Source organism: Canis lupus, chromosome 2 (genome assembly GCF_011100685.1).
Source record: "Canis lupus familiaris isolate Mischka breed German Shepherd chromosome 2, alternate assembly UU_Cfam_GSD_1.0, whole genome shotgun sequence".
Classification (NCBI taxonomy): domain Eukaryota; kingdom Metazoa; phylum Chordata; class Mammalia; order Carnivora; family Canidae; genus Canis; species Canis lupus.
This window is the reverse complement of record NC_049223.1, coordinates 84,015,655-84,082,734: the sequence shown is the minus strand read 5'-3', so window position 1 is coordinate 84,082,734 and position 67,080 is coordinate 84,015,655. Positions and strand designations below refer to the sequence as shown.

Sequence of the window (67,080 nt, the reverse complement as noted above, 5' to 3'; positions counted from 1 at the left end):
AAACCCTATAACTTCTACCTAAGACTCTTGGAACACTCCGGGGAAAGCCGCCACCGTGGAAGAAGTCCAAGTATCCTCCACGCTGAGGAGGCCCAAGCTAGCCACACGGAGAAGCTGCATAAAGAGGAGAGATTGGGACGCCGGGGCGGCTCAGTGGGTTAAGCATCTGACTCCTGGTTTCAGCTCATCATGATCTCATGAGTCGTGAGATCGAGCCCCATGTGGGAATCAGCTGGAAGATCCTCTCCCTCTGCCGCTCCCCCCACTCATTGGCTCGCTCTCTCAAATAAATAAATAAATCTTTAAAAAATTGGGAAAAATTAAAAAAATTAAAAATGAATAAATGAATAAATAAAAATAAGACAATTAACAATTGGGGAAAAAATAAAGAGGGAGAGATTGCTGAGCAGCCTCCAGATATTCTGGGGCATCTCAAATGAGGCACCAGACGTGTGCATGAAGAAGCCGTCTTGGAAGCCAGCCCCAGCCAGCTTTTGGATGACTCCAACACCAGCCACCATCTGGCTCTAACCACATGAGAGACCCCAAGGGAGCGGAGTCTAGTCAACCCACAGAAATGTGAGAGTTAATAATAAATTGTTTTCAGTTACTGTGATGGTTCATTTTATGTGTAAGGGATGCCCAGATGGCTGATGAAACATTATTTCTGGGTGTCATGTGACTGGTAAGCCATAAAGTTGGGCGTGCACACGACACTCCGTCATCAAATGGAAGTGGTATATAGGGATCCCTGGGTGGCGCAGCGGTTTGGCGCCTGCCTTTGGCCCGGGGCGCGATCCTGGAGACCCGGGATCGAATCCCACGTCGGGTTCCGGTGCATGGAGCCTGCTTCTCCCTCTGCCTGTGTCTCTGCCTCTCTCTCTCTCTCTCTGTGACTATCATAAATAAATAAAAATTTAAAAAAAAAAATTAAAAAAAAAAAAAGGAAGTGGTATATATGAGATCGGAGCCCTGAAGGCACAAGTTACACGAAGAAACGGCCCAAACGCCCACGGTCCCCGTCCTTGCTACACTTCTTTCTCTCCCCGCCCACTCCTGTGGCCTCATGGGCGTTCCCCACGAGCGGTTGACAGAGGAAGAGAAGACTCAGACCTGGTTTGCACGAGGCTCTGCACAGGTGCAGGTGACGGCCACGCCTGGCAGCCCCGCCGCGGGACATCCCTGAGACATGGTGAAGCAAAAGCTCCCAAAGAGGGCAAAGTGGGCAAAACGTTGGGCTGTGCACTTTCTTGCCCGCTTTCCTCGGAAGGGAAAATGGCCAGACGTGTGGCTCTATACTGATCCATGACTGTGGCCGGTGGCTCAGCTGGATGGTTGGAAGAAATGCGATTTGAAAACTGGTGACCAAGAAATTTGAGGAAGGGGTAGGCGATGGTCCTCTCTGGATGGCAAAACCGTGACGGCGCTTGTGTTCCACGTGAACGCCCACCAAAAGGCAATGTCAGCAGAGGAGGATTTTAATGACCGAAGGGAGAGGGTGACTCCTTCCACGACCCCGGGCAGCCTCTCTCCTCGGCCAGCCCTGCCGTTGCCCGGTGGGCCCACAAACCAGACGGCCATGGACGCAGGGATGAAAGACGTTCATGGGCTCAGCCACGTGACTTCCACTTGCCAAGACCAACTTGGCTCTGGCCACGGCCGAGTGCCCCGTTTACCAGCAGCAGAGGCCAACACGGAGCCCCCCGGGGAGCACCATTCCCCAAGGCTCAGCCAGCTACCGGCAGCAGGTTGGTTACCCCGGATCTCTTCCATCATGGAAGGCGTAGCTTTTTGTCCTTAGCGGAACAGACGCTTCTTCTGGATCTAGACTTCCCTCTCCCGCGGGTAATACTTCGGCCAAAACTGCCACCCGTGGATTTAGAGAATGCCTCATTCACTGTCGCCGGATTCCTTGCAACACTGTGCCTGAGCAAGGAACCAGCTTACGGCGAAGGAGGTGTAGCAACGAGCCCGCGATGATTCGCTGGTCTTAGCACGTTCCCCACTATCCTGAAGCAGCCGTCTCAATGGGACAGCGGAATGGTCCTCCGAAGACCCAGTCCTGTGTCAGCTAGGTGGCAAAACTCTGCAGGCCTGGGTCGAGGGTGTCCAGCAGGCTGGGTGTGCCCTGAGTCAGCATCCAGAATATGGAGCTGTTTCTCCAGCAGGCAGGGTGCCCAGTCCAAAAATCGAGGGGCAGAAGCGAGAGTGGTAGCACTCCCCATTCAACTCACCAGCAGGAGTTTTGCTTCCTGTTGCAGAGATTTCATGCTCTGTTGGCCTAGAGGGGAAAAGGCATCCACCAGAAGCCACAACAACGATCCCGGCCAACTGGAAGCTAAGACTGCTGTCCAGTGACTCTGCGATCTCCGAGCCTCTAGGTCGATGGGCAGAGAAGGGGATCACGGTGCTGGCTGGGGTGATGGATCCTGGCCTCCAGGGGGAAACTGGACTATTGCTGCACACGGGATGAAGGGTGGGAGAGCTTGCCCAGCACACGGGAGGTCCCTTAGAGCATCTCTCAATGTTGCCCTGTGGTTAAAGCCAATGGAAAACTCTATCAACCTAATTCAGGCGGGACTATGAACGGCCCGGCCCTTCAGGAGTGAAGCTTTGGGTCGTCCCACCAGGTGAAAGGCTGTGACGAGCTGAGAGGCTTGCTGAAGGGGCAGGGGCCACAGACCGCGCAGTAGAGGAAGGAGGTCGTAAATACGAGCAAGGACCACGTGACCACTTACAGGAAGGACTGCGGTCGCCACCGTGAATATGCCTGTGTGTCCGGGGACGTGTGTTAGCAAACACCTTTGTTTTCTTTCCTCTCCTGTTCCCTCATCCCGTAACATAAGATGTACCGACTTGGTGTCAGGATTCACGTCTTGTTGATTTTACATCACAGTGTTTACATGATGGGGCATCCAGGGGAAGAGTGAGCATCACCCAAGGACGTGCCCCCCCTCTGGGGAGGAGGCGGAAGGCGTCAGCCTGACTTTGCTCGGAGGCAGCATAGCTGTATCATGTTAGGCGCAATTATGAGCTTGAGACTGTCTTTATTTGGAGACTAAATGTGGTTTACGGGGTTAGGTGTGGGTGACAAGCTGACAAGGGGTGGACTTGCGATGGCCAATCTCGTGTGTCAGCTTGACAAGGCTAAGGGATGACGGGATAGCCAGTGAACGTTAGTCCGGGGAGGCCGTTTCCGCAAGAGATTAGCATTTGAATCAGTAGACTGAGTAAAAAGACGGCCCCGCAGACGCGAGTGGGCATCGTCCAATCCACCCAGGGCAGGAATCGAACAAAAAGGCAGAGGAAGGGCAAATTTCCTCTCTGTGCTTGAGCTAGGACGTCCATTGTCTCCTGCCTCAGACATTGGAGCTCCTGGTTCTTGGGCTTTCGGGTCAGATTGGGACTTACACCATCCCCTGCCCCAATTACGGGGCTTTTGGACTCAGACTTACACCACCAGCTCCCCTGGTCCTCGGGCCTTTGGACTCCGCGGAATACCCCCCACACACACCTTTCCCGTTCCTCCGGCTTGCAGACAGCAGATGGTGGGATGTCTCAGTCTCCATAGTCACGTGAGCCAAGTCCTATAAAAAAAATCATACATATATGTGTGCGTGTGTATATATATCTCCTATTGGTCCTGGCTTCCCGGAGAACACTGACTGAAACAGCTACTAAGTTTGGGGGCAGTTTGTTACACAGCAGTTTATAATCAGCACATCACTGACTTTCAAAAGAAAGAGAAGGTGTTATCAGAAAGCTGTAGCGGGAGGCCAGGGCCCGCGGCCGCTCCCTCTGTGCTTCATGTGGTCCCACTTGGACTGAGATGTCCCAGGAGAACCGCCGCTCCCCGGCCTGGAGGGAGCCTGTCACAGGTCCCGGAGAAACAGACCCTGTGGCTTCTTTGTTCATTTATTCGGCAAATAGGAATGAAATCCTACGATGAGAACAGTAAAGAGACGCCTGGGAGAAAAGCAGGCTTTGTCCTGGGGCTTACAGACACCGGCCACCCCGGTAACCCGGAGGCCGAGTCACGGAGACAAGTGCTCTGGCCGGAGGAACCAGGTTCTGGGGGCCTGTGTCGCTGCCCAATCCCCACCACGGCCTCCTGGCCGCAAAGGGGACGACGCAGGACGAGCCCCCCGGGGAGGCCCCCAAGGGCCTTACCAGGGGCCTCTCTGGAGTGAGGGGATCAAGTAAGAAGGACGGTCATAAATCACCCACGACAAGCGGGTGGTGCCTCGGGCTCGAGGACGGTACCTGTGCTTTTCTTTTCTTCCTTTTTTCTTTTTTCCTTTTTTTTTTTTTTTTTGGAGAGCAGGTGCGTGAGTGGGGGAGGGGCAGAGGGCGAGGGAGAGAGAATCTAAGCAGGCTCCACCTCCAGCTCAGAGCCGGACTGGGATTGACCTCATGACCCCGAGATCACGACCTGAGCCAGAATCAACAGTCAGATGCTTCACTGACCGAGCCACTCGGGGGCCCCAGGTTTTTTTTTTTGTTTTTTTCCCAGGTTTTCATTATTACCTATTATTCATTTTTCATCACTAATGAAGGTGGTGATCCCCGGTTGGCTCAGCGGTTTGGCGCCTGCCTTTGGCCCAGGGCGTGATCCTGGAGACCCGGGATCGAGTCCCACGTCGGGCTCGCCTGCTTCTCCCTCTGCCTGTCTCTGCCGCCCCCCCCATCATAAATAAATAAATTAATTTTTAAAAAAAAAGGAAAAAAAAAGGTGGAGACGTTTTACAAAGCTCTTCCTTTTACCCCCAAATTAATGGAGACTCTACTGAGCGTCCTCTTGTTGCCCACCTGGTAGTCTGTCTACGACGGGATGCGTTCCCAATGCCTGAAACCTAACGTCCCCAGATCTTCCTCCTCCAGGTTCTCCCCAGGCCACCGCACCAGGCTGCCCCGCTCTGTCGTGCTTTGGGGACACGGAAGACGGGGGACGGGCCGAGGTGGGCAGAGCTCTGGGGGCGTTGGGAGAGCAGGCGTCCTGCCCTAGGGCGGGGGCTCTTTCGGGGCCTCTGGCAGCACCCAGCAGCCAGACATCAGGAGCGGCTTCCTGACCCAGGAAGCCAATATCTCACCTGAGATATTGACTGAGCGAAGCCTCCCTTGTCATTTTGCCCAGAATGACACCAGGCGGGTGCACTGGCCCTTGGTCACCCTGTGCTGTAGGCGTCGGGGGGCTTCACACTCAGTATTAACTGTGATCCCTTCCTTTTAGAGGATGACTCCCACCTGTTGGAAGCGTTTGCGCCCCCGAGACCCTCTTGATTGTCCCCCTACTCTTTGACACGACCCCCCCCACGTGACATGCTGTGGTCCCACCCACGCCCCCTGGCACCTGGCACTCCCCTCAAGGTGCTGCCTGCCACAGTCACCCGCAGCCCATTCCTCAAGCCCCTGGAAGCACGGAGGTCGTCTGCTCCACCAGCCACCCCAGCTGCACCCTGGGATGTTGGCGAGTCAACGAAGGTGGGGTTAACTCGAACTCCGGAGTGCGCCAAGAATCACCGCTCCCTGACTCTTATCAATAGTAAGATTTAGGGGTGCCCGGGGGGCTCTGCGGGTGAGCGTCTGCCTTTGGCTCAGGCTGTGACCCTGGGGTCCCGGGATCGAGTCCCGCATTGGGCTCCCTGCATGGAGCCTGCTTCTCCCACTGCCCGGGTCTCTGCCTCTCTCTCTCTCTCTCTGTGTGTCTCATGAATAAATAAATAAAATCTTAAAGAAAGAAAGAAAGAAAGAAAGAAAGAAAGAAAGAAAGAAAGAAAGAAAGAAAGAAAGAAAATTCGTGAGCTGAACAGTTTTTCTTCTTTCCCGTCATTTCTAGGTTTAAGAAAGAGCCACTGAGTAGAAGAAGGTCAAAGCCTCTTTTGGGGGAAGAAAAGAGCAGGGTCCAGCACGGCCGGGGCAGGGCTGCAGGCCCCGAGCGCTTGCTCTGGGATCCCCGTCCGGGGGCGGCTGGGAGCTGGGAGCTGGGAGCTGGGTCCATCCCAGGACCCCGGGATCATGACCTGAGCCGAAGGCAGATGCTCGACCGCTGAGCCCCCCAAGGGTCCCCCTTGCTGGTGAATCTTCATGAGCATAAGAAACAGGAAGATGCTCCCCCACGTTGGTTGGCCCCACAGTGTGTCCGTCCTGACCTGACGTGCCATTAGCCTCCGGCACAGGGACATCTGTGTTACGACCCCAGGGCCTTTGCACTCACTGTTGCTCCTGCGTCCGTGCCCTTCTCCCAGGATAACCACACAGCCAGCCTCTCCTTCCCTCTGGCCCCTGTTCAGAGATGGGCTCCTCAGACATGTCCCCAAGTCCCCCTACGGAACATCCCCAGGGCTCTTCATCTCCTTACCTTGCTTAGTGTCCCTCTGTCTCCAAAACATGTCCCAAAATACGCCGCCTCAGACGCCCCTGTCCCTGAATTCCTTTCCCAAGTCAACTCCCTGAACGCTTCCAGCAGCCCGGCCCACTCAGCCGCGCAGGGAGCTTTTAAAAATATGAATCAGAGACCGCACCCCCACCCTCCCTGCCCCCCGCTTCCAGGCGTCCCGCGGCTCCGCACCCAGAGAACCCGAGCTGCTGCTGACCCCCCGGACCCCCTCCCGCATCCGGGGACCCGCCAGCCTTGCCTGCACCACATCCTGCCGCTTCCCAAACTCCACCCGCTGCTCCCCAGGGCCTCTGCACTCGAATCCCCTGCTCGGAAACTCGGTCCCCCCACTCGGTCCTCGACCAGATGTGTTTCCTCCGGGGGCCCCCGTCCCTCCCACGGCTCGGCCCCTCTGGCTCCCCGCACCCGGGGGACATCTGAGGCACACGTGGGTCCCCGTGCTGCTCGAGTGGGTGTCTCTGGCACTGGCTGCAAAGGAGAGACGTGGGGCCCAGAGGAAGGAGGCGGGGAGGTTACGGGGCACGGCCAGCGCTGCTCGGGCGGGGGACCCGCTGGCCGGGACCTCAGGAGAGCCGTGGGAGCCAGAGACACGGGGCCGAAGGAGCCCCCCGAGAGGGCGTGAAGAGCGGGAAGCGGCTCAGTCAGAACCGGGGGCAGTTGGAAGCCACAGCGGGTTCCGAGCAGGTGGCGGAGAAACCTGGGGACAAGCGCTGGCCAGACGGTCAGGCGGGGTCGTGGCCCAGGGGCCAGAGGGGACCCATGAAGGTGGGACCCCACCACGTGATCTCCTAGGAAGGCACCCCCTTCCCCTCTGCGGACAGGGCTCTGAGGGGTCATCGGGACCACAGCCGGGGCCCCAATTCAAGCCTCTCCCCTCGCTCTGCTCCACAGGGACAGCCCCCACCCCCCCACCCCTGCCCTCGGACATCAATCCTCCTGCCCCTCGGCTTCTGTGGGACCCCGGCCAATCCCTGGGGCTGAATGGGGTCAGCAGCCCGCGCCAGAGGGCCCCAGGTGGAGACACCGTCCCAGTGGGGGCGTTCGCGGGGCCAGGTCCTCCCTAAACCCGACACCCCCTCCTGAGCACCCCACCCGCTCCTGACGGCTCCTGGTCCCTGGCTCACTGCCGGCGAGCGCGGCCCCACGGCCCCAGCCGCTGACCCTCTCGCCGAAGAGAGCCGACGGGAGGGCGGCTGGCGCCCCCGTACCAGTCAGGCCCAATCCAGGGGCAGGAGGCTCACAGGCGAGGCGCCATCCCAAGGGTCTCCGGAGGGGCCTCGGGCCCCAGGAGCTGACGACAAAGTGCCGGCAAGGGCAGCGGGACCTAGAGGTGGGTGCCGGGCTCTCGCGTCCCAATCCACCCCCAAACCCCTGCCCTGCTACTTCCTGGCCACGCGGCTGTGGGACGGTCACCCGAACCTCAGCCTCTCCACCCAGAAGATGGGGACAACCCATGGCACCCACTCCACAGGGCTGTGGCCAGGATCAAGTCAGAGAATCCGTGCAAAATGGCACAAAAGTGCTTGAGAAATAGCAACATTTGTTATGATTCCATCTTTGCATCCTTTTTAGAACAAAGTAGAGATGGAGGAAAGAGGACCACGGCTTCCCCAGGATGCCACCCCCCACTTTCTTTCCTCCCAGATTGTTCGGCTCACGGGAGCCTTCGTTCAGTGTTATCCGGAACATTCTCCAGGGTCAGCTGGCCAAAGGCTGGAAACACGTTCTTACTCACTGCGTGGCCCCCGCCCCCCGGAACGGTAATGCCCAGGCAAGGAGCCCACCTCCCAGCCACCCCACCCCGGGGAGCCAGGACCACGGTCCCGCAAAGACCCAATCAGGGGGTTCCTGGCCACATCCAGAGACTCTGGGCCCTCGGGTTCTCTGATGGGGGTGAGGGGCGCTGGGGTGGGGGTGGGGCAGGCGGGAGTCAGAGCGGGGCCGCTGCCCGTCTCCCGGGTCCCCAGGGTGGCGACTGTAGCTGCTGGCACCAGGGGCTCCGCAGGCACGGCTCTCGCTGCCTCTCCAGATGCACTGGGATCATAGATTTGAGGACCTCTCCCCCGGGTGGGCAGGGGGTGCCTCCTGCAGGGGAGGCCTGGACCCGGGAACGGCCGCTGGTTCCCACGGGGTGAGCAGAGCCTGTCTCTGCTTCTTCTTATAGATGAAAAACTCAGAATCGGGTTGAGTGCCTCCTCCGAGGCCGGAGCCCGGATTTCCTGGGAACCCCGGGGGCTCAGCAGGTGCAGCGTCTGCCCCCGGCCCAGGGCGTGACCCCGGGGTCCCAGGATCGAGTCCCACCTCGGGCTCCCCACATGGAGCCTGCTTCTCCCTCTGCCTGGGTCTCTGCCTCTCTCGGTGTCTCTCGTGAATAAATAAATAAAATCTTAAAAACAAAATATAAAAGAATTTGGGGCAGGCGGGGCTCTTCCCGTCTCTGCCAACAGCCCTCCCCCAGCCCTGGCGACGGATCCCCGGCAGCAAAGACGTGAGGAAGGCACAGGCCGGAGCCCCACGAATGCCGGGGGACCTCGGGCCTCAACCAGGCCCCAGACGGGAGGACTTTCGAGGTCCTCGCCTCGATCAGAGCAAAGTGCACCAACAGCTCATATTAAATATAACACTTTTGCCAACGATTTTTGTGGGATTTTTATCATCCTGTTCTCAGAATGGTTTGCCTACCAGGCGCTGACGGGACTGGCAGTCGGATTCGCCTTCCCTCTCCTCCGGGCTCTGCTTACCCGGGATTTCTCGGCTGCAAGTGAGAACACGCGGCTGACAAACTGCCTTCGCGGGAAATGACACTTTTATGAATACCTAATGTGGTAATTAATGCCGTTGACCTAACGTCACATTTCGTAGACATTTAACATTTATTCATTTCGATCTCACGGTTTTCTTTTCCTGTTTTTGTAGCCAATGAATATTTTAAGTTCTCAGCTACTTTTGCAAGATCCTTCAAAGTTCATAGGCCCAAAGAGCTAGTGTGACCTTGAAAATGGAAAGGAGCCTCCGGAGGCCTCAGCGGCCCGCTCCCCCCCTCACCCCCACCCCTGTCCTGCTCCCCGGGGCCCCGCAGGGCTGAGCCACCCCAGGGGCAACATTTGAGAATCACAGCTGCTCAGGCCAAGCGCCAGCCCGTCGGTCCCACGATGAAGACGCCCAGAACCACGCGAAGACAGACACAGCGACCTCCCTCTCACCCATGAAGAGCAAAGCAATAAAAAATGTTATTTTGCCAGTCGGTTGAATTTCATTTGTGTGGTTTGGAGTGTATTTTCTAGTTAATGAACCTGCCACGTTTATGACCACTCTTTTTCAATTCAATGGAGAGAAAGGGGGAAAAAAGAAAAAAGGGGGAAAGCCCGAACACTTGCCCAGACAGCAGGGCCGCTGACAGCAGCAGGTCGGGGCGCAGCCTGGCGAAGGGCGGGTTCACGGGGGGAGGCTTCATCGTGCACCTGGGTTAGACCTCGGCATGGGGCGCTAGCTGGAGGGGAGCCCCCAACCCCACCTCCAGGCGTCTTTTCCGCTGGAGGGTGCCGGGTGGCCAGCGCCCTCTTCCCTGGTTAAGTAGGTTTGGGGCCAAAGGTAAGAGACTAGGCTGTGGCCCGGGCAAGAGGAGAGCAAGTGCAGGCTCGTGCAGCCACGCGGCACGCGGCCATCGGCTCCTGAGCACGTCGTGGCCAGTGGCACCAGAGGCTCCGAGTCCACACACACATGTACGCGCACGGGCTCCCTCTCCTGCCCCCAGCCCGGCACCACGCCCCGGGCCACTTTCCCAGGAGCAACTGGAGGCCCCGACCTCTGCGGGGTGTCTCGGCCGCCCACCCCACTGTTGCCCAACACGGGGCAGCCCTGCCCACACTGGGCACGAGGTGCCGGGGCAGCAGACCGGGGATGAGTCTGCAGGGCCGCCAAGGGGTGGGCTTGGGCGGGCAAGCCCCTATCCACGCTGCAGAGACCCCCTTTCCTCTCTCATTTCTCCCTCAGTCGGCCCCGCAGCCCCCTCGCCTTCACAGCAGCCCCTAAGCGTCCGACTCTTGATTTCAGCTCAGGTCACCATCTCAGGGTCGTGCGATCCAGTCCTGCATCGGGCTCCACGCTCAGCCGGGAGTCCGCTTGACGTCCTCCCACTGCCCCTGCCTCCCACGCTCTCTCTCCTTCAAATAAATTTAAAAATCTTAAAAAAAAAAAAAAAAAAAAAAAACCAGCTGAGTCTGGATATAGGCAGGAACCCATGGTGTCCCAAGTCAAAACGCAACAAAAATAAATTAAAACGTCACCAAAAGGGAAAAAGAATGTGTGGGCCTGTAGGGGAGATTTACACGCGCCCTAGATGTCAGATGATGTTAAGGAGAAAGTTTCTTTCTTGGGTGTGATGATAGTGCTGGGGTTAGGTTCTGGTAAAGAGCCTTTTTATCCTTTGGAGATAAAGCTAAAATATCCGCAGATTAAATGACAACGTGCCTGCGTTTGGCCTCAGAGAAACCCAGTGGGGGAAGCGGGTAGGGCTATAAATAAAACCAGGCTGATTGGTCATGAATTAATAATCACTGGATCTGGGTGATGGATGGAGGGGAGCGTCATTATTTTCTCTCCTATTGTATCTGTTTGAAAGAGGGGGGGGGAGTAAAAGCAAACAAAATGGGATGTGAGGTGAGACCTTTGCAGGCAGAGGTTATCACGACAGCCCTGGGGCCGGGGCACCTGCGGCCAGGGCAAGGGGAGGGAGGAGGGTGACCATGCGGCGCCCTGAGGCCAGCGGAGGACGGGCTGCCCTGTGACCCCGAGCAGGAGCCCCCGCCTGCCTGTGGGTTCCAGGATTTCCTTCCGGGGGCTGGAACGTTCTAGAACCAGTTGTGACGGCTGCACCGCATAATGACTACATGAAAACCACTGAATGATACGACTTTAAAATGGTGCTTTTTATGTTATATGAATTAGATGTTTTCTGAAGACCCATAAAAGACAAGATCCTTTTGGCTGCTCTGGAGGGTGAGCAACAGGAAGGGAGGCGGGAGGCGGGAAGAACAGTCCTGGGGCTGGAGCAGCCCCGGCTCGGAGGCTGGGGGTGGGGGGGACACAAGGGGCGGGGGCAGGGTGGGGACACCCCGACCCACAGAGATGAGGAAGCGCGGGGTCCCGCGAGGAGCAGGCTCCTGCTGCATGTTCCGTAGGTGCTGGGTGATCCTTAGCACTGCCCGCATCGTCCCAGCTCGTCTCCTGAGCCCTCAGGTGTAGGACGGGGCCGTGCAGCCGTTTTGGGCCAACGAGGTGCCCGCTGCAGCGAAGTGCTCCGAACCCGGTGCCCGGGGGCTCACTGCACGCCAGCTGGCGGCTGCTTCGGTGACCTGGGCTCCGGGTGCAAAGGCGCGCGCGGAGCAGCCCCGGCGAGCCCAGGACGGAGGTCCCCGCTCTGCCGGTGCCGGGTGAACGGCCCTGGGGAGGTTGCTGCGACCCCTGGGCTTCCGTCCCTCACCTGTGAAGTGGGGATGGTGACAAGAAGCACCTGTGGCCGCACCCGGCCCAGGCAAGAGCTGAGTAGGTGCTGATGAGGTGGGCCCCGGCCGAAGGTGAATGTGCTCACCCCACGGCCCACTCCCCACACCCCACGCCCCACGCCCCACGCTCCACCCAAGCCGGCTCTTGAAGAACCGGCACTCGGCGGCTCCAGGACCCGAGACGAGGTCCGGAGAGGCCCGCGGGCCCGCCCATGGTCACAGCACAGTAACCGCGGAGCCCGGCTGCCTGCGTCCTGACTCGCGGGCCGGTCTCCCTGCACGGCCCCCTCGCTCCCGTCGTGGCCCCTGGGAGCCCGGGGACCAGCGGGGAGCAGCGGCCAGAGAGGCTCGCCTCGCTGCCAGCCCGCACCCCGGAGCCGCAGCCCTTCCAGAAGTGCCGGCCGGCCCGGAATCGGCGTGTCGTTCACCTGCTGTTCCCCAAAGCTCAAAATACAACGACATCCCTGGGGTCAACCCTTACCCTGAGCCTCCAGCCTCAGCTGCGTTCCTCGGGAAGGGCCCAGAAGGCGCTGGTCCTCGCGGCTTGGTTCCCGTCCCCTGACCCCACCTCCCCACCCCCCGCTGCAGCGGCCACGCGGTCAGATTCCACTGACGGAGGCCTTTTGTCCCACGAGGCGAATGCACCGCGGCCCACGTGGGAGTTCCCTCAGGTGGCACCAAAATAGACGCTTTTTATTTTCATGGTCACGTATTCATTTTTATGTTGCTTTGAATTTATGACGAGGGACGCTGGCTTCCCATTTACGGAGGTGATAGAAAGTTTCCCTTCAAACCAAATTTAAGTTTTTAAAAAGTGAGTCGATGGAAATAAAAATAGTCCGTAAATAATGGGACAGGCAGTCTGTCGATACGGCCAGAACAGACGTGAAATAAGCCAGATTTTAGGAACGCGGGGCTGACCGAAATATCTCCTGCGACCACGTCAACCCACTTCCACTTGGCCCGTCCCCAGGCGAGGCGAGGGCCAAGGGGACACAGTCCTGCGTGTCGGGAAGAGGCGCTCACTCTCCCACCCGCGCCCGGCTTTGGCACACGTGGCCTCGGCATTCGTAGCCACCTCGCCCCAGACCCCCCGCAGACCCCAGGGAAGAGTCCCGCACCGGTGCTCGGGCGCACTATCTACCAAAGCATCCCCCCAGGACCCACTTCCCTCATGCCTCCCGGAAGGGCAGGCACGGGTTCCCACCAAGACCACCCGCCAGCGCGGAACTAAGCCGTTACCCCGCACAGAAAAGCCTGCAAGGTAATTAATATCCTCACCATTAACTCGGCTGTAATCCCCTCACCGTTAATAAGCCAGCGGAGAGCGCCGCTTGAAATTAATAACTTGCAAATGACCCAAGAGCCCTGGTTTCCTACCTTCTTTTTTTAAACAACAAAAAATAATAATAATAATAACACCAGAATTTAAATAGAAAAGCAATTTTCATTTATGAAGCAGTATCATTATTCATAAGCAGGGAATTGTAAGGAGTAAAAGCCTTTTCCACTTAATTAGAATCTGGAGCATCACAGGGGAAGGGGGGCCCATGTAGCACAGGGCACGGGGGAGGCCAGAGGCACACGTCAGACGGAGGAAGGACCCCGTGTAGCTGCAGGTCTGCGCCGCTGCCGCTGCCGGAGGAGCAGGACCCGGCCCGGGCCTGTGCGGCGCGTGGGGGGCTGAGGCCGGCGGGGAGGGACCTGCAGACGCCTGCGTCGTGTCACGTAGTCAAGACGCGAGCCCTGAAGTCTCATCTTAAACTCCAGGGGACGCGGAAAGGGGAGAGGAGAGCCAGCAAGCGGAGCCGCTCAGACGGGACGAGAGCTGGCGGGAGGGGGGGTTGCAGCGGGGGGACGAGAGGGCCCCCGAGCTGTCCTGCCTCCCCTGACCAAGGGCCGGCCCGAGGCCCTCGTCCCCACCGTGGGTTCCCACGCACCACAGAGGCAGCCCCGCGGGCACCTGCCGGCCTCACAGGACAGCCTGCATCTCTGTATGATGCTCGGAGAGGGGGGGACCTGCCCGGGGTCACCCCGCTGCTGGGAGGCAGAGCTCAAGTCTTCAATTGCAGGCCCGCCTGGCCCGGCATCCAAAGCCACCAGCCAGCTCTGCTCTTTTATTTTTTTAAAGATTTATTTATTTATTTATTTATTTATTTGAGCGGGGGGGAGAGAGAGAGAGAGAGAGAAGGGGGGACAGACGGAGAGGGAGAGAGAGAATCCCAAGCAGGCCGCTCCTCAGCGCAGAGCCCCACGCAGGGCTCGATCTCCCGACCCTGAGATCACGACCTGAGCCAAAACCAAGAGTCGGATGCTTAACCGACAGAGCCGCCCCCGCACCCCAGCGCGACCCTTTCCGTTAAACCTCCCAGCGTCCTGCCGCTGTCGTCGTCACCACGGAGGCCCCGGCTGGCGGAGGGCAAGTCCTGGCAGGGCTGGGACTCGAACCCAGGCCCTGGACTCCAAGCCCAGCGTGTGTGTGTCTCACACCACGACACGCACGTCAGGAAAGCCGATGGTTGAGCCAAAACCCAGAGTCCCGCCGAGCCCGCGGAGGTCGCACCCAGACTCCAGACGTCGGAGCTCTGAGCACCCGGCGAGTCGCCTCTTCCACTGCCCTGCTCATCCTGCGGGCGGGGACACCGAGGCCGCAGGGAGATGCCCTGATGTGGCCAAGGTCACAGGCTCCTGCCCGCGTCCCGTCCCGTCCCCGGGCGGCTCCAGGAAGAGCCTCGGCTCCCAGGTGCTCCACCAGCCGGCCCGCCTGGGTCCCCGTGGCCACGTCGCCGCCCGGAGGCTCAGCAGCCACTGCCTCCCCCGGTGCAGGCCGCACCCTGGACGTGCCCCGGCACAGGAGGCGGCCGTGCCCCCAACAGCAGTGCGCTCAGCGCCCCAGTTACGGAGCCAGGCCTCCCAGGTTCGCCCACTGCGTCCAAAGCGTCCTCCCAAATACACCCTCCTGGGCCTCCCCCCAAGACAGTGTGACCGTGCAGGTCTGGGGGCGCAGGAACCTGTGTCTGGCCTGCAGGCTTGGGGACCCTGCTCAGAGCCCGTCACTCGCAGAGGGTCACACTTGGTGCCATTTAAGGACCCTGTAGCCCGGTCCACCCTGGCACAGATGGGGAAACTGAGGCTCGGGGGACTTGGCCTGGTTCAGTGATGGTGCTGTTCCGCAGAGCCCGTGTTCCCTGCCTGGGCGCTGGCCCCTGCGTGGAGCTGCCTCGGGGCAGCGTCTAACCCGGGCCCCCAGGCCCCGCTCGGCGCAGAGGCTGTCAGATGGGAATGAAGAGCGCTGACCTGGGGGCCCCGGGGCCGGCTCCCAGCGCACCCCGTCCCACGGGGCCCTGAACGAGCTCGGCCACGGTGCTTTGTGGGGCCTCCCTGCCCGTCCCTCCCTGTCTCCCACACACCTGCGGGGGACGGCGGTGACGGGACCGGGCTGCCCCGAGCTCCTACCCGCTGACCGCTGTGCCCGTGCCTCTTGGGACCTGCGAGTCACAAACTGTGTCCTCAACAGCGGTTGCTCCCTGACCCGCTGCTCTCAGCACAGCTAAGACCCCACAATACCTTCTGCACCTCGCTTCCCGTCTCGGGCCAGGGCTGCACCCGCCCCACCTGCCGCGGGGTAAAAAGCCTTGAAGCCACCGGGGTCCCGGCGCTCCTCCGAGGACCCCGCCGTCGAGGCCCTCTGTCCTTCCACACGGGTAAGATGAGGCACAAGGGGTAATGACTTGCCCGAGGACACACGCGATGTCCAAAGATCCGGGACGGGAAATCAAGAGGCGGCGAAGGAGGGATCCAGGCGGGCTGGGGTTAACCAAGGAGAGCGGCGGGGGAGGCGGGGCGGGGGGGGAGCAGCCGGTTGCCAGACACGCGTGCACGTGCGCTCACACGCGTTCACACCCTCCTTCCGCCGCCAGCCCTGGCAGGATTAGGGATGCAGGCGGTGTAGAGAGCCGGTGTAGAGCCGGCCAGACAATTACCCGGCCGCTCCGCTCCCGCTCCCGCTCCCCTCCCAGCTCTCGCTCCGTCCTTGGACACAATTGAGTCTCTTTTAGGTTCACAATTAGCCCCTCTCTCCAGCTGGCATTGTTTCCGAGCCTCACCACGTGACGCCCCTCCCCAGGGCTTCAGCCGCACAGATCCGTCCTGCCCACGTGTCTCGGGCTCGGCAGCCCCCCAGGGAAAGTTCAACCCCGATGAGGGGATCCAGGGAAGTCGGGATCGGCGCAGCCCCGACCCCAGCATCTGCGCTCCCAGCCCCGGCCCCCGCCCCTCGCTCACCTCCTGTCCTCTGCCACTCAGGCCAAGGCGAGGCCGCGGGCGGCCACGGAGCCCGATGCTTGGACCCTCGGACCGAGGTGAGCGTCTCGCGTGGCAAGGGCCCACGGCAGAGAACCGCTGCGGCTTTGGGCAGCACAGGGCCGCTTCAGCCTGCCCGGGGCCCCGATACTTCTACCCCCGGGCCGCGGGGCCCACGCAGGCCTCTTGCTTCACCCCTGCAAGTGTCTGAGTCTTTAGCCCTTGGGGCACATTGCCTCCTCCTGGGCTGTCCTCCGCCCCTGCCCCCCACCCATCGGGGCCTACAGGTCCGAAAGGAGGCAACGCCCTCCCCTTCTTTCCCTCCAGCTCCCCGGGAAGGCTTCCCTGAGTAACCCTCCCTGTCTCCAGGTCGGAGCCATCCCGGCCTCACCCTTGGGTCACAGGGTCACAGACGACAGCCTGGGGCCCCAGGAGCCACCAACGCTGCTGCTGCTCCCCCATGAAGCCCTTCCCCGCCCACAAGGTCCCTGCTCCCCTTCCTAGGCCGCGGGGAGCCCAGGGCACCCGTCCACGCTCCACTGGGCAACAGGCCGGGTCTCCCTGCCACACTCGGGCTGCCCTCACTTCTGGGGTTTTACTGACCCCGAGCCCAGGCTGCTTGTCCTCTCTGCCCTCCTGACCCTCGTTACACTCAGAGCCCCGGGACCAGGCCTGGGCCTGCCCCACCCCGCCCCCTGCCCTGGCCCCGTCACAGCCTCGGGGTGGGGGGCCGGGCCTAGGGCTCCCACGGACTCCCCTGGCCCCACGACATTGGGGCCCTTCGTTCACCCCCCCCAGTGACGCTCTCCTCTTGGGCAGAAGCAAGGCTGGACTCTGCCCCAAATTTCCCAGCAGGACGAAGGAGTATCTCAGAGAAGCTGAATGGGACCGAGGTCACAGCTGCCTCCCCCAAAGCCCCGCCGGCCCCGGACCCCCGACTCCTGTTTGACTCTACTCCCCCCCACCCCTACTGCACCCCGTGGAAGCCAGGAAGGGGCCCTGTGACGTCACTGTGACCTGTCTTGGACTCCCCCTGGGGACCCCGACCGTTTGGAAGACACCCTGTTTTCTGGAGTGGACAGTGGAGACTTGGACTCTGCCCCCCCTCAAAAAAAAAAAGTAATTTTCTCAGAGCCTTTGACATAGAGGCCCCAGCAGATCCCCAAGCTCCCACTCCCCGGTCTTCCCCAGGACTCTGGATCCCTGGTGGATACCCCAGGACTGTCCGTACAGCTGTGCAGGTTGTGCACTGCTCCCCCAGCACCGCCACATGCTGCAGTCCTAATTGTCACTCGCTAGGCATCGCAATGCGTCCTACAGGATGCAATGCGGCGGCTGCCACTGCAGGAAGTGCTGGGGGAGCCTCCCCTGCCCTCCACCGTCCCCCTCCCTCCCCATCCAGCAATTAAACTCCCTCAAGGAGCTGGGAAGGACCTCCAGGCCTGACAGGGAAGGTCCCCCAAACAGGGAAGTCTTGCTTGGCTGTAATTAACTCCGCCACTGCACGGCGGCAGACAAAAGGGAGCCCATAATGGGATTAGAATTGTCATAAATTAAAATCATACGTTCAATAGACGCCTTATCGGCCTCCCCATGGAGGCGGCTGGCCCCGCGCTGGCCCTGACAGCATAGGAGGGGCTGTGGGACCCCGGTGGGCTCCGGGAGCGGTGGGGGGGACTCGGGCTCGGCTGCCGGCCCAGCTGAGGGGCCGGGGCAGGAGGGAGCCCCTCCCTCAAGGATGAGGCTCCAGAACCAGAGGCTCCCTTGGCCCCAGGGTTTAGTCCCGTCTCTCTGCTCATCAGCTTCCTGCCTTAGGAGCAATGGACGGTGGACACAGGCCTCGGCCTCCCACGCCCTGGGCCTCCTCAAGCGGCCTCCACCGCAGGACAGGGATGGGCATTTTGACAACACAGAGTTCTGGGTTTGAACCCCAGCCTCAGCCCACGTGAGCTGCCTGGCCATAGCCACGTGTCTGCCTTCGGGAACATCCACCTTCCCTCCCACCCTAAAAGCACCGTCCACCCGTCCTTCATTCATTCCCACACTGGGCACATAGTTATGGGGTTTGGACTGAGTGCCAGACCCTGCCAACCACGGGGGGGACTGGCAGCGAGCAAGACACCTAAGATGGTGGGGTTGAAGCAGACACAGCTGGCAATGTCACCAAAAAGAATTGGTTACATGGCGGAGGGGCCACAAAGGGGAAGCCCAGAAGACCCAACCCAGTCGGAAAGATTTTCGTAAAGAACTAAAGCGCCAGCTGAGGTACAAGGAAAAAAACAGGACAAGAGGCTGGGAGGAGCCTAAAGATCTCTCAGCATCGGAAACAGTGTGTGTGCAAAGGCCCTGGGGTGAGAGATCCTAGTTTTGTGGGATCTGAAGTTTATACAACCTGGGTAGGAGATGAGGCTTTAAAAAAAAAAAAAAAGAATGTAAGGGATCCCTGGGGGGCTCAGCGGTGGAGCATCTGCCTTCAGCTCAGGCGTGACCCCAGGGTCCCGGGATCGAGTCCCACATGGGGCTCCCTGCATGGAGCCTGCTTCGCCCTCTGCCTGTGTCTCTGCCTCTCTCTCTCTGCCTCATGAATAAATAAAATCATTAAAAAAAAAAAAAGAGGAATGCACCCACAAACACAGGAATTCTAATGAATTCCAGTTCACATGATCACATTGAGTAAGGAACCACACACACACACACGCACACACGCACGCAGAGTGTTTAACTGGTATCTCATGTTCTCAAGATGGTCCTGACTGGAGAGAACTGGTTTGGACGAGGCCTCTGTGAGAACCAAACCCTCCACTTAAGAATGTCCACATCTGGGGCACCTGCGTGGCTCAGTCAGTTAAGCGTCTGGCTCGTGATCTCAGCTCAGGTCTTGATCTCGGGGTCGTGAGTTCAAGCCCCCCACCGGGCTCCGTGCTGAGTGTGGAGGCTACTTAAAGAAAACCATTTCCACACCCACATCCAACGACTGGCTTCCCACTCCACACATGCCAAAGCACACGCCAAGCCTGCTGAGAAGAGACCTCAGGACACACACACCTCCCAAGTCAGGCCAACCCGGCCCGTGTCTTCATGGCACGACCTTGGGTGAGTCATGAATGGGTGAGAACAGGGCTTCCTAACTGGACTCAGAGACTCTGGGATACGTAGATCCCGCTGAACCCACACTAAACAAGTGTCCCCTCAACTTTGCCTTATTTTTTTTTAAGATTTTATTTATTCTTTCATGAGAGACACAGAGAGGCAGAGACACAGGCAGAGGGAGAAGCAGGCTCCATGCAGGGAGCCCGATGCGGGAATCAATCCTGGGAATCCAGGATCACCCCTTGGGCCAAAGGCAGGCACCAAACTGCTGAGCCACCCAGGGATCCCCTTTTTTTTTTTAAGATTTTTTTAAGATTTTAACTTTGCCTTAGATGGATTCTAACGCCGCCATGGCCTAGCCCCCAGCCCGCAGGCCGCAGGAGGCAGAGCATCTGAGTGGACAGACACGACCGTCGTAACAGGCACGTTTCCACGAGCCAAGTTTGCAAACACACCTGACCTCGTGGACACGATATTAAGGGAAGGGCCCCTGTAACAGAAGCGCCCTGAGCCTTGAGCGCCGAGCTGGGGCAAATCCACACTTGCCCCGTTCAAGTAACTCAAAGCAGGTGCAGTGCCTGGGCACAGTGGGCCTGGAAGGGTGATGGGGCCGGCGGCGGGCTGGACGGCTGTGCCTGGGACCCATCGACTCACCAGTGGTGAATGGGACGGTGACAAGGTGAGGTCCCAGCAGGTGCCGGGCGGCCGACAGTAGAGGAAGGGCTGGATGTGGGAAGGTTTTTGCGGGGCTCCCGGGAAGAGCTGATGGAGGCTGGAGAGCTGAGAGGAAGCGCGAGCGCCAGGCGGGAGAACCACAAGACATGGGACAGATTGGAGGTGGGATTGAGGAAGGCGCGATGTCAGGGGTGACTGTGAGGTTCTGCCTGAGAGGTGGGAGGGCTGGGGGGGGCAGGGCTCCAGGAGCAGGGGCCGAGAGGGAGAAGAGGAGACCCTGGGTGCCCACCTCCCCTTCCACCCAGAGGACAGACAAAGGAAGGTTTTCCCTCGATTCCCCTGCAGCCGCCGAGCGAGCCGTGGCGTTGGGATCAGCCTAGGGGGTCCCGCCATGCAGGCGCACCAAGCGCCTCAGCCCGGAGGCACAGAAAACCTCCAGAAACAGAAATGGGTTCTCTTCTTGGGGACGACGCTCTTGCAGCTGCTCAGGCTCCCTCAGCACCCCACGATCCCAAGGCCAGTGCTTACCCCCACTTCTCGAGCCCCCGCCCCTCGCCCTCTGGGGGCCTCCCTTGCCCCCCACCCCAACTCCCAAGCCAAGCCCAGAGTCTTTGCTAGTGCTTATTAAGCTACTAATTAATTGAATTTTTCCCCCTCATTGCATGCTGTTAATTAGTTTCTTGTAGTAACAGAGACTATTATTCTTGGAAGTAATAACTTGGTCCAGGAGGCAGTTTTAATGTTACTTATAATTGCTGGAGGAGGTGGGTCCTTGGGCTCAGGTGGGTGGGGCTAATTCAGGAAAGGAAGTAAAGGCGGCGCGATCGTATCGAAAAGATGACTTTTATGTTTATCTTAATGGTATCCTGTGTTTTCCGAATTTTCTCCGATGGAAAGCATTATCTTTATAAATATCAAAAATGGGGATCCCTGGGTGGCGCCGCGGTTTGGCGCCTGCCTTTGGCCCAGGGCGCGATCCTGGAGACCCAGGATCGAGTCCCACGTCGGGCTCCCGGTGCATGGAGCCTGCTTCTCCCTCTGCCTGTGTCTCTGCCTCTCTCTCTCTGTGTGTGTGACTATCATAAATAAATAAAAATTTTAAAAAAATTAAAAAAAAAATCAAAAATGTGCTAGAACTAATACATGAATTCAGCAAAGTCACAGGATATAAAATCAACGTACAGAAATCTGTTGCGTTTCTATACACCAGTAATGAAGCCACAGAAAAAGGAATCAAAGAATCGATCCTATTTACAATTGCACCGAAACCCATAAGATGTCTAGGAGTAAACCTGACCAAAGAGGTGAAGGATCTGTACTCTGAAAACTGTAGAACACTGATGAGAGAAATTGAAGAGGACACAGAGAAATGGGAAAAAATTCCATGCTCATGGATTGGAAGAACAAACATCGTTAAAATGTCTACACTACCTAAAGCTGTCTACATATTTAATGCAACCCCATCAAAATACCACCAGCATTTTTCACAGAGTGAGAACAAATGATCCTAAAGTTCGTGGATGGAACCGCAAAAGACCCCAAATCGCCAAAGCAACCATGAAGAAGAAAGGCAAAGCTGGGGCCATCGCCACTCTGGACGTCAGGCTGTGATCCCCAACACAGTGTGGTCCTCGCACAAGAACAGGCACAGAGATCAATGAACAGAACAGAGAACCCAGGAATGGATCCACAACTCCATGGTCAACTAATCATTGACAAAGCGGGAAAGACTATCCAATGGGAAAAAGACGGTTTCTTCAACAGATGGTGTCGGACAGCAACGGCAAAAGAATGAAACTGGACCACGTTCTTACACCATACACGAAAATAAATTCAAAATAGCCAAGAAAAAACCTAAATGTGAGACAGGAAACCATCAAAATCCTAGAGCAGAACCCAGGCAGCCCCCTCTGCGACCTCGGCCGTAGCGACTTCACTAGACATGTCCCCGGAGGCAAGGGAAACAAAAGCAAGAGTGAAGTGTTGGGCCTTCATCAAGGCAGAAGCTTCTGCACAGCGGAGGAAACCGTCGACAACACTAAAAGGCATCCTACAGAGTGGGAGCAGGTATTTGCAGAGGACACATAGGGTGAAGGGTTAGTCTCCAAGATCTATAAAGAACTCATCAAACTCAACACTCAAAAAATAAATAATCTGGTTAAGAAATGGGCAGAAGAGGGGCATCTGGGGGGGGGGGGGTCAGTCCGTTAAGCATCTGACTTGATTTTGGCTCAGGTTGTGATCTCAGGGTCATGAGATCAAATCCCATGTCGGGCTCCATGCTGTGTGTAGAGTCTGCTTAAGATCCTCTCTCTCCGGGGATCCCTGGGGGGCTCAGCAGTTTAGCACCTGCCTTTGGCTCAGGGTGTGATCCTGGGGTCCCGGGATCGAATCCCACATCGGGCCCCGTGCATGGGGCCTGCGTCTCCCTCTGCCTGGATCTCTGCCTCTCTCTGTGTGTCTCTCATGAATGAATAAATAAAATCTTTAAAAAAAAAATAGATCTTTTCTCTTCCCCTCCTTCTGCCCTTCCACACCACTCACTTGCTCTCTCTCTTAAAAAAGGAAAAAAAGAAATGGGCAGAAGACATGAACAGACATGTCTCCAGAGAAGACATCCAGGTGGCCAACAGACACACGAAAAGATGCTCAACATCCCTCATCATCAGGGAAATGCAAATCAGCACCACAATGAGCTATCACCTCACACCTGTCAGGATGGCTAAAATCAACAGCACAGGAAACAACAGGTGTTGGTGAGGATGTGGGGAGAGGGGCCCCCGCCTGCGTTGTTGGGAATGCAAGCTGGTGCAGCCGCTCTGGAAAGAGTACGGAGGTTCCTCAAGAAGTTACAAATAGAGCTACCCCACGATCCAGGGACTGCACTACTGGGTATTTACCGAAAAGAGGCAAAAATACTAATTCAGAGGGATACATGCACCCCTAGGTTTATAGCAGCAGCATCGACAATAGCCAAACTAGGGAAAGAGCCCAAATGTCCTTTGATAAACACGTAAGGAAGACGTGGTGTGGCGGGCGCGCGCGCTGTGTGTGTGTGTGTGTGTGTAATATTACTCAGCCGTCACATAGAATGAAATCTTACCATTTGCAATGATGTGGATGGAGCTAGAGTGGATCACGCCAAGTAAGTGAGTCCAAGACAAATACCAGGTGACCTCACTCCTATGTGGAATCCAAGAAAGAAAACAGATGAATATATGGGAAAGGGGCAGAAAAAGAGAGAGGGAAACAGACCAGAAGAGACTCTGAATGATAGAGAACCAACCGAGGGCGGCTGGAGGGAGGTGGGTGGGCACGAAGGACGAGCACCGGGGGCTGCAGTCAGTGATGAACCACTGACCTCTACTCCTGAAACCAATTTTGCGCTGTATGTTAATTAGAATTTTTTTTTAAGATTTTATTTATTTGAGAGAGAATGTGCCTGTACACATGAACCGAGGGGAGGGGCAGAGGGAGAGGGAGGGAGGAGCAGGGACCTCCCTCCATGCAGGGCTCCATCCCAGGACCCTGGGACCGTGACCCGAGCGGAAGGCAAACCATTTAATGAACTGAGCTACTCCAATGCTTCTTAACTAATTCAGATTTAAATAGATTTTCGGGAAAAAAATTATATATGGATATATATCTAATATCAAATTTAAGAAAATGCAAGGCAGGAAAGGCCTCAGAGTGTCTAGGAAGCTTGTCCCGGAGCGTGTGGAGCCACAGGGTGCTGGGCCAGGGGCTGGAGGGGGCGCTCGCTTTGCTCCCACGGCTTCTGTCTCAAGCTACCCCTTCCATTCCCTCCCCACGACCCCACAGCCGGTGAGCACCACGACCAAGGGTGCAAAATCTGGGCTCTGACTGGGAGCCCAGGACCCAGCACGGAGCAAGCAGCCGGGAGGGGGGTCGTCCCCAGCCAGGAAGCAGGGGCCACAGCGAGGAGGTGACGAAGAAGATGCGTCTGAACCTGTGCCCCACGCTGCTACGCCCCTCTGCCATCTTCGCAGAGCTTGCATCCCAGTAAAAGAAACTAGAAATATGTAAGCAGAAAATAAAGTAGAAAGCGAAGTTGGTGGGAACAGGGAAGCACACGCAGCTGGGAGGGTCAGCTGAGCCGAGATCAAAGGAGGGCGCAGGCCAGCCCCCAGCGTGCTCTCCGAGCACAGCAGGAGCTCTCACGCCAATGAAGGCGCCAGTTAACCTTGGCGAGAGGAATCAGGCCGCAAGGTCCTCACTGCATCACCAGCCTAGGCCCGAGAAGGGGGGGCAGCGGGAACGGCGGCGGGTCCCCAAGTGGCCCGTGAGGTCGAAACGTGGCCAAACGGAAGCTGAAAAGTCCTGACTCCCCCGTGGGAATCCCTTCTGCTCTTCCTCGGTTCTGGGGCGTAGCAGCCCCCTGCGGGCCGAGGGCCATGTCGCCGTTTCCACAGGGACCGTCGGTGTCCGTCAGTGCGTCACGGCCAGAGGGCGGGGAAGCCCCACGAGCAGCACCTGCCAACGTCCGTGGTGTAAATACTCCCGCTGGGGCTAACGCCGAACAACCAGCCCGACCCCACGGAAGACCAGGTGGGGACGAGACCAGGTGGGAGGCTGCGGCCCACACACACCTGCAAGGCCCCTCGCCCCAAAGTGCCGATCCATCCCCAGGAAGAGCCTGACAAAGGTCAGTGCCGGTCAAGTCGCCCTTTTCTCGCTCCAGAAAAGCTTGGGAGCCCTGGCACGAAGCTGGGAAGTGTCAGCAGGGGGTCTGGGGATCTGAGATCTCATTCGGCCATCGGGGCGGCGAGGGCGTGGGGCGGGGTTGAGGGGCGCAGGCAGGACAGGCCATGCATGAGTCATCGGCTCCCGGCCCCATGGGCACGCGGCGCACACCCGCCTCCCGGGCGGGGGCAGCGAGATGGGCCGGGACCCGGGCCGGGCTTGGCCGGTGCGGCCCCGCGGGGGGTGCAGGCGGCGGCCCGTGTTCAATGACGTTGGCCAAGTGCATCACAGAGACCCCTTCCAGCAGAGGAAGGTACCTCCCCCCTCAGCCCTCGCACGCGCACCCCCGCGCCCCCACCCCGGGGACGCTGGGACGGCACCTTGGGACCCAAGGACGGGCGTGCGGTGCCGTGAGAGCAGGTTAGAGACCGCCCAGTGATTCACAGCAGCAAATGCCAGGGAAACAAATAGCTCGCGGCCCAGCCTTCCCGTCCCAGCCCCGCTCTCGTCTCCTCTCCTCGGGGAGAGGCCTTACTACGCAGGGCCCGAGGCGACAGGCGACAGCTGACGAGTAAATCAGTGGCCTGGAGATCGCTCCCTCGGGAAATTGGCTGTGGCTCCCGGTGACGCCCGTGCAGGCCTGTGTGGGAGGAGGAGGGGTCACACGGGGACAGGAGGTCGGGTGTGGGGAGGGACTCCCTGCTTCTGGTGCAGCCTCCCCGTCCTCCCTCACCCCGCCTCCCTGCTGTCGCCTGCCTTCCCGCCCGCCTTCCCGGAACACAACCAGCTCACGGGGAAATGGAGGCACAATTCAAGGGAGGTATCCTAGGGTCCCCCGGGCGCTAGCTCCCCCAGGCCCCGAGTCCCAGAGCCCGATCCCTCCTCCTGGGTGGGGTGGGTAGGAGCCAAGTTTCCCAGTAGCGACACCTGGTTCTTGACTATCTGCCTGGCACGTAATGGCCCCGCGATAAACACCTGTGAACGGACGGAGGGATGAACGAAGGCGCGAAGGAATGATGACAGGTCGGAACGGGCACGGCCGGGCACTTTCGCTTGCTTCTCTGCCTCGTTATCTTGCTAATCTTTGCAAGGACGCGCTGCCACTTATCATCACGGCCGCGACATCATTCACTGGGTCACATTAATTTCTAGTCTCTTGCTTCCAGCACTGCTGGGATCTGCTTCCGTGTCCTCCCACCGTCAGGACGGCCCCACCCCGAGGGCCTCTCCCTCCCTCCACATGGGCGCCTGTCCTCCTGGTCACTCCCCGCATGTCCCCGTGGGACGGCCCTGGGGTCAGAATTCCAGATCCCGGGGCCGGGCAGGGAAAGAGTTTGGGGGCACAAGGGCCCTCCTGCTGCCCTGACGCCTCACAGAAGAGGGAATTTCGGGGCTTTGCAGAGAATGGGAGGCTTGCCCCTGGTGAGGGTGAAAGGCCCAGCTCTGAGATTTCCCCAAGGTCAGCAGGATCCGGCAGCACCGGCCCCGCTGCCTGCCACGCGGCAAATCTTTCTCCTAATTATATCTGAATTATGCAAATCAATACCAATGTCGATACACGATTTCCTCTAACAAGTCAAGAACATGCAAGAAGTGAAGACCTGGAGAGACGGAAACCCATCTAATTAGGAGTGGGCTTCTCCGTGTTCCCTTGGCCGAGGGAGCAGTCGGCTGCGTGACGACCCCACGGGGGAGAGCGCTGGGGCACGGAGCAGGGCAGAGGGGGGACGGGACCTGCCACGGGGGTGCGGGTGGAAGGGGTCGGAGGAGGGAAGCGAGATGGGCGCCCTGCTGACACGGGACGCACGTGCGATCCCGGGGACCCTCCCTCCACTCAGCGGCTTGAAGTGTCTCAAGGGGAACGGTCGGGGGCCGGTCGGGGGCCGGGGACACAGCAGGCGCGGCTGGGCACCCAGATGTGGGCTGGGAGGGAAGGAATGAGGGAAGGAGCCATCACCCTCCGGCCCCCCGCCTGGTCCTCTGCTACACTCGGCGCCCCCGAGCGTCCATGTCACCCTCTTGCCGTGACCCCACTTAAAAGCTGACGGTGGTGAGGTCCTCCTGCCCTGGTCGTGGCTGTAAGCAGAAGGCTGGGGACAGCAGCCCAGGTCCCCGCTGCCTCACTCGGGGGCATAGGCCGAGGGCAGACAGGCCAGGGGCTGCCTCTGCGGGGCTGCGACAGGACACTCGGACTCCCCCTTAAAGCTGTGGGGCCTGTGGGCACCAGGACCCCCTCCCGCTGCCCCCCACGGCGAAGGAAGAAGTCCCAAGGCCTGACTCCACGAGCAGGAAGGTCATCGCAGGAAGCGGCTGCCTTAAGTCCCTTTGGAGGTCACGCCCGGGTGCTCTGCTCCTCCCCGGGCAGTGGCGGGAGCGCGGCAGGCCAGCCCCCCATCTGGTGGCTGCAGCCTGGTGGCCGAGAGCCCGGCCTCTGGACGCGCACCGTGTCCAATCCCAGCTCTCCACGAGCGGCCGCCCGGCTTATAACAAGCTACCCTCCGGGCCTCAGTCTTCCCATCTGGAAAAGGGGACTGACGGCAGTGCTCGGCATCCAGCAGGAGGCCTGCATCAACGTCAGCCGTCGCGCCTGGAGGGTGTGGCCCCAGCCTCAAGACGAACAAGGCGCCGACTGTGTCCTTGAGGGGCTCGTGGTGTGAGGGGAATGGGGGAAAGACAGCGCCGTGAGGGGTCAGTGAAGGGGGTGGGAAGGGGCCGTGGGAGGCCACGACGGAGGCCCTTCACCTTGCCGGGTTCAGGGCCCCGGGAGCCCTGCGGCAGTCGGGGAAGGCTTCCCGGTGGTGGCAACGCTAGGGCTGAGTCATGCGCGATCAACGGTGCTCACCCCGTAGACAAGCGAGGCGATGGCTTTGCAGGCAGACGAGCCAGCCCCGCACAGGCCTCGGCCCCGGGAGGCCTCTGGCCGCCACGGCAGGAGCCCAGGACAGGTGGGCCGGGCCTGCCCTCCGGCGAGACTTGAATGCCAGGCCAAAACGCCGGGATTTTGTCCTAGACGTGCCGGGAAACCCTGAGGAGCGACGATGAGACCTACACATGGGCAAGGGTGCCCCGCGGGCGCCGAGTCTGCAGCAGAGCCCGGAGCTGGGGAGGCAGGAGGCAGGGCCCTGGCGCCCCGGCCCCAGCCTCCCAGCCCCAGCCCCCGGCCCCCAGCCAGGCTCCCTCCGTGGGGCCGAGGTGGGAGCCGGAGCTCAGCAGGCCCGGGGGAGTTATTAATCGCTCCACGACGCCGCGGGCCATGGTCCATTTGCTGCTTTCCTTGGTCTGTTTTGAAACTGTGAAATGAGCTCCAGTCTTGAGGCGGCTGCAATAACCATCCCGATTCTGACATTTAAATTACAGATGGCATTTTCAATTAAACAGGCGCTCTCAGCAGGTTTAATTTAGCTATCAGTTCTGGTCTGTTCTTTAACTGCTTTAAGGGAAAAAGAAAAAAAAGGGCCAGCGGTGAATCCTAGGTCTCCTTCCAGGAGGAGGGAGGGTCCCCGGGATGCGACACCCACTCTCCCCCGGCTCCCCCGGGGCTGACATGGGCCTTGGAACAGTCGCACCGCCACCGCGCCTGCCCTCCCGCGCAGAGCCACACGCGCCAACGCGGCCCCGGCCCGTCCCCCGTAAGCCCAACGGCCCTGGGGTCATTCTTGCCACACGCGTGCTGAGGCGGCGCCTCCCCCGCCCGATCAGAGCGACAGCGAGACTTCTGGAGCCAGACAAACCCAGACGGAGCCCCGAGCTCTGCGACTCCCCAGCTGCGTGACAGCTGGCTCTGCCTTCCCGGAGCGTGGCGGGAAGGCCCGGAGCCTGGGGGTGCTGCTGGCTCACCTACGCCCCCCGTCCGCCCGGGCCTCAGGCCGCCACCCCGCCTGAGCAGCGGGGCTCCCGGGTGCGCCCACTGTGCGCGGCGCTGGGCTCTTCCTTCCAGATGATTAGCCCCCCGCCCGCCCCCCGCCCCGCCCCGGCCCAGCCCCGGCCCAGCCCAGCGGCTTTGCTCTGAACATCTCCGCACCCAAGGCAGCGCTGCGGGTGAGCTGGCCGACGGGGCCCACGTGTCCTCCTACGGGGCCGAGAGCACCCGGACCCCACGCAGATCCGCAGCCTCGGCCCCGCGACAGTCCAGCTGCTGGGCCCGCACCTGCGCCCGGGTCCGCGTTGTTCGGGTTGGTCCTGCTCTCCTCTCGGGTCTGCTTCCTCCCGACTCCCATTAGCGGACTTTAGCGCGGGGGCAGTAACCTTGGCCCTCTCCTCCCCCGGCCCCGGTTCCACTCGATCGGAAGTTGATGTGGGAGCGAGGGGGACAGGCTGTCCGTGGAAATGTCCCTAACTGGCCACGCTCTCCCGGAGATTCTGGAACCAGCGTCCCGTTTACCCCGAGGCCAAGACACGGACTGAACATCCTCCTGAAGACACTAGAAATTAGGGAGCGGGGGTCCCGGGGGCCACAGCCCAGGATCTCGCTAGAACCGTGTCTCCAAGGGAGGGTTTTATAAGAGAGACAGTGCCTCCCGCCGAACCTCGCCTGCGTCAACAGTCCGTGAGGCGCCTCCTCAACCACCCAGCTCGTCGGTTCCGGCAGCGGTTCCAGGCTAAGTGCTATTATCCTATTTTATAGGGAAGGAAGCGGAGGTTCCAAGGAGAGTCATGGCCAGAGATGAGCAGGCCTGGTGCCCTCGGGGCAAAACATGGGGCCAGAACTGAAGCCACAGGAACTGCGTCCAGACACGAGGCCCCTGGGCATGCGTGCCGCGCCCCCGCCCCACACCCCACACACCTGGATCGTACTTGGCTTGGCTCGGCTCGGCGAGAGCACCACCTCCCGGGCACCGCCTCTGCTTTCAGCCTCTCACTGTCCTTTCCAGAATTTCCCATCCAAGCCTCTGGGCTCTGTCCTCCGAGCATCAGCCTCGGTTGAGAGGCAGTTGTGACCGACGGGGCCCCGTGCAGAGGCCCTGGCTCTTCACTACGTGCTGGACCTCGTGGGGGACCTGAGCCCCCTCCCTGTGCACACGTCAAAACCAGATCAGTACCAGCCCCTGGTGAGCACCCGGAGTGTGCCCCGCGCTTGACACAGAACACACGTGACTCTGTGCAGTAGACATTGCGATGTCCGTTAAAAAAAAAAAATGTGATTGATGGGACCCCTGGTGGCTCAGCGGTTTGGCGCCGCCTTTGGCCCAGGGCGTGACCCCGGGATCCCGGGATCGAGTCCCACATCGGGCTCCCCGCATGGAGCCTACTTCTCCCTCTGCCTGTGTCTCTGCCTCTCTCTCTCTCTGTCTCATGAACTAAATAAATCTTTTTTAAAAATGTTATTGAGATTCTGAGACTTAAATAACTTGCCCAAGGCCACCCACCTGCTCACTGGGAGTAGAGACACGTTTAAACCCAACTGCTGCCCATACTCTTCCCAACCGTGCTCCCGGATTCTAGGCTGATGGCTGGGGAGACTGGAGGGATCCTGGGAGGCCTTCCTGGAGTCCCGCAGACACGGCCCCCGCGCCCTCCTCAGCTCCATAGGCTTCCATCTCGCCCACCCCCCCATTGCCCCTTGCACAAACCCCTGAGGACGCAGGAACAGCCCTGGATGCACGCCCCCCACCGCCTCCGTCGGGCCCCTGCCCCGGCCCCTCTTCCACAGGCCCACAGTAGTCTTCATGTCTTAGAGGTAAAGATGATACAAGTGACGTCTACTATTTGTTTTGAGCCCTGACCGTGCCGGGGGCTGCGCTGTGCTTGACCCACAGCATCCAACTCCATGCTCACGACCATCTCACACTAGGTCGGCCCAATCTTTCTGTCTATTCGACGTAGAAAACTAGCTCAGAGAGGTCCAGAGCGTCGCTCAGAGTCACACGGTCAGCAAAGGGATGGAGCCGGTCACTCCGCACCCAGGCCCGAGCCAGGGACCGAGGCGCTCTGTGGCCTCCCAGAACCCAGCTCCGGGTTCACTGCTCTGTCATCACCACCTCTTCCTCCGGTTCCTGAGGTCCCACGTCCCCAGTGGGCAGGGGCCAGGGGTTCAGATCGGGCACCTGAAGACCTGCACCCCCCACCCCCGGGAGCCGGGTCTCTGCCAGCCGTTCCCACTTCCTGCATCATTTCCCTTCTGGCTCCGGGGATCCCCGCCGATGCCTTCACGCCCCTCCCCAGCCTGGGTCCTCCTCCACCCAGAGGAAAAGGAGGGATGCAACCTCCCTCTGCACACACACCGGATCCCGGAGCCCGGGGGCTGACTCTCAAGACAGGCGTGCTCATTCCCTCCTGCCACTCGGCCTCCGTTTCCTCATCTGCACCCAGAAAGGTACACGCCGGGGGGCACCTTCAGTGAGAACCCCTGAGACAGAACGTGTGGCGCTCCGCTCCGTGGTGAGTAGGAAACAAGATGCTCTTCGTCTCCATCCGCTCCCCCCTCCTCCTCTCCCTCCTCCCCCTCCTCCTCCCCTGATCCCTGGGGCAGGCGTCTAATCGACACAGCAGAGTTCATCAGTCTCCCTGTGCGGGCTGGGAGGCAGGGCTTGCAACATAAAAAGGCAACTGCGATATTACAACGTGACTTCCTATTTGGGGAAAATAAAAGAGACCCTCAGTGTTTTCACAATTCAGGCTATCGACGTACTCAAGCCGTTGGGGGTCATTCCCGCATGAGGGGGACCAGAGCGGGGGGAGTGGCCGAGGACAGGGCTGTGGGGTGAGCAGCCCTCGGCTCGGGCACGGAGCCCCCGCGGCCCCCGCGCCTCTCTCCCTGGCCAGGCCTCCAGCCCCAGAGACTCCCTCGGCCCCAGCTCATTAGCCCTGAAAAACCTGCTCAAATCCAGGGGGAGGGTTTTTCAGTTAAAATTGCTCCGTGTCGGGCTGGTTTTTCTGTCTTCCCCACATCATTAGTGAAAGTGCAGTCTCGGCAGCTCCAGGGCTGTGTGGGGCGAGGGACACCCCCTCCCTGGGGACCCCTGGCCAGGCAGAGGGCCACAGCTGGGATCCGGCCTGGGGGGTGGGCCGGGGGAGCCGACGGGGCGGGAGGCCGCGGGCGGGGCAGACGGGGTGCGGGCAGCGCCCCTCGGGTCCTGCCCAGGCGCCCACTGCAGCCCCCTCGGTGCCGTGGAGGCCGTCGCTGGGCGCAGGGTGGCGGTGGACCGAGTGGCTCGCGGAGCTGAGAGCCAGAGAGAAAACCCCAATCCCGAACGCGCCGTCGGAGCCTCTGGATCCGCCCGGGCCCGAGGGGAATCGACGCTGGGCTTTTCTGCTCCGCGAGCCCCGAATTCGTCTTTTCGTTAAACCACCTGAACCGCCTGAACCGCGTGGCAGTCGCTTGCCGCTGACCCGGGGCAAGCAGGGCGAGGACCCCGTCGTTTGGATCAGGAGACAGTTCCCCGGGGAGACCAGCGGCCGGGCCTGGTCCCACCGCTGTGAACGGGCAGCGCCAGTGGCCCCCGAGGAAAAACCTCGAAATTCTAACCTGTCCTGCCTGAGGTCGGGGGCGGGGAGGGCCCCCCCGGGACAGATCTGAGGCCTGGGCTAGGCCCAGGGAGGGACCAAAGGGTAACAAGCTGCTGCGGTTACCAGCTCCTGTGCGCCCTGGACCAGCAACCTCACCTCTCTGAGCCTCAGACCCCGAAGGAAACGTCTCCCCGCTGGGAATGCCGGTGGCCCCTCCGGCAGGAGTGTCCGGGGGACGGCTGCCTCCCACCCGACCAGCCCCAGCCAGGCAGCAGAGGCCCCGCGGCCGCCCCCCACTCCCCACCAGCACGCACACTGCACCTGGTTCTAAATGTCGCTCGAAGCCCAAATTCAATTTGGTATCACCACCAGCTCCGCAGTGCAGAATTCATCGGATGAGGAGCCTGCTTTGGGGGGAATAATTCATTTTTCCGGTGTCGGAGAGCAGAGTAATTGATCCAGGGGGCCGACGCCTCCTCCCCTCTCCCTCGTCCCCGGGACCATCTGATTCCAAATGCAGCCCGAGCCTGTTAGGTCAAAGTCACAGCAATAAATAGGAGGGGGGCTTCTGCTTTAATATATCGGATTATTCCACTCAGTGGTGACGAAAAACAAGATTTAATTCCCTGAGAAACGCCAGCTGAGAAAATCATTTCCCTGCCTGCTTCTCTTTTCCTTTTTTTTCCCCCTGCCTTTTTATTTTTTCCAGAGATATCTTTGTCTCCATGCAGGCCATGAGGGCCTCGCTTCACCAGCAGGGATTTCTGTGCACCTGCCCACCCCGTCCAGGGTCTCGATCGTCCGGAAGGTTCAGGACCCTCTTGGCCCAGTGCCCTCAGTCCTGGGTCCCCCAGGGCTCAGATTTCGGCTCAAATCCAGCTAAGGTGAGGGCACCTGGCACACTGATGAATTATAACAATAAGCCTCAGGAAACGACCAGTTAGTATCACGGCCCCAACCGAGGGGATGGGAAGCTAAGAGCTGCTTAGGGAAGGGATTTACCTCCCTGCTGCTCCTCAGATCAAGACTCGACCCCCTGCTTCCTCCAGGAAGCCCTCGCTGACTAGATGCCCCTCCTCGGGGTTCCCAAGCGCAGTGGGCCGTGTCCTCCTGGCCCTTTCACTTCTGGACCGTAAGCTGCCAGACTCGCCCATCTTACCTTTCCAACAAACCCACCCATAACACCCCCTACGTGCGGCCCTGATCTTCACGAATAGTGCTTTGGGCTTTCAAATACTAATTCATTTGGTCCTCGTGCCAACCCCCTGAGGCCCTGTTTATGGACCAGGAAACTGAGGCGCTGACGGGTTAAATGATTGGCCAAGGTCACCCCGCAGGGCGGGTCAGAACTGGCAATCCGTGGTGTGGCCGGGGCTCCCCCCGCGACGTGGGTTCCAGCAAGACTGCACCTGCCCGGTGCTCCCCGGGAGCCAGAGCTGGAAGGGCTCAGAAGCCGTGCACCACGCCGAGCCCACGGCGCGCACGCAGCAGGTGTGCAACACCCTGAGCCAGGAAGTGCAGACTTCGGGGACGCTCTTGCGGAGCTCAGACAACCCCAGAGACCTTATGGATCCCAGTACAGGAGGCAAGGCCTGAGATGGGGACGGAAGGGTGAATTTTACAGTGGGAGTAAGATGGGTGGGTTGCCGAGAGTTACCAAGAATTTCGCAATCACACACGATCCGTTTACTTCTGGGCCCGACCAAGACGCGAGACGAGAGAGTCTGAAACGGGGACCTGCCGCGCCAGGAAGGCACTGGAGCACCGTGGAGTCGGAAGGGGCGCAAGCCCGGGGCCTCCCACATGCACCCCGGCGAGCTCTGCAGGCTCCTGTCTGTGACCTGGACCGCAGCACCCACCCCTCGGCACCTCACGCTTCCCTGTCATAAGCTGGGGAGATCACGGAAGCCTCCCCCAGGGGCGGCTACGGGGAGTCCGTGGGATCCTGTGCACGGGGCAGGAGATGGGCCAGGCTAGTCGGGCCCCCATACAACGGGCCCAGCAGGTGCCAGGAACCGGGCCTGGAAGCTTCAGCTCCCCGGAGCCTCAGAGCAGGGAGGCAGGTGGGGTTTTGCAAGCCGAGGACGAGGGGCAAAGCCAGGTGAAACCCAGGTGCTTCCGTCTCCAGATCCAGGCTCTTGCCCCCATTCCTGGGACAGGAGAGGAGGAGGCTGGACACCCCTGCACGCAGTCCTTTCTCCAAGGCGACCCCCGATGGAGCCCCCGAGGCTGACACAGGTCACGAAGCGAGTCTCTGAGGCAGGAAGGCAGGGAAGGGCGTCCGGTGGCCTGGGGTGGAGCTGGGTGAGGGTTGGGGCTTTGGGGAGCCAGCCCCTTGTGTGTACAGCGAGCGCCCCATGCTCCCAGGGACCTCCCTCCTGGTCGCACAGACCTCACCTGGCACGTCCTCCTCCTCCTCGGCGTCAGCCCCTTCTCTCACCCAGGCAGCTCCTCCGCACGTGCAGCGGGAATCTCTCTGGCTGCGACCCCGGCTGCGACCCCAGCTGGAGCCCCGGGAGGCACCCCCCGCCCTGCCCGCCCTGTCGGGTCCTGGTGGCTCCTGGCTCAGGGTGGCGACCCCGTGACAATTCATTGGCTTTCCTCGGAGGAGAATGAACACCATCTCATCTTAATCTTCTTCATTATTCTCCTTGTTCAGCGGAGTCAACACAAGATTAGGTTTAATTTACGGGGGAAAGAGTAGCAAAGTGATTCCTCACGGGGAGATCGGGGGGGACGTGCCCGGGTGCCCTGTGCTCGCTGCTGGCGAGGGGCCAGGAGAGGGCCCGGGGCTCGGCCAAGTGGGGGATGAACTGGGGGGATCGGGGGACGGTTCTAGGCCCCCACACCTACGTGGGGCTGGATTCCCAGAGACCACAGCCCTTCCTGGGCTTCGAGGATGCCAGCCTCACAGCACCCAGCGTCCCCAGCGTCTCCCGGGAGCTGTGGCCTCGGAGCCGACCCAGAGCGGACACGGAGGCGCAGCCCTCAGACCCGGCCTCAGCCTCGGCCCTGCAGGCGCCGTCCTCCGTCCGTCCTCCGCAGAGAAGGGGGCAGGAGCCCAGCCCGGGACTCCCGAGACGAGGCCGACACCTAGTGGTGACGCGGGGACCTGGGCCTTCCCTCCTCCTACAGCCGGGCGGACAAAGAAAATAAATCGGAGACAGAAATACCCCCCCCCCCACCCCCGTATTGCAAAGTTGCTAAATGGACGGACCTACCAGAAAGCTCAAAGGGACTTCCCGTTACCTCCCAGCCCCTTCCCCACGCGGCCCAGAAACACGCAGCCTCCCAGTCCTTGCCCCGTCTGTCAATCAGCGGTAGCCTGGAAGGCCCGGAGCCCCGCGTCCCCTGCTTGCTGCCTCAGAGCCCCGGGGGGTCCCCCCTCCGCCCCCTGCCCGGCCCGCGCCCAGCTCTGACCTTGCACCGCCGTCCAGGGGCTGCAGGACTTGAGCTGGAGACGCAGCTCACCTGGATTTGAAACTGTGTCCGCGTGTGTGTGTCCCTGGGCGAGTGACCCCCCTGCCCCCCGCCCCCGGAGCCCGGGCTCCTTCCCCTGTAAGACGGGATGTCTGCGCGGAGAGGCCCCGAGTGGACGGAAGGAGCCGCGGTGCCCACCGGGCCCCCACGGATGCTCACCCCCGTCACCGTCTTGCCAGCGTCACGCTCATCGGTACTCGTGGCAAAGTCGGTCTCCTCGACGGTGAGCTGCGGGTCTAACTGGCCCTTCTCGGGTCCTGCTGGGCGTAGAGCAAAGGTTCTTCCTTGACGCGCTTATGCCCCGGGAGGCCGAGCACACAGTGGGCGCGCAGGAACCCCCCGGGGTGACCCGCCTGTATCTCCTACCACGTCCTGCTCTCGCTCTCAGTGGATTTACTCCCACCTCGGGGCCCTTGCACGTACTGCGCCTCCAAGGACCCTGCCCACGTGTCGTCCCTGGTCACTCTGACCCAAGCCACCAGCCTCGCCCTCACCCTCATGTCTGTTTACTTGGCTGTGGAGGTCAAGCACCTCCTGTTTACTTGGAGGCTGTGGAGGTCAAGCGCCTGAGCGGCCGAGCGCAGTTCCTGTTCCACCCCGGACAGGCTGTGTGGCCTCGGGCGACTTGCTTAGCCTCTCTGTGCTTCCGTTTTCCCACCTGTAAAAATGGAAGCAATAGCAGTGCCCCCCCCCATAAGGTTATTTTAATGAATCAGTATGTGCAAAGCCCCCAGAGTATTGCCTGGTATGTACAGTAAGTGCTGCACCGTGTTGATGCTAATCATCTTATGCATTTTTTTTACCGTCTTTAAATTTAATATTTTTATTTTTTTAAATTGTATTTAAATTCAATTTGCCGACGTACAGTATAACACCCAGTGCTCACTGTGTTTAGCTGCCTGGATTTAAGTGTCTCCGTCCAGCCCGTGTATTCCGGGGGCACAACCCTCGTCTGCTTCTACCGTCCCCGGCAATACCCTGGTTGATCACCCGGCCCCTCGGGAGCGCGCACCCCTCCGTAGCTGATGCGCAGGGGCCCTCGTCCCTGGGGCTCACGGTCTGCTACCCACACTGTGCAGCGTCCGCCTCCTGATGGACAGCAGGCGCTTTCAGGAAGCTGCCCCCTGCAGTCTTCTAAGCAGCTGGTGCGGGGGGGCAGGAGTCAGTTGGCCTGCGTGTCGGCTGCCCAGTCTCGGCTCCCCGGTGCCCTCACGTGTGCAGTAGGGGTAGCGGTGCTGTGCCCCCCGCCTCCTTCTGGGCCAGGGCGGTGTCCTGTGCACAGTGAGCTCTTCTGACCCCAAACCCTGCAGCATCAGCCCATGGACGGAGTGGGTGGCTGTCTTGTCCTCCCAAGCTACATACCAGCCGTGTGTCCAACCAGCCCTCTAGTGCCAGGTACCCAGGGACAGTGGGTCTGGAGCCCCTCAGGTCTCCTCTGGGGGTCCCGTGCCCTGGGGCCCTCGGGCAGAGGATCTGGTCTCTGGGTTTCCGGCTCCCTCCTCTGAGAGCAGACGACTGGCTTCAGTGGCCTCGCTGGGCTGGCGTCCTCCTCCCCCCCACCCCTGCCTCCCTGGCTGCTGTGTCTGCCCCGTGGTGGCCCCAGAGCCTGAGGCTTCTCTGTGCCCCCGCTCACCTCCCTCCACACTGGTCCCCAGCCCTCACCGGCGGCCTGGGCCACATGCACTGCACATCCTGTATCTCCAGTCCAGACCCCCAGCCCCCTCGTGGGCCCCTCTTCTCCTTCGCCGTTGTCTTCTTTTTAAAGATTTTATTTATTTATTCATGAGAGACCCAGAGAGAGAGAGAGGCAGAGACACAGGCAGAGGGAGAAGCAGGGCTCCATGCAGGGAGCCCGACGCGGAACTCGATCCCAGGACCCCAGGGTCACGCCCTGGGCCGAAGGCAGACGCTCCACCGCTGAGCCCCCCGGGGCGTCCCTGTGCCCCCTCTTCTGAATGCCCCACGCCGGGGGGAGCTCCTCCACGCGCAGCACCTTCCAAGCCCCCACATCACAGCCCGGACACCTGGTCCCCACAGGCACCTGGACGCAAGCCCTGTCTTTCATGCGGAGTCTCCAGCCAGCCTCCTCCTGTAGCCTCCAGGCGGGTCCCAGTTTTCTCCCCACCAGGGGCCTCCCCACCCGCCCCCCCTAGTCCCTTGCCCAGAGCACTACCTTGCCTATTACTCTTTCATGTGAACCTGAAGCTCATAGAGGTGACCTCTCCCTTCACGGCACTCATCAAACTCATCAAGGCATCGATTCCTCTGATTGGCAACTCGGATAGGTGTGAACGGCGCCTTCCCTCATCGGGCTGTGAGGTCCCTTAGGAGGGATGAGGGGTGCCCATGGGGCAGGGGCTGTGCCTCCACCCTCAGACTGGGAGTTCTCTGAGATCAGGGTTGTCAGGCTGAGGATGCCTTCCGGAACCAGAGCCCCCCACCCCGGGACACTGGATATCTCTTCCCAGGTGCCTCGTCCTTCTGGGACAAGAAGGGTCTCCCTCACCCTTGGAACCTCAAGACCCTGCACAGAGCCTGGCCCCAGGGCTGGGGCTTCCGGACTCGGGAAGTGAATGAGTGAACCGGGAACACGCGCAGGTGGCCCAGCTTCACCTGCAATCCCCCCTGGCCAGCAGGTGACAGCAGGGTCAAACCAAAGGAGAGCTGGAGGGGGCCTCGGCAATGTCATTCCTCACCATTTCTGAGAGGAGAGCAACAGTGTGTGGAGGCCCCCCTCACTCCCACCGTCCGGGGACCAGCAGCTGAGGGTCCTGGGGAAGGACTGGGTTTGAGAGCTGCTGGGGGGGGGGGGGCAAAAAAACTCCCTGGCACCCCACCCTTGCCCCTTCTGCCTCAAGCGGTGCTAGGGGCCAGCCTCTGGGCAGGGCTTGGAAACCATCAGACACCTGATGCTGATGACTCCCGTTCAGTCCAACACCGGGCCCGCAAGGACAGCATGAGGTGCGCGTGAACTGAGAGGGCACCAGGTTGCTCCCCCAGCCGCCCTGCCCATCTCCCCATCCCCACCCCGGCGCTGGCATCCATCCCTGGGCCCGGGGGAATTTGTATTCCCGGTGAGGTGCTGCCCCGCCCATCCTGCCCTCAGAAAGGAACTGGAGGGGATCAAGAGAGGTCTGGAGGGCAACCCCCACACACACACCCTGTTCTGGCCTCTGGGCAGCTTGGGTGTCAGTCAGGCGCCAGGCCCAGCTCCCCACTCCTCGCCCTCACAATCCCAGCCTTTGTCCGGCCCGCCCGGGCCTGGCTGGCTCTGCACCGGCCCAAGGGCCCCTGGAAACCAGAGCAGTTGGAGCCCCACCAAGTATTTTTCCAGGCTGGGCCCGGGGCCCTCGGGAGACAGAGAAGGATGCAAAGGGAGCGGGGTTCGCTCATCCGTTTGTTCATTCGTTCCTTCCTTGGACAAATAATATTTATTAGGCACCCACTTTGTGGCAGGCACTGTGCTAGGTGCAGGGGATCCAGCGGTGGGCCCAGCCCAGGCCCATACCCTCCCCCATCTTATTTTCCAGATGCAGATAGATGCCAACACAACCGCTCCTTCCGGGTGTGGGGCTGGACGATAGGGCGGGAGAGGAGTAGGTGGGGGTGCAGGTGGGGGTGCAGGTGGGGCAGATGAGGATGCTACCAGCTAAGGCCTAAGTAACCCCAGCCTCTGGCCCTCCGGGGCGGCCGAGGTCGGAGACAGGGTGGCTCAGGGCTCCACCCACACGCTGCTGTTGGTCACCCGAGCCCCGAACCAGCCCTTCCAGTAGACTGAGTCCTGGCCCCCGTGCTCGAAGCGGACGAAGCGGACGCCGGGCCCGTAGTCGGTGAAGGTGTGGGAGATCTGAGGCCGAGGCAGGAGGGTCAGCTTAGGGCCCTGGGGCCTCCCCGGGCCACCCACCCCGGTGCACTAGCCCGCCGGGATCTCAGCCTGGGTGGGTGCCGCCCCTCGCCCCAGGCCCCGCCCCCAGCCGCGGGCTCACCTGCACCCAGCCCCCGTCGTCGTCGTCGGGGGGCACAGCCACCTGGCCGCTGCTGAACTCGGCCAGCACGTCCTCGTGCTCCGACAGCAGCCTCACCGTGAGCTCGTACAGGCAGCCCGCGTCGCTGCGGCCCGAGTACCTGCCCCAGGGAAGGAGCGAGTGGCCGCCACTGCGGCCCGGCCTGCCCCGGCTCTCCTCTCTGCCCCACCCCGCCCCGTGGGTTCCGCCCACATCCCCGGCTGACAGATAAGGAAACTGAGGCCAGAGAGAGCAAGGACTCGCCCAGGCCCAAACCCAAGGACGACACCCCGGGTGGGCCAGACCCAACTTTGGAGGCTAAAAGGCAGTTCGCGGTGACACGTTCTGCTTTTTTTAATTGCCAGCACCTAAGAGTCCGGAGGGGAGGTGCGTTTCCACCTTCTCTTGCAATCCCGGGCATCCCGGGACCACAGCCGCTCCAGGCAGGAGGCCGTGGCCCCTGGGGCAGGGGGCGGCTCCATGTTGCCCCCTCCTCCCCGTCCCCCCTTTCCCCACGGCCCTGGCCCATCCCCATCCCCGGCCGCTCACCAGTCCTTCGCCACGATCGCAGGCTGAGTGGTGTCCAGCAGCTCCTCCCAGTAGCCCTCGGCCTGCAGGTCGATGACCTGCGCTTTGCGACACCACCTGGGGAACTGGAGTTAGGAGGGAGAGCAGGCCCTTCTCCCCCCTCGGCCCTCCATCCCCCCTCTGCTTACTCAAAGGAGGAGGCGAAGTACTTCTTGACGCTCTCATCGTGGATGAACTCCACCCCACAGTCTCCGGGCAGCTCCTCCACCCTCCAGCCGTCCCCGCCGTGCTCCACGTCGCACCAGCCCTCCAGGTCCTCTGTGGGAACACGACAGCCCCACCCTGGTCACCCACGCCCTGCGGCGGCTGCGGAGGGGCTGCTCTTGCTCCTACACCTGGGGGGCAGGGGGAGGCGGTACTCGCAAGGTGGGGGCGCGCAGGTCACGGTGCGCGCAGGTGCGCGCAGGCTGGGGGCACTCCTGTCCTTCCCCCAGAGTCTCTCTCCCTCCTGGGGGCGTCGGCCACAGGGCCTTTGTCGCCCCAGCTCGCCCAGGGTGGAAGGACCCAGGAAGGGGGCCCCCAGGGCGCAGGCGGCCAGAGCGCAACAGCGGGGACGCGTTTGCTGGGGGCGCTCCGCGGGGCGTGGGGCCGCGCTCTCCCCTGGTTTAGCCGTGGGGGGGGGGGGGCAGGCTTGCTGGGCCGCGGTGCACAAGGGTCCCGGGAGCGGGCGGCCCCTCACCTTCCCCGCACGGATTGCGCAGCAGGTTGCGCCGCCGCTTGCTCAGGAAGTAGAACTGCTGCCAGTGGTCGCGCTCGCCCTCCGCGCCGCCCTCGGGCACCAGCCCCTCCTGCTGGCACTTGAGCAGCCAGAGAGGGCCGCCGTCCACCAGCTCCTTCCAGCGCAGGCACACCAGGCGGCAGGCCTGCACCAGCTGGGCGGCCGGCAGCTCCGCCAGGACGCGCAGCAGCAGCGGCTCGGGCAGCTCGTCCAGGTGCGCGGCCGCCCCCGCCTCCGCCTCCGCCTCCGCCTCGGGCCGCTCCTCCCCGCCGCTCGCCGCCTCCGCCTCCTCCGGCTGCCCCTCCGGGCTCACCTCCTCCTCCGGCTGGCTCACGCTCTCTGCAGGCGGGGGTGGGGGTGGCTCGGCTCAGACTGTCCCCCCCAAGCCTGAGAACCCCCATGTGTCGGGTATCTGCCCCCCACGCACCCTCGCGCAGCTCCTGCGTCCAGAGACTGGTGCCCAGGGGGGACTGGGGCCCAGTGGGAGAGGCCCGGGGAGGCCAGGCCCGCAGTGGCCCCAGAGGCCTCGGTGGTCCCTGCGGCCCGCAAAACCCGAGCGGACAGCGGCAACCGACAGTGTGACTGTGAGCGCGTCCATCCCTGTATCACACATCCCTGCAGGGCCCGACACCCCCGCTCCCCTGCCTCCTCTGGGGAGTGCTCCTGGGCTTCCTACCACCACAGCTTCTCACTGTGGAGCTCCCGTCCTTCCTAGCTCTTGTCCTAGGGCGCGGGTTGGCTTGTAGACACCTCTCTGGGGACTAGACTGAGGGCAAGAGCACCGGAACTGGGTCCGGGACACTCACTGCTGCATCCCGGTGCCTGGCATCTGGAACCCTCCCTGGCACGCTGTCAGCAGCTAATGTTTACTGGGCATTAAGCAAGAGCTAGGCATTGTTCTAAGCGGCTTCTTTACTCCAAATCCTTATGGCATCTCCCCGAGGTTGTTCCAGGCGCGGCTGTTGGTGGGGCAGCCGAGGCACAGGGAGGTGATACCAACCCAGGATCACACAGCGAATGCGTGGTCGGGGCCTGGACTTGAACCCAGGCAGTCCGGCTCCAGGGCCGCCATTAACCACCATGCCCTCAATGAAATAATGTGCTGACTTTGGCGGCTCCGCTAGGATTTTGATTTTGACGAGGTTACACTGCTAGTACGAGGGCAGGGCCGTGGGGATCTGAGGCCTGAAAGGAAGGGAGCACAGCCGTGTGACGAGGGGGCTCATAGAAAGAACTGGGAGACGGAACGGGGAGACGTAGTGAGTCCTGCAGGAAGGAAGATCCTCTCACTCCCTTCTTTTCCCATCCCAGCCCTCCGTTTCCTCGGTTTCCTCGCCCTCCGATGAAAGGGGAGTGATCAGGGTGCCAGGCCATTCCCACAGCGCTGAGGCTCCGATCCCCGAGGAGGGGCCAGGGCACGATAAATTGCAAGGAGGTGGACGGATGTCAGGAGCCGTGGGCTGGACTGTGTCCTGAAACCTGGCCGGCCTCAGCCGGGCCCTCAGAAGCTTGAGTAAGCGGATCCTGAGTGCACAGTGTCTCTGGAGGAGGAGGACACGGTGGCGGGGAGATGGGGCCACTCCGGGTGAGGGGGAAGGCCAGGGCTCTCAGACCTAGGATGGGGGGCAGGGGTCCGGGCTGCAGCCTGGAAAGCCCAGGCGGCGGTAAAAACAGGCTGAGCAGTAAGGGATGGAACGGACCAGGGCCAGACCCAAGTCTGGGTGCTGCCAGGACCCCGGGCCTGCAGTGCTTTACCTCCCTCCCCACATGCAGCATTTTCTCCCCCTCCCACGGTGAGACCCTCAAGCTGAAGCAGGGTTTACCTCTTCTTCGGAGCCCAGAGTGAGCAGTCCGTCCTCATAAACTTTCAGTGAATCTAACCGAGCATCGCACTTTCCTTCATTATTAGCTTTCTTCCTTCCTTTCTCTTTTGCAAAGAGTAAACTGAGGCCCAGAGAGGCCTACTAGCTTCCCCCAAGTCACACCGGAGCACAATGGGTGTGCACAGAGGGAAACGCCAGGCCCCGAAGCCACATCACCTGCTTGTCCTGCTGCCCGCAGCTCTCTGGGGAGCTGGGCCCAGTATCCTCACCTCGCCACCCCTCCCCCTGCCCTGCCCTGCCCTGGCCCTGGTGGACACCTGATGCTCCCCCGAAAGGTGCACCTTGCCCAGTCCCCTCTCCTGGCCTCAGGCCTGGCACTCCAGGCCCCAGATCTGATTACAGGCCCCCCCACCCCTTTCCAGCACACACAACTCCCCACATTGTTGCTGTCGGAAAGTTATCTGGGCCCTGGAAGCTGCCTCCCAGGCTGACTCACTCACCTGCGTTGGGCCCTGGAGTCCAGGGAATAGCTGAGCCCTGGGAAAACGCAGGAGCCCACGCTGGGGCCCTGTAGAGGGTGTGGCAAGGGGGTCACAGATAGGGAGCAGGGAGTTTCAGGGCTGGAGGTGAGAGGCTTGGCCACCTGAGCGTACCTCAGGGTTTCCTGAGGCCTCCTCCAAGCAGGGCCCACTCTCACCACCCAGTCTCGGCTGGGCCCGCTGGGGCAGGGGTGAGGGAATGTGCAGGCAGGTCTTGTTCCCACCCTGACTCAGCAGGCAACCCTACAGACTCAGCAGGGAGTTCAAGAGCTGGGGCGAGGGGGTCTTGGGTGCCAGACGAGATGACTGGGCAGTCTCAGAGGGCCCTGAGCATAGGCGACCGCCGTGCCCCAACTCTCCGAGACGGCCACCCAGCTGGAGAGCAGCCCTAGCAGACAGGGGAGCCCAGGAGGACGACTGGGGTGGGGTGGGGAGAGGCCAGGAGCCCCAAGAAATCGTGGGGATACAGACAACTCAAGGGCCCCAGCTGGCAAATGAGAGAAGTTGATGGAAGAAAGAGGCTTAGAGCCTTCTGCATCCCAGGTCATCGCAGGTCACCCCAGCCGCGACCCAGCGGCCCCCCAGGAAGCGGAGAGGCGGGCACCAGACCGCGGATACTCCTCTGCCCCCCCCCAACAGGACCCGGGAGCCTGGCACTCTGCAGGCCCGGCCGCACGGGGGACCGTGCTCTGCGCGGGGGACAGTGTGCGGCGCCCGCGTCGGGCCCCCCCGGCTCCCCGTGCCCCGTCTCCGCAGCGGGCGGCCCCTCCCGGGCGGGGCGAGCGCGTCGGGCTGGCGGCCGCTACCTGGTTCACCGTCCCCGTCCATCGCTGCGGAGGGCGGCCTGGAGAGGAGGGGCCGAGCGCTGCGGGCTGCGGGGCCGCCCGAGTCCCGCGGCGGCGGCGAGTCCAGGCGCTGCCCGCGTCTCGGTCGGGCCCCGCGGGCCGCGCCTCTTAAAGGCCCGCGCCCGCGCCCCCGCCCCGCCCCGCCTCTGGCCCCGCGCCGGGCCGCCCCGCAGTCGGGAGCGGCGGCCCCAGCCGAGCCCGCGGGCTCCTCGGCGGACCCGGGAGGCCGGGAGAGGTCGAGACTCGGGTCTTTTAACGGGACTGGAGGGTCCGATCTGGGAGCTCGCTCCAGGGGCGCCGCGGGGGGAGGCGAGGGGCCGCGAGTCTGGGTCGGGCGGGGGGTGCGGGGCGCGCAGCCCGGAGGAGGGAGGGACGGGACCGAGGCTCCTCCACGCGCCCCCCCCAGGTAATTTTCCTACGTCCCGGTGGGGGACGCGGCGCGGGGGCGGGGCCGGGGCGGGGCCGGCGGGCGGGGGCGGGGCCGGGGCGGGGCCGGGCGGGGGCGGGGGCGAGGCGGGGCCTGGGGGCGGGGGCTGGGCGCACGCTCCAGCTCCGCAGGCCGAGGCCCGCTCAGCCCCACGCCGGAGCCGGACCGCGCAGCCGCGGCCGAGCGCAGGTGACGGTGGGGAGTGGGCGCGGGGGGCGCGGGGGTTTCCGGGCGCTGCGGGAGGGAGGCCCGGCGCGGACAAGGCCCAGGCCTCGGAGGGCAGCGCGGCGCGGCCGAGAGCCCGGGCTGGGGTCGCTACTGCATGCTCAGGGGTCCGATCCCCGGCTGGGGCGGGAGGGCATTTAAAGCCACAACGCGAGGTGCGAGGCCGCAGGTGCGCGGGGGTCCCGGCACGGAGGTCGGAGCGCAGGAAGGGCCTTTCCCCATCGCCCACCCCTGTCCCATCCCGGCTGTGCGGGTCGTTTACTCTGCGGCCTTGAGAAGGTCGCTGAGCTCTTAGGACCTGCGTCAGAGCCGGTGGCGGTGGCCCCCCTGCCTCCAGCCTCAGCCCCTCTCCCTCCTCCGTTTGAGGACTTGCAGGACGGTTCCGGGGACTGCGCATTGTCACTGACGCTCTAAAGCCTGGCCTATCGGAAGCGGCTCGCCCTAGAGTCACAGAAGAGTCTTTCCGTCCTCTGCCCCCGTCTGGGTGACCTTGGGCAGGTATTCGCACTCCTCTGGGCCTCCTTAGCATCCTTTAGGGGCTGTTGTGAGGTGACAGTAAAATCAATCACCTTAAAAAAAAAGTTTTATTTATTTGAGCGAGAGTGAGCAAGAGAGAGAGAGAGCAGGAGCAGAGGCAGAGGGAGAAGCAGACTCCCCGCTGAGCAGGGAGCACGGTTTGAGGCTCCATCCCAAGTCCCTGGGATCATGATCTGAGCCCAAGGCAGATGCCCCCAAATCAATCACCTTTTATCGAGCATCTGCTGTGTCACATCACTTGAACCGTTTCAGTACCCCCTCTTGGTCCCATTTTACAGAGGAGGAAACCTCGCAGAGGCGCTGTGAATTTCCCCGAGGTAGTAAAGGCAGCGCCGGGATGGGGATGGGGACGTCCTCCACCCTCCACCCTGGGCGGCTGCACACGCTCAGCTCTGGGGAGGCGCCCGTGTCTAGTGGAGCTTTCCAATAACCACAGGGGGGCGTCCAGAAGCCACGCGCCATGGCCGTGGGGAACATCAACGAGCTGCCCGAGAGCATCCTGCTGGAGCTGTTCACGCACATCCCCGCCCGCCAGCTGCTGCTGCGCTGCCGCCCGGTCTGCAGCCTCTGGCGGGACCTCATCGACCTGGTGACCCTCTGGAAGCGCAAGTGCCTGCGGGAGGGCTTCATCACCGAGGACTGGGACCAGCCTGTGGCCGACTGGAAGATCTTCTACTTCCTACGCAGCCTCCACAGGAACCTGCTGCACAACCCATGTGCTGAAGGTGGGGTGCGCAGTGGGTCTGGCGTATGCCCCCGGCGCATACACTGTCACCATAGCAGCTGACTTTCACTATGCATTCACTATGAGCCAGGCACTTGGGATGGTTTAACGCCTTTAATCCTCTCACAGTAATCCTAAGAGGTAGGTGCTGCTAGCGTTCCCGTTTTTCAGATGGGCAAACTGAAGCCAAGAGTGGCATTTTTGTAATCCATCCTTAAGATTATTTCCCCAGTGACCTTTTGTGGGAGAGGGACTGTTGTCCAGTTGGGACTACGTGTGCCCAAGACACAAGACCAGGAAGTCAGAGCCATATTTTGTTGGCCTGCTTCCCAGACTCCAGGGCTAAGCTCACTAGGACTCCCCCAGAGTGGAAAGGGGATTTTACTTATGGAAGAATGAGGGATCCAGTCTTCTTTCCAGCATATTACAACAACAGGTAAATCCTCTACATCGTCTAGACCCCCCGTTTTTCCCTTACCGTGTTGTAACTCCTCGGCTCAACATTGGGATGGTTTGGGAGCCTCATTCCCCATTGTGTGCCCAATCCTGGAGCCAGTGGTAATGAAATGACTCCAAGCTGTCCAGAGCTTTCAGATGCCTGCCTCACTTGACTCCCCAACAGCCATGTTCTTGACCAGCAGTTGGCACACGATGGTCCATGAGCCAAATCTGGCCCAGGAACTAAAAGTAGTTTTGGGAGTTTTAAATGGTTATTTAAAAAAAAATAAAAAGGGATCCCTGGGTGGCGCAGCGGTTTGGCGCCTGCCTTTGGCCCAGGGCGCGATCCTGGAGACCCGGGATTGATTCCCACATCGGGCTCCCGGTGCATGGAGCCTGCTTCTCTCTCTGCCTGTGTCTCTGCCTCTCTTTCTCTCTCTGTGACTATCATAAATAAATAAAAAATTAAAAAAAAAATAAAATAAAAAAAAAAAATAAAAAAAAAGACTGCAAAAGAGATAGTAGGTAGCCCACAAAACCTAAAATATGTTGGTCCTTTACAGAAAAAGCTTGCCAGCTCTTGTTGTTCTTAACTCCAGGTCACAGAGGACACGACCCAGGCTCAGAGAGGGAAAGCACCTTATCTAAGGTCACGCGGCCCAGTGTTGGTAGAGCCACCAGCCCCAGATCTGGCTCGCTGGCGTCACAGCGTTCTCTGACAGAGGGGTCTGGTCGTTCCCATGGCTCGTGTCTTGGGATTCCCAGTGCAAACCACTTAGCGTGGTGCTGGGCACACAGGAAGCACCTGATAGGAGGCAGCCCCCGCTGACCTGCAGTGTCCCACAGCTTGAGGCTTGAGGCCAGCTGCTGAGATCCAGGGAGAGGATCCAGGGGGGAAAGGGGCACCGGCTAGAAAGAGACCCCTGGGGGGGCGTCCCTGTGATGTGAATTCTGCTTTCTGCCCAGAGGGCTTTGAATTCTGGAGCCTGGACGTGAATGGAGGTGATGAGTGGAAGGTGGAGGATCTCTCTGGAGACCAGAGGAAGGAATTCCCCAATGACCAGGTCAAGAAATACTTCGTGACTTCTTATTAGTAAGATCCAAGGCTGGGGAAGTCTTGGGGTGGGGGGGAAACCCAAGTCACTTCACCCCAGGGTCTCCTCTCTGGGAAGGGCAGTCCTAGCCCTCTCCCCCACCCCCCACCCCCGCCCCAGTGCCCTAATGCTGAGCCCCAGCCCCTCCCACTCTTCTGCCCGCCCCTAGCACCTGCCTCAAGTCCCAGGTGGTGGACCTCAAGGCCGAAGGGTATTGGGAGGAGCTGATGGACACCACACGGCCGGACATCGAGGTCAAGGACTGGTGAGTGCCTGGGGCGAGGGTCTGGGGGAGGGGGGCCTGCCACTCAGGCGCCCCACCCCGCCCCCCATCTCCCAGGCCCTGATGGGCCCTCCCTCTGCCCGCAGGTTCGCAGCCAGGCCGGACTGCGGGTCCAAGTACCAGCTGTGCGTTCAGCTCCTGTCGTCAGCACACGCACCCCTGGGGACCTTCCAGCCAGACCCGGCAACCATCCAGCAGAAGAGCGATGCCAAGTGGAGGGAGGTGTGTGGGCCAGGGAGAGGGCAGGTGGCATATCGCCCATGGCCGAGACTGCAGTCACAGGCCTGGGTTCACATCCCAGCTCTGCTGCTTCTCACCCGGGAAAAGACGCTGGTAAAGCCACGTCCGAGACGGTTGACCGTTCCTGGTCACGAACGTCGGCTCTGACTACTCTCTAGACCGGGGGGCGGCAAACGTTTTCTTAACGGGCCGGAAGCAAGTATTTTAGGCCTTGCCGGCCGAGCTGTCTCTGTCACCGTGACTCCTCTTCGACGCTGCTGTTGTGCAGCGAACGCAGTTTTATGGACCTGGCTGTGTTCCAATAAAACTTTATTTACAAAAACAGGCAGTGGGCCCCTAGGCCATAGTTTGCGGATCTGACCAGTGCTAGAAACGGTCTGTGTCTGCATCTGTGCAGTACGGTAGTCGACGGCCCCGTGCGACCATGGAACACTGGAATACGAGCCAGTGTTTGCTGTGACTGAGGAACTAAATTTTTAATTTTATCCGATTTTAATGAATTGCAACTTAAATAGCCACGCGTGCCCAGCGATGACCGTAATCGGACATCTTTTGGCAGCTTGCAGAGTTCCCTTCAGTGCCTTTGAGCTGCACTTGGGCCATCCTGTGGAGTGCCCCTGGGAAGATTGTGCTCCATTTTACAGATGAGGAAACTGAGGCAGAGAGGGGAAGTAGCTTGCCCAAAACCACAGGGTTCGGACGAGAACTCAGATCTGCCGATTCCTGGTCTGGCAGTGAGACCTTGGCCCCTTCCTTGCCCCCTGACCTCTCTCACGCCCTCCCCCTGTCCCCACCCAGGTCTCTCACACGTTCTCCAACTACCCGCCCGGCGTCCGCTACATCTGGTTTCAGCACGGCGGCGTGGACACTCACTACTGGGCCGGCTGGTACGGCCCGAGGGTCACCAACAGCAGCATCACCATCGGGCCCCCGCTGCCTTGACGCCCCCCAAGCTCTGATCCCCCACACCCTGACTGCTGTCAGGGAAGGGCTGGGTTAGGGACGGGGAGGGGGACCAGGCTCCCCCAGACCTCCTAGTTCACCTTAGACCCCCCGTTGCCTATTTTATGGAGACTCTCAGTTTGTGTGGCCCTCACAGGCCACGGGGGGCCAGTGCTCCAGGCCCAAGGTCTCAACCTGGATGAGGGCAGGGGGCCCCTCTACGAAACGGGGCCCCTGTTGTTGGGGAGGTGCGAGGTATTCTCGCGGGCTCCTCCCAGAGTGCTCCTCAGGCTCAGGTGCCCACCTAGATGACCCAGACGTGTGTCTCTGCCTTCCCCTCCGGGGCCCTCGCTCCCTGTCTCCACTGGGGACCCTCAGAGCAGGGACAGTCAGGACACCCTGGCTGGCGCCGACGCTGGGAGGTGACCGTGTGGCTCGACGGACCTGGGAGCAGACGGGGGCTGTGCCGGCCTGTCTTCTGTCCCATTCTGTCACCGCCAAGCTCCTTGCTCGGCCTGCCTGCTCAGAGAGGGGACTCAGGGGATGAGGCTCAGGCCTGGACTGACCCCACTGTCCAGGAAGTCCCAGAAGTCAGATGGGCATCACGTGGGGGGGCTGGGTCTCCAAAGACCCCTGGAATCCTGTGCATGGTAACCCAGGGTGTGTGGGGGGTAGGGTTCGACCCTGATTCTAGGAGTGGGGCACGGAAGCCCTGGGTGAGGTGAGTGGCTGGCCTTCAAGGACCACCCGTCGGCCCCACGCCTCGGCCAGCTCCCCTGCGGCTTGGGATGCTCTCCCCCAGCCCTGGAACCGCCACCCCCAGAGCCCCCCCTCCCTGCCTGAGGGCACCCCTGCCTCTCCCTGCTGCTGGAAGGAAGCAGTGCTCTGATTCTGCCCCTGCTGCATGCAGCTAAATAAAAGGTGTTCCCAGCCCAACCTGTGCCCTGTGGTTTCTGGGAGGAAAGGCGAGGTTCGTGGGAAGTCGTGCCCTGCACCTGCAGGAGGCACAGCCGGGCGGCTTCTGTCCAAGGTACGGGGAATGGCTGACACGCAGGAGCCAGACTACGGCAGGGCCAGGGCCTAGTACAGACCCCTTAATCCGCGGCCAGCGTCTCGCCCAGCAGCCCTCGGGAGGCCCGGCCGCAAGGCTGGGGTGGTGGTGCGCCTGCGTATCTAGGCGGCCCCCGAATACGCTGACGTGCGGTGCATCGCAGCACTGCTCGCTGGTGTCTGACTCTGCCAAGAGCTTCCCTGACATTAGCTGAGGCCAAAGCATTGAGAACGGTTCGTAGCACACAGTAGGTGCTCAATGACCTCAATGGTACCTGGATGGGGGCCTCGGCCATGGCAGGGACACCACTCCCTAGCCCTAAGGGCGAGTTAGCAAAAGGCCCCCTTGGGGGACGGGCAGCCCTGATGGGTCAACGAGGTGGCCTGGGCCAGGCACCCTTGCGCAGTGCACAGCCTGCACGACCCTTTGTGGTGGCCTCACGTAGGTGCTTGATGACTTGTCGAGGGAAGAAAGGAATTAATGACAAAAACGCAGAGAAGGGATCCCTGGGTGGCGCAGGGGTTTGGCGCCTGCCTTTGGCCCAGGGTGTGATCCTGGAGACCCGGGATCGAATCCCACGTCGGGCTCCCGGTGCATGGAGCCTGCTTCTCTCTCTGCCTGTGTCTCTGCCCCCCCCTCTCTCTCTCTCTCTCTGTGTGACTATTGTAGATAAATAAAAATTTTAAAAAATTAAATTAAAAAACGCAGAGAAGTTTTCACCTTTGAGTAAACTGAGCCCTACCTGAGGTCATGCCCTCATGAAGGTAAAAGCCAGGATCCAGCCCAGAGTTTCAGTAATCTCCGTGGGGTGGGGGTGGGGTGGGGGGAAGTGGCGAGTAATGGGGGGTTAGGAAGGGCCTGGAGAGGTGGGGGGCTGGGAAGGGAGGGGAGGGGTAGGGGGTGGGAGGGGAGGGGAGAGGTGGGAGGGGAGGGGAGAGGTGGGAGGGAGAGGTAGGTGGGAGGGCAGGGGAGGGGTAGGGGGTGGGAGGGGAGGGGAGGGGTGGGAGGGGAGGGGAGAGGTGGGAGGGGAGAGGTAGGTGGGAGGGCAGGGGAGGGGTAGGGGGTGGGAGGGGAGGGGAGCTGCGGGGGTTTAGCACGGGAGGGGAGGGGGGGTAGGACGGGAGGCCCGCACGCCTCCGCACAGCGAAGGAACTGGTGAAGAGTCCCGCGTGGGCTGCGCAGAGGTGGAGGCTCGGCGAGGAGAAGGCTGGGAATCCCCCGAGGGAGGCGGGGCCCCCGCAGGGGAGACAGGTTCAGGCTACGGGGTCCCCGCGGCGGCGGCGGGAGACGCTGGACTTCCGGGGCGGGGCGAGCGGGCCCGGGGGGCGGGGCAGGGGCGAGCGGGCACGGGGGCGGGGCCGGGAGGCGGGGCGGGGCACGGGTTGGCGGGGGGCGGGGCGATCGGGCCCGGGGGCGGGGCCGGGAGGCGGGGGCCGGGCGAGCGGGCCCGGGGGGCGGGGCCGGGGAGGCGGGGGCGGGGCGAGAGGGCCCGGGGGCGGGGGGCGGTGCCGGGAGGCGGGGGCGGGGCGAGCGGACCCGGGGGCGGGGCCGGGGAGGCGGGGCCGGGGGCGGGCCCGGAGCGCGGCGCGTGACGCGGGGCGGGGCCCGACAGCCGGCAGCGCAGCGGAGGCCGCAGGCCCCAGGCGGACCCCGAGCTCCGGTCCCGTGGGGCGCGGAGCCCGCGTCCAGGTGGCGGCCCAGCCGGGGGACGGGCGCGGCGCGGCCCCGGGGCGGCGGGGCGGGGCGGGGCGGGGCCTCCGGGGCGGCGGCGGCGGCCGGGGCGGGGCGGGGCGGGGCCGGGCTCTGGCCCCGACTCGGGGGAGCGCGGCCGGGGAGCGACGCGGGCCGCACCTCGCGGGGGGGCGCCGGCCGGGCGGGTCGGGACCTCCGGGCAGCGACGCCCGCGGGCCCTGGGCGGCACCGCGCTTCCCCGGGCCTCAGCTTCCGCGTTTGAGAAATGGGCGCGCTCAGCCCGGAACTGAGACGTGGGCGCGGGGACGGTGCCCGCGGGGCCTCGGGCCGCACACGGCAGCCCCGCCCGCCTCGCCCCGGCCCCCCGAGCGGCGGAAAGCAGGGGGCGGATGTGGGTGACCAGGTGCGCGCGGGACCGGGCGGGCGGGGCCGGTCCTCCCGGTCGCCTCTGCCCCGCCCAGCGACGGGGCCCCGGGGGTGTCGGGAGGCGCCGCGCCGCACACCCGGCGGCCCGGACCCTGGAGGCGGCTGCGGTTCCTCCTGAGAGCGCGGGGGCCCGGGCCGCTCGGACCCTTCGCATCAGCACTGCCGCCGGGGCCGTGTCGGGGAGGCGCGCCCGGCCCGAGGCCTCCAGAGCCCCGCGAGCCCCGCGAGCCTTGGCCGAGGCTCCGTGCGACACGAGACGTGTCCTGGAGCCGGTGCGGGGCCGACGAGGCCCGTGAGGGACGGGGCTGCCCCCCCACCCCCACCGGGGCCCTCAGTGACCCGGCTAGCGGGGCAGGGCTCCCCGGGGCAGGGCTCCGCTGCTGGCCCTGCGGGAATCTCCAAAACCCGGTGTTCTTGGCGGCGGCGGCCACAGCTGCTGGGAGGGAAGCCCAAGCCCTGACGCTCCGCGGCACCTCCCCGCCGGCCCCGGGCGGAGAGCTTTACCTGCACCGGCTCGGTCCTCCGGGCCCTGCGGAGGCTGGGAGGCCTGGCCTCTCTCGCCCGCTAGCCACGCAGGCCGGGGGTCCAAGCCCGGGCAGCCTTGCTCAGGGTCCCTCAATCTGTTGTGCGGTGTCTGAGCAGTTGGGAGTGGGCCCTGGCCTGATGCCCCAGCCAGGACGGAGGCGGAGGTGCTCCCCAGGAGGGAGTTTCATCACATCGGGCTTCCAGGCCAAAGTGCGCGACCTGGGAGAGGAATGCGGTCGCCAGCACTAGCCCCACCCCTTAGGGAAGCCGTGACCGACACCCTAAAGCCGTTAGTTAGTACATCCCCAGACTAACGCTGAGTTGCCAGCACTAAAAGAACGTCACCACGACCTCCTGCAGGGGCCGCAGACAGGGGCCAGCTCACTGGGCCCAACAACTTAAAATTTAGCAATCATTTTCTTACTGGGAGAGGGCCTCTTTAGATATTAGCTCCTAAAGTCCTTCTTAATGTTTATCACATGTTTTCAAATGCACGTAACGGTGACCACTCCACATTTTTGCAGCCTACTAAGTCCTGGAAAGGTGCTCAAACCCCTCTTGTTTCACAAAGCAAAAGAGGATGAGGAGCCCCTGGGTCCTGCGTCCCAGGTCCCGGGTCGGGGTCATAACCAGTTGCCCCCACAGGCCTGTGTGCGCCCCGCCCGCCCCCGCCATGGCCCTGGTCAGCATCAACGAGCTGCCCGAGAGCATCCTGCTGGAGGTGTTCACGCACATCCCCGCCCGCCAGCTGCTGCTGCGCTGCCGCCCGGTCTGCAGCCTCTGGCGGGACCTCATTGACCTGGTGACCCTCTGGAAGCGCAAGTGCCTGCGGGAGGGCTTCATCACCGAGGACTGGGACCAGCCTGTGGCCGACTGGAAGATCTTCTTCTTTCTGTGCAGTCTCCGCCGGAACCTCCTGCGCAACCCGTGTGCTGAAGGTGGGCTGGGGGCCGCCCAGGGCTGCCTCCCTCCCTTTCCTGAAGCTCAGGGCCTCCGCCCCTGGGGTTCCCACACTATCTGGGGTGTTCTCGCACACCCCTAGCACCTACCGGACGCCCGCCCCGGTCCCCCGCCTCAGCACCATGCGCCCGCACCTCTGTCGCGCCCGCACCTCTGTCCCGTCCGCCCTGCTCAGTACCTCTACGGCACTGTCAGAACCTGCGAGCCTCTGCTCTCGCTCGGGGCGGCGGGGCTGTTTCTTTGCCACAAGCTCCAAGGTCCAGGGGCCTAATGGGTCTTGCTCGCCACTCTGCCCAATGTCCCCAGTGACGCCTTCACATAGCCCGTGCTCGAAAAATGTTTGTGGAATGAACGAACCAACTGCTCGTTCACCTCCCCCCCCTGCTCCAGCATGGTCCAAGCTTCCTGACGTGCGTAGAGGGCTTCCCCCGTGCCAGGCCCTGGACTTCACTGGCTGCGGGGTTCACAAAGGTCATTCCCTCCCACTGTCCCCGTGACCCAGAGGAAGGAAATGAGGAATTCCAGATGTGACTGCATGCACATCATTTGAAGTCTCTGTTTAGCTTTTAATGTTCTCTTGTACTTGCCAGGGTTTTTTTTTTTTCTCCTTTCATTGAGCACCTACTATACACCAGGCACCAAACTTCACGTTGGGGCTTCAGCAACAATCAGTGCAAGCACAGTGTGTACACTGAGAATCCCTCTCCTGTCGATTTTCTCTCCTGATCCTCACGAGGACCCCAGGAGTTGGCCAAATAAGTAGGGTTGGCTCCATTTTATAGATGGGGACCCAGGATGAGCGTCCCACCCAAAGATCCAGAACCGGCCAGTTGCCAGGGTCTGGTCCTGATGCAGGCGCTCGGGCCCCTCGGAGGCCCCAGAGATAGTGGCTCACACGCTCCATCTCTCTGCCTGCCCCAGATCCCACTCAGAAGCTGCCCCGCTGGGCTGCCAGCTCAGCTCACAGCTCCCCAGAGCCCACCTGCAGCCCTGATCATGCTGGGCTTGGGCTGGCAGCTGTCTAGCTTAGGTCTCTCCTTCGCCTCTGCTCGGCACAGCCCCACTCCTGGATTTCTGGGTCACTCCTCTCGTTCTCTACTGGCAGCAGGCCGCGGGGCCTGGGGAGTGGGTGCCGGCTCCTAGTAGAGCACAGGACCAATTGGGAAAAGCTCCCTCGGCGATTGTTCTGGAAAGCCGGGGTAGAGAAACACCGCTGGGCTTTTTTAAGGTCCTCCTGTCTCAGCCTGAAGGGGGAGACGGGACCTGCCAGGCCAGCCCAGTGAGAATACAGGGTTACTGTGTGCCGCCAGCCCAGGATGCCCACTGTCGGTTAGCCCTCCCGCGCTGGGCAGAGGGGGTCCCCGTGACCCAGCGGCAAGCCGGTGAATCAGTCTTTGGGGCCCTTCAGATCTCAGCTAGAGTTAGGGTGTCAGGGGAGATGGCAGTCAAGTGAGTGGTTTGCACTGGGACAAACAGACTTGTCGTTAAGGACAGAAGCGTCATCACCGGCCCCTCATAACTGCGTTTTGAGAACTGAAACTTCGGTGTTTCCCGGAGCCCCTCAGCAACGTAAAAGGAAGGAAATGCTAGTTTAGCCTTTTGGTAATGCTCTCCCGCCGCCCCCCCCCCACCAGCCTCATGCTAGGAGTCAGGCCAGTCAGGGACAGGGTGGGAGGGAGGAAGCCCCAGACCACACGTGACGGCGGCACAGGTGGAAACGTGTTGGGAGGAAGGGCACTCTGTCGGGCGCCCCGAGGCCCAGCTGGGGTACACGCCTTGAGATGTGAGCGTGAGCAAGCCCAGCCCAGGCGGGGAGGACCCGGCCGCATCTTTACACGGGGCTCTGACCTCGGCTTCTGCTTCTCCCTAGAGGATATGAAGTCCTGGCAAATTGACTGCAATGGGGGAGACGAATGGAAGGTGGAGAGCCTCCCTGGAGACCACGGGACAGATTTTCCTGACTCCAAAGTCAAGAAGTACTTTGTCACATCTTATGAGTAAGATAAACCACCGGGCTGCAGTGTGGAGGGGAAGAGGGTTGGGACAACTCTTGCCAAATCTCAGGCCAGAGCGAGGGCCTGTCTGTGCAGCTCGAGGAAGGTGGAAGGTGGTTCCCGGACAGGCTCAGAGTCTCTCACTTCTTAGAGCAGGAGAACTCGGTGGCCGAGATTCATAGCAGTGGGGGGTGAAGAATAAGGGCCGAGAGCCCCTGGGTGATTAGGGCAAGTCGGGGGGGTCTGCAGGTTCCTCCTCTAGGAACACGAGTTCATGGAACTAGACCACAGGCCGCCACACAAGTGCGTGTTTCCCGTAGGCCAGCACCAGCAGGGGCAGCAGTCCTGCAGAGTCAGGGGACAGTGCTGGGCCAGCCATGCCAAGGACACCTGGGAGCGTAAGCCTTTCCTTTTGCTCCACAGGATGTGCCTCAAGTCCCAGCTGGTGGACCTCAAGGCCGAGGGCTACTGGGAGGAGCTGCTAGACACGGTCCGGCCTGAAATTGTGGTTAAGGACTGGTGAGTGGGGCCGGCCACGCTCTGCATCGTCCCCTCATCTTCCCGGGAGCACCGACAGGCTGCGCCCACTCTGCCCAGCCAAGTCCTAGGGTGGGGCTGCCCCGGCGGCCGGCCCACCTGGCCCCGCACCCACATGCCCCTGCCGCCAGCCAGCCCTCGGCCCGCTCACACCTCCTGGCCTTCCTGCATCAGCATGTGTTAATTCCAGTTTATAGATGGGGAGACTGAGGCCTATAGATAAATTGTCACAAATTGATGCTAGAGCACCAGAGACACCCGGACCCAGCCGCCCTGGACCTTGCTCACAGGCCTTCTGCGCCTGCCTCCCCTGCCCCTTCTCTGTGCAGCCCTCTGCTCCTTCCCAGGCTCCTGCTCTGTGCCAGAGCTGTACAAGGTTCTGGCGTGGCCCACAGCAGAAGCAGGACCCCAATCCCCGTGGGGCCCCAGGGCCACCATTCTAAGGCAGGGGGTGGGGTTTGAGGAGTGCGCAGAGCTACAGGGGTGTGGACAGCAGGACTGAGCACAAGGTGGGCCCTGTACCAGCCCCATCACACAGGCCACCCCTAGAATCTCCCACGGAATCCCCAGTCTGATCCAGTACAAGGTCCAGGGACACAGCTCCCACTGCCCAGGCCTTTATCTCTGTGGAGAGCCTTTTGCTTTGTTAAGGGGACGTCTTCACTGGACACCCAAAGGAGTTGCCACTCGGCCCCGACGCGGCCCCGCACACTGCTTACCCCAGGGACACAGGAGGGCCCGGAGAGCTGGGAAGTCAGCTGGGCCTCGGGCAGGGCAGGACGGTCCGCCTCAGGGCTCCAGTTTGTGGGTGAGCGGCCTGCCTCCAGGGCCGCCTTCCGTCTGGGGCGCGCAGTCCTGAGCCCCCCCTTCCCTCAGGTTCGCGGCCAGAGCCGACTGTGGCTGTACCTACCACATCCGAGTGCAGCTGGCCTCCGCCGACTACATCGTCCTGGCCTCCTTCGAGCCCCCACCTGTGACCGTCGATCAGTGGAACAGCGCCAAGTGGACGGAGGTGAGGCCTCACCTGCTTGCCCCTCACCACCCACTTCTCCGGGGCCAGGACGGCAGGAAACCGAGGCCTGGAGCCCCCGCCTCCCGGCCTCCCTGCTCCTCCCCAGTGGAGCTGCCGCCCCACCTGTGCCCTCCCCAGCCCTGACGATCACTTCTTCCCCTGCCCTCCTGCCAGGTCTCGCACACTTTCTCCGATTACCCCCCCGGCGTCCGCCACATCCTCTTCCAGCACGGAGGCCAGGACACGCAGTTCTGGGCGGGCTGGTACGGGCCCCGCGTCACCAACAGCAGCATCGTCATTGGCCCTAAGGTGACCGGGGACCCGGCCCGGTTCCCCGCTCAGCCCGAGCACACACAGGGCCGGGAGAGGGCCGCCCGCTTGCCCTCCTCGCTTCATCTCCACTGACAGTGTCTGCTAGCCACTCCTCCGTCCTGTGTCTGGACCAAACCACCCGCAGCAGTGCCCTCCACTGAGGCTGCGCTGGGCGCAAGGCCCTGCTGGGGAGCTGCTGCCCCACTTCCAGCCTGGAGCAAACCCACCAGTTGGCGGTAACTCCGTCACGTACTCTGACATTTTGTGACAATAAACGTTTTCAGTAAGACCAGTGTGGGGTTGGGTCTGGTGGCGGGAGGCCCTGGCACTGCGGCGGCGAAGCAGCCCCTCCCCCCCGCCAGCGGCTGCTCCTGCGCTCCCCGCTCTGGTTGGGGACAGCCCAGCTCGGCCCTTGGCGCCCTTTATTGAAACCACTCACAGCACAGTGTTTGAGACAGACCGTGTTGACCGGCCAGACCACAGGAGCTAAGATAAGGAATCCAGGTCCGAGCATCGTCCCTGCCCTCCTGGGGCGAATCCGTCCACGAAGGCAGCCAGACCTGAGCCCGCCGCGCTGGAGGGGGGCCGGTCCATACCCCGAGGCAGTAAGAGCACTTGAAACCAGGGTGGCCCCGCAGCACTGCCCTAGGCTGGGGCTCCGGCGACGTCCAGCCGTTGCAGCATCCCTGCCGGGGCCACTCACACCCTCAGCTGCTTTTATGAGCTCGCTCTTCCACGTAGAGCTGCATCTAGGGGACAGGAGTAAAGAGCCGGGGTCAGGAGGACGGCCAGTGGAGGACGGCACCCCCTGGCCCCTGGCACGCAGCTCCGCCCGCGGCTGGGGCTGTATGGCGCAGCCACCCGGTAAGAGAACGGGGTTTGGGCCTTAGCCCGGGCATTCCCTGGTCATCTCCAAGCCTCGAGCCACAGGCCTCCAGCAAGGCCTCAACACACCTGCGGTACGGCTCACCTTTAAAATGTCAGACGTCATGGTTTTCAGTGGTATCAGCCGGGGGTCGTGCATGTGGACGTCCTGCTCATCTGCCAGGATCCAGGGAAAGTCCTAGAGAGGGGACCGAGGTCGGGAGGTGGACGGGGCTAGGCCGGGAGTGGCCTGTGCTCACGCTGCTGCCCCCCGCCCAGAGCTGGGGTCCTCAGGCTGCAGGGAGCCGCAGAATCACTGGGGAGGTCCCAGCTCTGCGGACTGCCGGGTCCTCCACCGGCGAGGCCGGGTCTCGGGTCCGAGCTGGGCTGGGAACCCAAGTGGTTTAACAAGCCCCCAGCACCAGCTGCGAAACTGGTGGGCAGAGCCCCCCGCCTCTTGGGAGCTGTGCTGGGCCGGCTGCCGCAGGCACGGCGCCACCCCCTCTGCTGAGGGCCCAGGCGGGGCACGGCGAGCCTGTGGCCACCCGGTTAACACACAGCTAAACCCGCTGGATGCCAGGCGCTGCCCTAACGGCGGCAACATCCCCGCCCACTCCGAGCTCGGGCCCCTGGTTTCCAGAGCCCGCCAGCTGTCTCCTGCCCACCTTCCCAGACCTCTCTCATCTCACCTTGATGACCTGAATCTTCTCCATGTTGCGAGTGGCAGCCTCTCTCGTGTGCACTAAGACTGTGAAGGTACAGCCTGAAGAGGCAAGAGTTTGGTCAAGGCTGGGCCACTTCCTGCCTGCCGCTGGTCAGGGCTCCCCCCTCCCGAGCTGGCTTGGCAGTGCCCAGAGGGGAAGACTGTGAGCCGAGGGCCAGGCAGCACAGTCAGCTGGGAGACAACCCAGGGAGGAGTCAGGGTAGCTTCCTGGAGGAGGTGGGCTTCCAGAGGTTCTAAAAGGCAGGAAGGAAGAGAGGCGGCTTGCTGCAGCTGAGCAGGGACCTGAATGCAGACCAAGCCACAGGAGCCACGGAAACGCCCGGGACGAGGGCGGGGGGTGAGCACACCTGGGGGGTTGTGGTCCAGGACCGCATCACAGACGCTGATCTTCAGGATGAAGGCTCGGAGCAGCTGCTCCACGTGAGACAGCAGGGAATCTGAGCTGGAGGGGAAAAGGAGGGTCTCCCATCACAGCGGCACCCCTCACCAGCAGGCAATCGGCCCTGGGGGCAGAGCCTCCTCTGTGTCTGAGTGCGTGCGCTCCTGGGGGCCCGGCTACCTCCCTTGTCTGCAACACGTAAAATCACCTGGAGACCAGGCCACAGGGAGCCCAGCCTGACAACCAGGCCGCAGCCCAAGCCTCCGCACACCCCAAGAAGCCTGGAAAGGGCCAAGGAGAGGAAGGGCTTGCCCGAGGCCACACAGCAAGCGGGCGATTCCGGTGCCCTGACCTCACCCCGTGAAGCCGGCCGCTGACCCGCCGACACAGGGCCCAGGGTCAGCTTCTGGTTGACTGTGGGCTGGATGTGTGACTGGGAAGTCAGGAAACTGGGTCTGTGTCCTGGCTGTGCCACCTGCTGGGGGACCCTGGCCAGAACCAGCCAGTCAGCGATACTATGGATTTCCAGTGTGGACACCTCGGGTTACATGGAGACCCCCTGGCGGCCGGCCGTGCCTCGGCCCTAACAGGCCCTGTGAGGATGGCCTGCCTCGTCACTCTCCTCTTTACCCGCTTCCCGGAGGAGGTGGGCTTTCACAGGGGCCCTAAGAGGCAGGAAGGAAAAGAGGCGTGGGGCAGCCCAGTAGGAACCTGAGGACGCCGCCCTCACGGGGTGAGCGCCCTAACGGGGTGAGCGCCAGGGCTGTTTCAGGGCCTCCCAGCAGCCAGCCAGGACCCCAGGGAGAGGCCGCTTACCTGATGGACAGCAGTGGAGGCTGGGTGATTTCAAAGACGAATTTCTCCACCGGGCGGTGCTCTTTGTCCAAAATTACCACCACCACTTTCTCCACATCATTCTGCAAGGGCAGGAACCCCCTACTCCAGAACGGGGTAGCCCACCCACCGCCACCACCGCCCTGCCCAGGAAGGATGGGAGGGCACACTCACAGCGCCGCTCGGCTTCCAGGCTGAGGGCCCCTGAGAAGTTCAGGTAGGCACCCCTGCTGGGTACAGACCAAGAGGGGAGGGGATGCCTGGGCCCCATGGGGGTACCTCTTAGGGGCAGGACAAAACAAGGAGGAAACCCTGAGGGAACAAGCCTAGCAGAACTGGAGGGCAGGGAGAGAAAGAGATGTGGGAAAAATCCAGAACCCTCCGGGGCAAGTGCCACTTGGCCAACTCCAGGAACCAGGGCCCCCCTGCCCTGGGGTCTGTCCCTGGGCAAGGCTGGTCTCCAGGGTACAGGAAACAGGCTTTTGGGTGCGGAGCATGGGGACCCCGCACGGTCCCAGCATCACCGCGTCCTGCAGTGCAGGAGGAGCAGACTGGGGGCAGGGAGGCTGGGGGACTTGGTGCCCTCACCTTCTCCAGGAGGGGCTTGACACAGTGCAGGGTGTCCTGGATATACTGGTTCAGCTCCGGGTGGCAGGACATCTGCACACAACCCCAAGACGGCTGGTGAGGCCCAAGGCACCAACGGGGAAGCCCCCTGCCACCCCTCCGGGAGCCCAGGGGGAGAGGCCAGCAGCTCCCTGGGGCTCCCCGCCCAAGACCCTGACTTCCCATCATGGAGCTAAGAACTGCAAATGATCCAGGGAGAGGGAGAAGTTAGAAGACGAGGATTTAGTTCAACATTAGCACTTAATATAGTGGTGGGCGTTTCTAATGTGGGCTCCGTGGGCTCCTCCAGGGGCCAAAGTCCCTAAGTTGTGTGTATTTGGGCATGCAGGCGTTTCTCCCAGGGAAGGGATCCAGAAATTAAATCAATTTTTAAAAACTGCGTGCTGAAACTAAGAGCTATGTGTTCTCAGGCAAATCTCTTAACCTCTCTGAGCTTTACTTCATCTGTGGAAGATCTTGTTGAGACAAAGTGAGATAAGGTCCCAGGACACAAGGTGCTCGGTAAATGCTATTCTTTTTTCCTTTTCCCTGAATACCCTTCAAGCTCCCACCACCTCCCAGCATCGGGGCCACTGAATTATTCTAATGTTTACTTAGAGCCTAAAGGGCCTGCACTTCTAGTGAGTGGGCGGGTGCGGGGGGGGGGGGGGGGGAGCACATGTTACTGCTTTGTCTGCCTTTTAACCTAAAACCACCCATAGCATCGATGGTAGAGAGAAGGTCCCTGCGGTTTATAGAGGAACCATTCACCAACCTCAGGAGCCCTTTCAAACTTCGACCATGCCCCAGGGGCAAGTCTGACCCCCAGGGCCTGGTCCCTAACTGGGGCAAGGGGAACTCCCAGGTCCGAGGGGATGGAAAGAAAAGTCCAGGCAGGAGGGGCAGGAGGCCGTCGGGTGGGCTGGGGACCGGAAGGCAAGGCCAGGCCGCTGGGGAGTGGGAGGAGGGTTCACCATCCACCCTCTACCCACTTTGGGGTTCGGGGATGACCCGGTGGCCCAGGCCGCGGCGTGGAGACTCACCTGCACCGGCACGTTGTACTTCTTACGCTTCTGGAAGATGCCCACGGGGTACACCTCGCGCACGTAGAGGATGAGGTGCACGGCCACCTCCAGGAACTCGCAGAGCACGTCGGCCACCACTGGGGGGCACAGAAGCGGGAGAGCTCGGGGGGGGGGCCCCCGGCCCGGCCCGGGCCCTCCCGCAGGCCCCGCCCCCATCGCTGCAGGCCCCGCCCCATCACGGCAGGCCCCGCCCAATCACTGCGGGCCCCGCCCCCATCGCTGCAGGCCCCGCCCCCGCCCGCAGGCCCCGCCTCCCCACCTTGACCGAAGTTGAGGTCCTGGCGCGTGAGCGTGGTCATCCTGGCCGTCACCTAGGGTGGGCGGGAGCGGGGCTAGTGCCACGGTCCGGGCAGTCGCGGGGCCGCCGCCTCCGCCGGGGCACTCGGGCACTCGGCGTCCCGGTCGAGGCCAGCGGCTGCGCCCCCCGCCGGTGGGCAAGGCCGGAGCTGCGCTCGCGGGAGGGCTCGGCCCCGAGGGCCCGGCGGGCTGCGCAGGCCCACGAGCGCGAGGCGGACCCGCCGACCGGAAGGCCCCGCGCGGCGGCCCGCCCGCCCCCCCGCCCGCGTACCGGCTGCGGCCCCGGGGACGCCTGGCCCGGCCCCCGCGGGGAGCCCCCGGCCGGACACTCGCGCCTCCCGCTCAACCCGCGGCCCGGACGCCGCTCGGTGACGTCCGCGGGGCTCCGGCGGGTCCTAGAGCCCGCCTCGGCCTCGGCCACGCCCACTCCGCCGCCAGCCAACCGCGGGGGCGGCCGGGCGGCGGGGGCGGGGCCCGGGCGGGGCCCGGCGGGGGCGGGGCCTGGGCGGGGGGCGGGGCGCAGGGTCCCCGCGCGGGAGAAGGCCGCGGCCGCCCGCCCAGGCCCCGCCCCGGGCGCGCGAGGCAGGACACCTGCGCGGGCCGCGCTGCGCATGTGCCCCGGGGCGGTCTCCGCGCTGCGAGGGGCGGGCGGGCGGGCGCTGCTGGCGGGGCCCCGGGGCGGGCGCCCCCGGGTGAGCGCAGCGACCTCCACTGGGGTCCCCCTCCCGGCCTCAGCTGCCCAACCGACAGCGAATCCGCCGGCCCCGCCCCGCCCCGCCCCGCCCCCGCCCGGGAACTAGGTGCCGCCGGGGGTTACCGCCCTTCCGAGGGCGCCAGGCGTGCGCCAGGCCGGGGCTGGGTGGCCGGCGGATCCCCAGCACATCCTCAGCACAGTCCCGCGGGGCGACTGCTAGGCTTGTCCCCACTTTACAGGCGAGCGAACGACGTCCCGAAGGGGCAAGCAGGCTGCCCGAGGCGGTGCGCGGGGTCGGCCTCGGCCGCCACTTTCCAGTGCAGCCCCCGGGGACACGGGCTCTGCAAGGGCCGGGAGGCCCCTGGGACTTAATAACCCTATAGCATTAAAATCATCATCACTGGCATAGATCGGACATTTACCCAGCAGTGATTTCTTTAATTCCCTCCTTAACCCATTTTCCACACCCACTTTATAGATGGCAAACAGGCTCGGAGACATCCCGCTCATTCGCCAAAACCACACGGTTGGAATATCAACCCAGTCCTGACTTCTAATCTGACGCCAGGGCTTCAACTCATTTTCAGCCGCCCCCGTTACACTACAGGTGGGAAAACTGAAGTCAGAGAGGTTGCCGTGGAGCTACAGGCAACAAATCACGACCAGAAGCCTGGGGACCTTGACCCTGACCTCCAGGGACATAAGAGCTTGTTAAGGGGCCCCCGGGGTAGCTCTGTGGTTCAGCGCCTGCCTTCGGCTCAGGTCGTGACCCTGGGATCCGGGGTCGAGTCCCGCATCGGGCTCCCAGTAAGGGGCCTGCTTCTCCTTCTGCCTGTGTCTCTGCCTCTCTCTCTCTCTCTCTCTCTCTCATAAATAAATAAATCTAAAAAAAAAGAACTTGTTAGGAGTCACGTCCACCTGTGGGCACACAGATCTCATCAGGATGTTGCTTAGTTATAGCTCAGGATTAGAGAACTGTACCCCCTTTACACCGGGACGTCTTCAAACTTGCATTTGCCAACTTCTGATGGGGCAAAGGCAGGGGAGAGGGTAAGTGACTCTGCCCGTTAAGCCAGGAATACCAGCAAACCACTTCTCAAGAGCAGTCCTCAGAAATCTGCATGAGAATCCCCGGGGAACTCATTAAACACCTGGAACCCAGGCCTCTCTGACTTACTGGATCACTCTGGGTGCAAAGTGGGGTGTTGGTCCTCTAACAAGTTCCTGAGGGGCCCCGATGCCCAAAAACATATGGGGACTGCCCCAGCAGTTCGGGCCGTTCCATGCTTACCCCAGAGGGATAGATGATTTATTTCAAGAACTGATGCACCTGGCAACACATTTTGGACACAACAACCCTTCTCAGGACTTGGGGACCCTGCCCATGCCATGCCATGTAGGAGAAGACCATTTCCACACAGAGCCAGTTGAGCAGCTCACTGGCTTGTGAACAGTGCCCCTGGCTCCCTGAGATTTAATCACTGTGGATACTTGGGCACTGGAGAAAGCAAGGGTCCTCTCTGCCCCTCTTCTGGAGGCGGTTCAAGCAACTTTTTTCACTGTCAACAGGAAGTAGCAGTCATGGGGGCAGGGGGGATAATAATTCCTTGTAAAGGGTTTCTTAGGATTGGATCCTGGGGTGGGAAGCTCAGAGTCCGGCTGGTGGCCCCTAGGGTACGGTGTGAGCAACATCGGGACTCATGCCAGGCCCCCAGCCCTTAGCCCGCTGCCCCAAGAAGACACAGCGCAAGCCACCTGTAGGTTTCCTGACCCCAGAGCTAAAGCACTTCAAAGAAACCTTGGTGGACACACAACCCAATGCTCAACATTGTTCAGATGCAGAAAGTGGGTCCCAACAACCTTTGTTTGACGCTGGGGCACCTGCCTTGTCAACTAGAAACCCATGGATGAAATGCCTACGTCTGCAGCTTTGGATCCAAAGCCAAGGTGGGCTGGGAGACAGGAGGACAGGTTCAAACCGGTCTGCCCCCGTAGTCCCAGAAAGGCCTCTGTCTCCTCGTTTGTGAATGAACAGGCTGGACAGATGTTCCCTAAACCTCTGACAGCCTTGGGTTCCACGGGGCCAAGAAGCTGGGGGCAGGGGGCCATGAGGGAGCTCTGTGAACACTCATCTGTCATTTCTATGCACCGGGCTCTGCGGCATCTGGGTTTCTAGATCTTAAGCACATCAGCATGACGGATAGTCTTGGGACCCAGATTACATTATGGGGTTAATTTATTACATTTTTGAATACCCATTTGCTGGGAGACTGTTTTTCAAAGTTATTTGCATATTTTTCACCATAATGACAATATGTAGGAGGGCATCTGGGAGGAAAGGATGGATGTTTAGGAGGAGAGAGAGCTTATTTGCCAACTGAAGCAGGTCCCCGAGGGTCTGCAATGAGGACAGAAAGAAAATCACTCCCAAGAGACATTTAAATTGAAACTAAGAGAAGGCAAGATGTAAGAAAGTCTTACAAAGACCAAGGCCTGCATGGACCAAGGGGGATTCCTGGGGTTCACTGAACAAACATGCAGTGAGTGAGCTGGGTAAAACAACACGCTATGGGGGCGCCTGGGTGTTAAGCCTTCAGCGCAGGTCATACACCCGGGGTCCTGGGATGGAGCTCCACATTGGGCTCCCTGCTCGGCGGGAGCCTGCTCCTCCCTCTCCCTCTGCTGGTCCCCCTGCTTGCACGCTCTCTTTCTCTCTCTGTCAAATAAATAAACATTTTTTTTAAAGAAAAAAAAAAAAAAACAGGCAATGAAGTATCCAGAGTCCTAAGATACTTCCAAAGTCCTCCTATACCCACCAGGGTGATCACAAGACACAACATTCGTCCCACCCCTGTGTAAAATTCCTAAGACACCACACGCAGGAGGGGGCTGGAGTGGGAGAGCTACAGAGAGCCAGCCACATAGCCTGGTGACAATCCCACTGGTGCCCCGCTGCTCGGGGACCGGCCAGTTAGAATACCCCCTGAGCAGAGACCCAGGGCCTTGTTCATTCTTCTGGTCCAGCCCCTCCCCCCAGTGCCTGGCCAGGCCCAGGTTCTCATTCATGCGAATGAGTTAATGAAAGAACAGAGAGAGGAAGTAATGGTGCGCAGTGACACTTTGCCACTCGCCCCGTTCGAATCCTAACTTATCCTGGATGAGAACAAAGACCTCGGATCCCAGTGCCTGAGCTACAGGTGGCGATGTGCAGAGAACGGCTTTCAAAAAATGAAGCAGGAGCTGGGGAATGCTCACTACATGCCCCCCACTGCCCGCTCTGCACCCACCGGGCTGCTCCTGTGCCTAACACCCTGCTCCTCTCCCACCACTGCTCCTCGGCCAGCTGTGAGGCCCTTCCCTCTCTAATCTCGGGGTCCTCAGCCGTGAAAAGGGGTAATGGTAGCACTGATGCCACAGGGCTGTGGGGTGAGGGGGGACAAGTGAGATGCTCATAAAAATATAAAATCAGGGCAGCCCGGGTGGCTCAGTGGTTTAGCGCCACCTTCAGCTCAGGGCGTGATCCTGGAGACCCGGGATCGAGTCCCACATCAGGCTCCCTGCATGGAGCCTGCTTCTCCCTCTGCTTCTTTTTTTTTCTCCCTCTGCCTATGTCTCTGCCTCTCTCTCTGTGTGTCTCTCATGAATAAATAAATAAAATCTTTAAAATATATATATAAAATCCACAATGCCTGGCCCTCTGTTGGTGCTGTTATGACAATGACAGCACTTAATGAGATTGAGATCTACACGCACTCTCTAAGCCCCTAGAGCAGACACTGTAACCAGCCACCATGCTTTTCAAAACCCCATCTAAGACATCCTGGGCTGCACCCCGTTCCCCATTTCCATTTCCCAAGGCAGCCCCCGCCCGAGGTGCCCTAAGGGAGGACATGCATCCCCATGGCCCAAGTTGCCTAAAGACAAGGGACTGCGGGCCACACTCGTCTCCTCCCCTCCTTCATCTGGGCTCCTGAGATGGGGCCTGACCTACACAGCTTCCCAGATCCTCTGCTGACCTCAGACCCAAGCCAGGGCCCTGACCTTAGGCAGAGCCCACACATCC

At 61.7% G+C, this 67,080-nt stretch overlaps 4 protein-coding genes across 11 annotated transcripts; 2 read left to right on the top strand and 2 right to left on the bottom strand.

Moving 5' to 3' along the window:
- Positions 1-38,982: 38,982 nt before the first annotated feature.
- Positions 38,983-44,206, bottom strand: FBXO2 (F-box protein 2). 2 transcript variants are annotated; one of them, XM_038532027.1, is made up of 6 exons: positions 44,077-44,206; positions 40,870-41,247; positions 40,319-40,448; positions 40,152-40,247; positions 39,585-39,723; positions 38,983-39,445 (listed from the first exon to the last, which is right to left on the bottom strand). In XM_038532027.1, exons 1-6 carry the CDS (start codon positions 44,096-44,098, stop codon positions 39,311-39,313), a joined length of 900 nt encoding a protein of 299 aa, XP_038387955.1. In that variant the 5' UTR covers positions 44,099-44,206; the 3' UTR covers positions 38,983-39,310. The 2 variants fall into 2 exon arrangements, with proteins under 2 accessions (XP_038387955.1, XP_038387954.1); XM_038532026.1 differs by lacking the exon at positions 44,077-44,206 and adding an exon at positions 41,909-43,021.
- A 268-nt stretch (positions 44,207-44,474) lies between these two features.
- On the top strand, positions 44,475-49,961 carry FBXO44 (F-box protein 44). 7 transcript variants are annotated; one of them, XM_038532025.1, is made up of 7 exons: positions 44,614-44,731; positions 45,143-45,265; positions 45,741-46,029; positions 47,433-47,530; positions 47,730-47,825; positions 47,930-48,065; positions 48,882-49,961. In XM_038532025.1, the coding sequence occupies exons 3-7, from the start codon at positions 45,765-45,767 to the stop codon at positions 49,040-49,042; spliced, it is 756 nt and encodes a 251-aa protein (XP_038387953.1). In that variant the 5' UTR covers positions 44,614-44,731; positions 45,143-45,265; positions 45,741-45,764; the 3' UTR covers positions 49,043-49,961. The 7 variants fall into 7 exon arrangements, with proteins under 7 accessions (XP_038387949.1, XP_038387953.1, XP_038387952.1 ...); XM_038532024.1 differs by having other exon boundaries at positions 47,433-47,559; XM_038532021.1 differs by lacking the exons at positions 44,614-44,731; positions 48,882-49,961 and adding an exon at positions 44,475-44,521 and having other exon boundaries at positions 47,433-47,559; positions 47,930-48,407.
- Positions 49,962-51,662: 1,701 nt separating this feature from the next.
- On the top strand, positions 51,663-57,826 carry FBXO6 (F-box protein 6). The gene is made up of 6 exons (XM_038532017.1): positions 51,663-51,765; positions 53,365-53,657; positions 55,550-55,676; positions 56,097-56,192; positions 57,087-57,222; positions 57,397-57,826. The coding sequence occupies exons 2-6, from the start codon at positions 53,393-53,395 to the stop codon at positions 57,625-57,627; spliced, it is 855 nt and encodes a 284-aa protein (XP_038387945.1). The 5' UTR covers positions 51,663-51,765; positions 53,365-53,392; the 3' UTR covers positions 57,628-57,826.
- Positions 57,827-57,977: 151 nt separating this feature from the next.
- Positions 57,978-62,698, bottom strand: MAD2L2 (mitotic arrest deficient 2 like 2). Its single transcript, XM_038532018.1, has 9 exons — positions 62,595-62,698; positions 62,286-62,337; positions 61,985-62,103; positions 60,924-60,995; positions 60,318-60,418; positions 59,470-59,564; positions 59,088-59,161; positions 58,505-58,597; positions 57,978-58,283 (listed from the first exon to the last, which is right to left on the bottom strand). The coding sequence occupies exons 2-9, from the start codon at positions 62,323-62,325 to the stop codon at positions 58,242-58,244; spliced, it is 636 nt and encodes a 211-aa protein (XP_038387946.1). The 5' UTR covers positions 62,326-62,337; positions 62,595-62,698; the 3' UTR covers positions 57,978-58,241.
- Positions 62,699-67,080: the final 4,382 nt, after the last annotated feature.

Coding starts and splice junctions, on each gene's coding strand:
- FBXO6 (XM_038532017.1), top strand. CDS start 53,393: ATGGCCCTGGTCAGCATCAACGAGCTGCCCGAGAGCATCCTGCTGGAG. Junction 53,658..55,549: donor GCGCAACCCGTGTGCTGAAG/GTGGGCTGGGGG, acceptor GCTTCTCCCTAG/AGGATATGAAGTCCTGGCAA. Junction 55,677..56,096: donor TACTTTGTCACATCTTATGA/GTAAGATAAACC, acceptor TTTGCTCCACAG/GATGTGCCTCAAGTCCCAGC.
- FBXO2 (XM_038532026.1), bottom strand. CDS start 41,990: ATGGTGGTTAATGGCGGCCCTGGAGCCGGACTGCCTGGGTTCAAGTCC. Junction 40,248..40,318: donor TACTTCGCCTCCTCCTTTGA/GTAAGCAGAGGG, acceptor CCAGTTCCCCAG/GTGGTGTCGCAAAGCGCAGG. Junction 39,446..39,584: donor ACGACGGGGGCTGGGTGCAG/GTGAGCCCGCGG, acceptor CCTCGGCCTCAG/ATCTCCCACACCTTCACCGA.
- MAD2L2 (XM_038532018.1), bottom strand. CDS start 62,325: ATGACCACGCTCACGCGCCAGGACCTCAACTTCGGTCAAG. Junction 60,419..60,923: donor TCAAGCCCCTCCTGGAGAAG/GTGAGGGCACCA, acceptor CTGCCCTTGCAG/AATGATGTGGAGAAAGTGGT. Junction 58,284..58,504: donor TGACGTCTGACATTTTAAAG/GTGAGCCGTACC, acceptor CCTGTCCCCTAG/ATGCAGCTCTACGTGGAAGA.
- FBXO44 (XM_038532021.1), top strand. CDS start 45,765: ATGGCCGTGGGGAACATCAACGAGCTGCCCGAGAGCATCCTGCTGGAG. Junction 46,030..47,432: donor GCACAACCCATGTGCTGAAG/GTGGGGTGCGCA, acceptor CTTTCTGCCCAG/AGGGCTTTGAATTCTGGAGC. Junction 47,560..47,729: donor TACTTCGTGACTTCTTATTA/GTAAGATCCAAG, acceptor GCCCGCCCCTAG/CACCTGCCTCAAGTCCCAGG.